Source organism: Lissotriton vulgaris, chromosome 6 (assembly GCF_964263255.1).
Source record: "Lissotriton vulgaris chromosome 6, aLisVul1.2, whole genome shotgun sequence".
Taxonomy (NCBI): domain Eukaryota; kingdom Metazoa; phylum Chordata; class Amphibia; order Caudata; family Salamandridae; genus Lissotriton; species Lissotriton vulgaris.
The window spans coordinates 922,239,640-922,311,728 of NC_141694.1; the positions used below are offsets into that span (position 1 = coordinate 922,239,640).

The window sequence follows — 72,089 nt, forward strand, 5'->3', positions numbered from 1 at the left end:
TGGTTGCTCCAGACTAGCCTTTTGCTCCTTTTTACGAGAAGAGCACCCCGGACCCTCCTGGTCCACACAAGATGCCATTTTAGGCCCACCACGTGGCCCTGAAATCTGCCAAGGCTTGTTGCCCCAATCCTGGGCCCAGCGACGCCGACAGCATCAACCTTCGTGGGACAGCTCGCACCTCCATCCTGGTCGCCGACAACGCCTCCTGGTCTGTGAGACTGCAGAGCCTAGCGTCGCCCACTCACCTAGTCGAGGTGACGGCCATCCGGTGCCCTCCTGGTACCCTCTGACTACTGGCTAGTAGTACGAACTTGGTCCCCTCTGCTTTCAGGTATCATCGATCTCTGATCCAGGCTTGGATCTCTACGAACTATTCTTCACTGGTCGCCGGCCAGCAACTCCTTCCTTCCGGCTCCTGGCTCGTCAGCGAAGACCCCCGACGCCTGTAAGACTTGTGCAGCCGCAGTCCTTGTGGCTAGGTAACTCCGGCATTTCGGTGCCTGCATAGCCTCCTTACTTAAGGGTCCCGAGTCCCTCGCTTCCGACTTGCCTTATCGGGTCCACCCGAGACCACTAGAACTTTCCGTGCCCTCGGGAACTTGTATTGATTGTGCACTTGAAGTATTTTCCTAAGAGTTTTGTTCTGTGCTTAGTACCCTGTCCTCATAAAGAGTCCAGGGCTGTTGTGATTCTAATAAATACACTGTTTATTTTCATAACACTTGTGTGGTGTCCTTTCACTTGGTGTTCAAGGGGTATGTGATGGTATAACAGCTGGCTTAACACGCCCTCTAGAGTTTAGCCCGAAGACTGCTCGTATCCACGCTACTAGGATAGCTGGTCTAAGGTTGACTTACAACCAATCACCATAAGGGTCGTTTGGACCGATGCATAGTGGTCACTAGAATAGTGAACACTGCATATCGGGCCAACTTCTCACATATAGTCACTACAAATACTTTCCTTTGACACTTGCCCACTTCAACAGCAGGCACTTGTGTAAGTACTTATATGTGACACCATAACTTCAGAACACTTCTGGGCTAAGAGGAGATTCTGTCAAGAAGAAGAGCTGGAGAAACTGTGTGTGGGGAACTGCCACTCTGCTTGTTGCTGTTTTGGCCTACTGCTTGCTGCTTCTGTCTTGGCGAGGGAAAGGACTGGACTTTGCTTTCATCAATCTGTTTACAACGGTTCTCCAAGGGTTTATGTGTACTTGCCTCCTGTTAAGAAATCTCAGGCCCATCAAATACTTCACCTGCCGCCCCTGAACTCCTCTGCTGGGAGCTCTGACCTGCCAAGTAGTGCAAATTCCAGTTCTGGGCCCTTGGAGGTGGCTTCTGCTGCAAGAAGAGAAGAAAATTCATGCATCGACATTCAGCGTCTGCTTTTACCGTTGCAGTATTGCTGTGAGGTTGAAAAACCAACGCATCACCGCTGTGCGCTAAAACATTTAGCGCAGCACCTGTTGTGAGGCTCGAAGATCCTCTGTGCACTGTGTTCCCGATGTCAGAGGCACCTTTCCGACTCCGACACAGGCTCTACTATGCGGCTGAAGAAATTGACGCATCAGCTGCTCCCGGCTGGGAAAATCAACACTGCGTCTGTTTAGCTGCAATCGTATCGCCACAGCGTGTCCATATTTTCCATGCATCACACCTGTGCACCAAGTTCTTCATTGACGTTGCCCAGCTGTAAGGAACCAAAGCTGCATGTGGGGATATCGACGCATCACCTCCCCACACAGTAGGGAACTGATACATTATCTCCCCTGGTATTAAGGAGCTGACGCGCCATCTCCCCTGGGAATAAGGAACAGATGTATCGCTTTGTTTTCCAAAGCCTCACCTCCTCTGTGCCGGTTTTTGTCCTTGATTTTGTTGTATCCCAGGTGCTTTGAGCTAAAAGTTACAAATCAATAGTTTTTTATGACTGAACTATTTTAAACCTTTAAATAGTGACATCTTTGCTTGTGTATGTTGGATTTTTATTGTTTTAGTATTGTTTCACTTAGTTAAATATTGGTTATGTTTAGGTCGAGCCTGGGCAGTGCATGAGCTGCTCTGCGGCATGCTGTATTGGAGTATTGAATAGAAGCCCTGCCCACTCTCCGCCCATATTTGTCATTGGCTTGTGTCATTGTACTTCGTAAATGTTGGCTATTGATTCGTTAACAAGCTTCTTAGTCCCTACTTAGGGGACGATTCCAAGCTGGGTCGGAAAGCACTCCGACACAGCTGGATCCGGGGTGTTTTCCGACCGATCCGGACTCCTGTAGTACGACCGAGCGGGTACGATGCGACCATATGCTGTCAGACTCGGGTCGGTCGGACTCCCATAGAAGTCAATGGGAGCCGGCCGTACGACACGTACATAGGCTCCCATTGACTGAATGGGTACGTCGCGGGCAAGTGCGCCCCCTACAGTGGGTACGCGTCGGAGCCATCTACACCGTACATGCCTGTGTTAGGAAGACCCATGGTCGACCGCTGTGTCTGAGTTGTAAGGCTGCGGGTAACAGGGGGTTGGACACGGACCCTTGAAGTACAACTCCAGGAGCTATTGCAAGCCGGACATTCCGACTCGATCCGGCTGTCCGAATCGAGCATTGTACTGGCTCGGTCATGAAACGTCTCCATTGCACGCCACGGTTTGCTTGTGACCGAGTCGTACAGAGCGGTTCGGACCCGCAAACGATTCGGACGGAGATTTCGCGCTTGTACGCATCTGTAGTTCTGAAAATTCTGGACTCGTGCAACAAACTTTGTCGTAACATGACGATTTTTATATCAAAAGACCGATAATGGCTAGTACACTATGTACAAGCATTTGCGTCATATTCGAGTGGCGATTTCACCTCTAAATCGCCATTCCCGCCCTGAACCCTTGGCTTCCATTTTATGTACGGCAGCCATTTTGTGAGTTGCCCTTCACATAGGCTTATAACCACAGCTGAAATCGATATCAAAGGACACGTACACCTTGATTGACTTTTCTGTGACCCAGGCAAGCTGGAACCATTGCCCCAGGCCAAACCTGTTCGGTCAGTTTCTCTCCCAGTGGCCGAACGAGATAGCATCAAAGCACAACAGGCCATAAACCTCTTTCATCGCACACACACCCTGCCCAAATCTTGCTCACACCTGTCCCAGCTCTTTTCTCTTCTTTCCCTTTATGATGAGGAGGAGCCCGGTTTTATTGGGGGTACACTGATATCTGATGAAAATGTTGGACCTTGCCGGGTAATTCATCACGAACTGGACGAACCGAAATGTGGACTTGTCATCATGACTCTGCTTTTTCTTTGTAGTAAAATATGTGAATAGCACACTCTAAATCTAAGAATGTTTGCACTGTAAATCTAAGGATACTTGCCCAAAGCTTAATATCTTGTAAAAAAAGAGAAGCCTGGCTTTGTAATGTTGAGCAGTCTCCTGAGAACATACACACCGTGTTGTTGTACTTCTAGGACGTTTGTTACTTGGTTGCAGCCAATAAATTCGATCTCTGACTTCACCTAGAAGACTCTGGTTTCTGTGTCTAAATCAGGAAAGTACTCGAGGTCTTTGGGTGTTGTCCCTGAGACAGCTGGGTTACCGGATCAGTACCGGTTCTGAAAAACCCAGTACTTCAGTTAGCGCCCAATGTGGGGCGGTATCAGCGGTACCGGTCCAAGCCAGAGGTTCGTGAGGAGCTTCGTGTGAAAATTCCGGAGGACGGCCAGCCACTTCAGCGACCCCTGTATGTCGACGTGGTTCAGAAGGTCTTTGCTGCGAGGTTCCCCGCGTCCCAACGGCTACGAAGGACTGCTGCCCTGACTATCGCCCAGATTTGGACCCTTGATGTTAGAGCGAAATGATAGACGAGTCTTCTGGTGAAGCCATCGATACCTCAGTTAAGTATAAGTGGAGCGTCTCCCAGTTAGTCCTTAGTTGCTTTGATTTGGAACTTGCAAGCTCCAAAGCTGAAGGACTTGTGTATTCACGAGAATATCGTAATCGATAATCCTTTGAAGTTTGAAGCTAGACTAAAGAGCGAAGATGCCTGGTCTTAGCAGACTTGGAAATTTGTTTTGTCTTGGTTGTAATAATAGGGATTCCCGATTGGAGGACTCGTGTCCGGTTCCTCCGATTGGAACTCCAACTTATGAATTATACGTGAAACATGGCGTAGGTCCCATCGCCTATAACGAAGTATGGGTCCGATATACCAGGAAGGATGGTGTTTTAAAATGGCCCCAATATGGTAGTTTCGATACAGAAATTCTAGACAACTTAGAGGTCAAATTGTTCAAAAAGAAAGCCCGGCCGGCAATGTTTGACTCTTTCCGCCTATGGCGAAAGGAAGCCAAACAGAAAGAAATGAAACTAGCGAAGAAAAATAAACGAGGTATGTCAATGGTACAAGCGGCTGTTGCGTTTAGAGATAATGAGGAAGAGCAGGAGAGCGAGCAAATGTCCAGGATAAAGAAGTTAGCGATGGATAAGTGCTACCCAGTTTTGCCGCATAAGGGACAGGAAGCAAAGAAAGACCCTGAAAGGGACCCTTTAATGTCCCACTTATTGAGTTTGCCACCCCCCTATGTACAAAATGCTACTGCACCTCCGCAACGATTTGTTATACCACGTCCCGCCGCACAGACCCCAGTTCTTTCACAGCCACCAGCCTCTTCTCCGCTGGTTTCTACTCCTCTGGTGGAGCCTCCTCAAGGCCCGCAAATTTCCACAACTTTGCCTACAACTTTGCCTACAACTTTGCCTACTATCCCGACTATTTCCCCTAACACTTCCTCCGCTATTTCCTCTGCTCCAGCCTTTCCTCAATCTAGTTCTCCTACTGTTCTCCCACCAGTTTCTCCGTCTGTTCGACAGAGAGTGGTTAACACTGTCGCTAACATTCTCTCACCTCTTTTCGGGTCGCCTAATACGACCCCTAACATAGAACGAAGACAGTTGCGGAGTCAACTGCCCGACCGTCGAGAAAGAGAATTATTGGATCGATTAGCGCGTAAATGGGTTCTCGACACTGTAAAGTATGATGTACAGTCTGTCATAGAAGTCTTCCATCAGTGGGAAGCACCGAAGCAGAGATATGTTTTTGAACAAATGTGTGTTTATCTCTGGGAAGATTTGGAGGGAAACGATCTGGAATGCAGTCCGCCGGAGTTGTGCCGTGTACGGTTCGATTTCGCGGAAGGCATGATCATAGGTCCTGATGTTGAAAGAGCGATTGAGACATTGTTTTCATATCGGAGTAAAGGGACAACTTCTCGATCACTGTCTGAGCATGATGCACCAGGTAGGAAAAAGGCGCGACAGTACCTGATGCGTGAGGTCCCTCCAGTATGGAAGGAAGCCGTTCAGGCCAATGCTAACGCTGGAATCCTACCTGTGCCAGCACACTTTCAGTGTGTCTGGGTACATGTCCCCTGGAAACGTGCTGAAGTTTTAGCCATTAAACAATCTTTGCCTGATCCGCGCAAAAATCCAGCAGGGTACTATAAAGAGTTGACTCAGAATGTAAGTTCATGTATTATGAATTTGGCGGATATTGACATGTTGTTTGGTAATGTTGTTCCACAACCTATTTGGAGTAAGATCCGTCACACAGATCATGCGGTTGAATTAGGTGATACATGGGTTAATCTTAGAAACGCTGATAACGGACAAATAGGCGGCGCTAAGCCCGATGATTTGATCACAGAGCTTCCTGGTAAGATCATTGCGTATATGAAGACTCTTATGCCTGAATTACGTATCAATTGGGATAAGTTGTCTGCGTTACGTTACGTTCAAAATATTTGTACCGCAGGGAGGAGCCGAGACTGCGGCCAAGATGGCCGCATAGAAGCCCGGCTCCGCCGATCGCCCTTACCTCCCGCACTATCCTGACATCCATCCTGCGTCCTGATTGCGGCCCCGTATTGATGCTTGCTTACGGAGCTCGGCAGTGTTTCTCCGATCCGAAATCGGTCTTCCACGGCCGAGATACATCGTCGCAAATTTCCTGGCCCTTGCATTGTGTGCACCGGGACCTCGAGTGACGCAGCAGCCGGCGTGCGATTGAACAACATCGGCTCCAGCCGGCCATCTTCGCCCGGTGAGTCAGACCGGGTTCATTATTGGCCGTGACCGGATACTGCCGACTGAGGTCCAGCGCTGGCGCCCCTCGAGCTGCTCGACAAAGGTTTTCGCCGGAGCCTGGTCCTGATTGTTTCCTCGGCGTACCTGCCTGCCGAACGCTCCAGCCCCGACCTACCCCGGACACTGCCGGCGGCCGGCAGATCTCCTCGCACTGCTGCTCTAAGGGAGCTATTGGGCACGCCTGGGGTTTGTGTCCCTGCCAGCATTGAGATTCTCTGGGAGCGAGGTGTGCTACATACACGGGCGGACTGGCTATGGAATTCACAACGCGAGACGTCCTGCTGGCCCTTAAAGACCTGCACTCTGCTCTGAGCAGTGGCTGGACGATTGTGGCTTCCCCACAGGCGACGGTGAGTTGTATAGCAGTGGATGGCCAAGATATCGAGCTGGAGCCCGTCCTTTCCCGGTCTGTCAGCTATGGGGACTCTCTAGAGTGTGTGCAACCGGACAACGAACTTGGTGGGATTTGTGGCCGAACTGTTATGTTTGCTGACGTCTACGCCCTCCGGCTGGCTGCCTACGTTCCCGATTTGCATTGCCTGCCTTCCTCGATCGCTGGAATGCTATGGAGTTGCTTTGCTGTGTGGACTTTTCTGCTCTGTCTTGCTGCTGCATTGGCTTCAAAAGGGACTGCGGACTCATCGACTTTGCTTCCTCCTGATGCACGATGTTTTGCTGCCTTAGTTGGTACCGGCCAAGGCTGAACTCGGGCTTATGTGCTTATTGGATGTTTCTGGTGCCGGATGAAAACATTGCTTACGATGGTGACTAGGGGTGATTGGGACGATTTTGTATTGCTGCTTGCCCTCCATTATGGTGGGCTCACTTGGGGTTTTTCAGGATGGGCGGGGGGGGGCGTGTCAGGGGCCGGTGCTTGGGCCCTCCTCCTCTTTTTCCTTCTTTGGGGTTTCTTGGGGCGACAGGCATGCCAATGGGGGGGGGTGGGCCGTGGCCTTCAGCTGCATGCAGCGTGGGGGGTGGGGGTGGGATGTGCTTTTTGTTTCTTCTTTGTCTCTATGGCCCGTTCTTTCTTTCTTCCTTCGTGTTTCTTTATGATATATTCTTCCTCTTCCTATTTTCTTATAGTTGGAGTCCGGGGTATGGGTTCCATGGGAGGAACATTGTTTGTGTCCCTTTATGCTATTAGATCCTGTCGACATTGCTTGCTTCGTGGTTGGGTCACTGCAGATTGGTGGGTTTGCTCTTGTGTTTCTACTTGCCTATTGTTCTCCCATTGGTACGTTCAACTGAAGGCTAATATCCTAGTACGTAAATAGCTTGAAACTGGTATCGTAATATTGCCTTTCGTTTGATCCTTCAACTTTATTGTAAATTGGAATCCTCATGTATCCTGCTACACTGTGGGTAATCTGGGTCGCTAATTCTGATTTCATACTGCCAGTCGGGCCTGAGTACGCAGTGTAAATATCCTATGTTGCAAGATATTTTGGCATCTGTTTATAATGTATGATGGCCTTTTGGCCTTTCCTTGCTTTGCACATGGTGTAATCCTGTGGTTTCCTAATAAAAATTAAAAAAAATATATATATATATATATTTGTACCGCGCACGTTCACCAACGGTTTCATGGCGCTCTTGACATAACGGCAGCTGGGGTGGAAGGAGTTACTCAAGTGTAGACTGAAACAGGAAAGTCTTCAACAGTTTGCGGAAGTGATCGTAGTTGGGACAGAGGCGGAGTGCAGTAGGAAGGGAATTCCAGGTGGAGGGGGCCAAGGCAGAGAAACTGAGGCCACCATGCTTTTTCCGTCTGGTTTTAGGAGTAACCAGGAGATTGAGAGTTGCAGAGCGGAGGTCTCTGTGGGGAACATACCGTGTGAGACAAGAATAGATGAATGCAGGGGCCAGATCAGATAGGGCTTTGAAAGTGACACAGCCAAGTTTAAAGATGCAGCGTTTAGAGATGGGGAGCCAATGGAGGCTACGCAGAAGAGGGGTGACATGCTGGTACTTTGGCTGGCGGAAAATCAGGCGGGCTGCCTGGTTCTGGACTAGTTGCAGCTGGTGGAGGTGGATTGATGGAATTCCGGCATACAACGTGTTAGCATAGTCGAGTCTGGAGGTGATCAATGCTAGGATGACTAAGATTAGAGCATCTCTGGTGAGGAACCTACTGATATTGCAAATCCGCCTTAGGTGGAAAAAACAGGATGAGGTGACTGCGTTGATTTGAGGCCTCATGGAGAGGTCCTCAGAAATGATCACCCCCAGACTCTTCACGGTGCTAACTGGGCTGGGCAGAGTCCCCAGAGAGGAGGGCCAAAAGGTGGAATTCCACGGATTAGTGGAGCCCCCGACAAGTACCAGCTCAGTTTTTGTGGGGTTCAGTTTTAACTGACTTTGAAGCATCCACTCAGCGATGTTGAGCATAGTGGCTTGAAAGTTGGAACGGGAGGAAGGAAGGGGGTCAATGGGAAAAATGAACTGAAGATCATCTGCGTAGTTGAAAATGGTAACCGGGGTATTACGGAGGGAAGCAAGAAGGGGCTGAAGGTACAAGTTAAACAATAAGGGTGAGAGCGCAGAGCCCTGAGGGACCCCGCAAGAAAGGGATGAGTAGGGCGCAGAAAAGGTAGATAGATGGACTGCTTGCGTCCGATGGCTCAGAAAAGATCTGAGCCAGTCGAGGGCCACCCCCTGGATGCCGGTGTTGTTGACACGGTCGATCAGAATAGTATGATCGACCGTGTCAAATGCAGCCGACAGGTCCAAGAGGACAAGGGCCTGAGAGATGTTGTTGTCGGCACCTTTCCTCAGGGCATCCATGACGGCTACGATGACCGCCTCGGTGGAGTGGAGGGGTCTAAAGCCAGCTTGTTGGGCATCCAGGAAGGAGGAATTCTCTATAAAGGTACTCAAGCAGCGAGTAACATAGGTCTCCAGAATTTTGCCCAAGTAGGGAAGGAGGGAAATAGGGCGATAGTTACTTAGAATGGTGGGGTCAGCATTAGTTTTTTTAAGAATGGGTATGACAGCTGCCTGTTTGAAGGAACGGGGGACCTCCCCAGTAGCGAGAGAGTTATTGAGCAAAGCTAATGGAGGGCCGGGGCTTGAGCGTGGAGAATTCATTTTGAGAGATTGGTGGGAGCTGCGTCAGACGGCTAGAATTCATAGGGGGGAGAGGTAAAGGGAGAGGTGATGAGGGGGGGGGATGTTGTCTTTGATGATGGTTATTTTGTCTATGAAATAAGAATTCAGAGAGTCGCATAAGGTTTGGGTAGGTTGGGGTTGGGGAGTGATCCTGTCAGGCAGGGAAAGCTCATTAACAATAGAAAAGATGTCCTTGGCTTTGGTGTTAGATCCAGGATTTTTTGGGAGAAGTAGGCTGTTTTGGCAGATAATATAGCTTTTTTGTAAGTATTCATGGCATCAACATAGACCAGTTTAAGTTGAGGGTCGTAGTTGCGTTTCCAGCGGCGCTCTGCTTGCCGAAGAGCAAGTTTATCAGCCTTGAGCTGATCAGAAAACCACCGTTGAGCGTCATGGGGGCGCTTAGCTTTAAGGGTTTTGTGGGGAGCGACTTTATCACAGGCAGTTAACAGCCATTCTTCTAGATGGGCAGCCTGATCGGCGACCGAGGAAGCAGAAGAAGCAGAAGAAAGATGAAATGGTGTCTGACTTTTTGACGCGGTTTGAGGAGACTTTCGTAGATCATAGTGTTCAGGATATGGCTACTGAGGGTGGCAAGAGATTGTTCGTCGACAAATTCGTACATAATCTGCTTCCCGAGTTGTGTGCTAAGTTGAAGGATTCTGAGAGTGCTTGGGCTGTCTAAACGTCTGCACAGATCTTAGCTACAGCCCAGTACTACGAAAATAGGCGCAAAGATGAGTTAGAGAAGGCGGATAAAAAGACTAAAGAGTTAAAAACTAAAGTTCTGCTGCAGCAAGCCTATCCACCCCGCACTAATAGTCAGCGCGATTATCAGCAGCCTCAGCAGTATTCGGGAAACTCGCAAAGAAAAGAGTTTTCCCAACAACGTTTACCGTATGGGCCCAATCAGTGCGCGTATTGCAAAGAAGAGGGTCATTATAAGAATAACTGTCCTGTTTTATTACAACGCATGAATGGTGTTTCTGGTGCAAGAGGGCGAGGTGTTCAACAGATCACTAGAGGTAGAGGACGCGCAAACTTTCCTCAGAACACACGTCCGTTTCCACCACAAAACTCCATGAACAGCTTCGATCAGCAAGGTAACGCGTCCAGTAGGACGACTCAGTACTATGCCAATGACTACTATGCAGAAGACGGAGGTATGGAAAATAATGATTGCTAGGACAGCCATAGACAAAGAGAGGGAGTTGTTTCAGTTCCAGTAGATCAGAATGGACCTAATGTTGAGGTGATTACATCAGGCGTGTCAGAGCCTTTTCTGTTGGATACTGGTGCTACAAAGAGTTCTATTATGCACTCGAAACTCCCTGGCGCACCTTTGTCTGGCGAAATAAATGTTTCAGTAGGTTTTTCTGGCGCCCCGGTTAGGAATCCGATCTCTAGTCCTATGTCTCTTTCTGTTGGTCCTCGTGAATTCGAAGCACCCCTTATTCTTACGACAGGTTGTGGTGAGAACTTGCTAGGATTGGACCTGTTAAAAAGATTGTACGCAACATTGTATTGCTCACCTTCGGGAGTACAGCTCACATTGGGTAGGAAAGTGATTTCTCCGATGTAATTGTCAAAGGATAAAATGCCAGACGAATTATCCTCTCTTCCAGATACTCTTTGGGCCATCGGCCCTAACGATGTAGACCTGTTGGAAATTCAGCCATATGTTGTGACGTTGAAAGCCAATGTTAGAATGCCGCGCATTCCCCAGTACAAGATCTCTAGCAAAGGCGAAAAGGCGTTGTTAGCGATCATTTACGATTTAAGTGAAAAGGATGTGATCGAAGAGACAAGAGGCAACGTTTGCAATAGTCCTGTTCTGCTTGTTTTGAAACGAACTGATCCATCTCAGCCACCGGTGTACAGATTTGTGATTGATCTTAGAGAGGTCAATAAAATAGTTGTGCCACAATTTCCAGTTGTTCCTGATATAACTGCCCTATTGACTATGATCCCAGCTTCTGCAGCATGGTTTTCGGTAATTGACTTGAAGAATGCTTTCTTCAGCATCCCGATTGCTGAGGAGAGTAGGGATATTTTTGGCTTCAGTTTAGGAGGACGAAGCTTCCGCTTCAAACGCGCTCCCCAGGGCTACTGTGAAAGTCCATCAATATATAGTCAAGCTCTAAAAACACAGCTTTATACGATTGTTTTACCTGAAGGCGCTACCCTCATTCAGTATGTTGATGACTTACTCGTTGCTGCAGATTCTGAGGAAATATGTAAAGAATCCACGCTGTCTGTGTTGCGTCATTTGTGTGATCTACACCACAAAGTGTCTTTCTCTAAATTGCAATATTGTCGACAAGAAGTGACCTACTTAGGTCATCTCTTATCGAAGGAGGGAAGGAAACTGACCCCAGAAAGAATTCAGGCAATAGCTAAATTAAGTGTGCCAAGAACACAGCGAGAAGTGCGTGCTTTCTTGGGTATTACATCGTACTGTAGACAGTGGATTCCAAATTTTTTCTTTACTGGCCAAACCCTTGGTGGCATTAACGTGTAAAGATACACCCAATCCCGTGCCTTGGTCTGAAGAGTGTCAGAAAAGTTTTTCCAAATTGCGCACAGCCTTATGTTCGGCTCCTGTGTTGGGTACCCCCAACTACAGTAAGCCCTTTACATTGTATGTCCATGAGAAAGAAGGTTGTGCATTATCGGTGTTGACACAATTGTTTGGAGACAAGCAGCGTCCATGTGGATATTTTTCCTCGACTTTGGATCCAGTAGCTAAAGCATTGCCAAGTTGTTTAAGAGCAACAGCAGCAGCAGCTGTCTCTATTCGACAGTCTGCTGGTTTAGTGATGAATAACACGTTAGTGGTCATGGTTCCACATGCAGTGGACACGTTATTGAACAGAACCAAGACACAGCACTTAACTAGTGCTCGACTGTCTGGTTACGTACTAACTTTGTTAGCGAGCCATGTGCACATCAAAAGATGCAGCACACTAAACCCAGCCACGTTATTGCCAATTCCAGTTGAGACAGAGAATGCTGAAGAGCAGCATGATTGTTTTCTTAAAACAGAAGAAGAAACGAAAGGGAGAATAGACCTCCAAGATACTCCTCTTGTTGAATGCGATGGTACCTTATGGGTGGATGGTTCATGCTTCAAGCTTCCGAATGGCGACACGACTGCAGCATATGCTGTCACGACTTTGCACACAATCGTTGAAGCTGCACGTATCCCACATAACTCTGCGCAAGCAGCAGAGTTGATTGCACTCACAAGAGCATGTGTGTTGGCGAAAGAAAAACGAGTGAATGTGTACACCGACAGTCAGTATGCCTTCGGTGTTGCTCATAGTTTTGGACGATTGTGGCACGAACATGGTTTTTTAACTTCGCATGGAGCAAAAATACAACATGGTCAGTTGGTGAATGAACTTCTTGAATCACTGACTTTGCCTCTACAAGTTGCGATTGTAAAATGTAGTGCTCACAAGAAGGTGACTGATGATGTTGGTCGTGGAAATGCATTTGCTGATGAAGTCGCAAAAGAAACAGCAAGGAATGTGATGAGCAGAATGCATGTTGCAAGCTCTGCAAGATGGGTTGGTGATGTTGGAATGTGTGAAGACACGGTAGAGAGTGTGAAATCGATCCAATCTGAGGCTACAGAGGAAGAGTTGAACAAGTGGAGAGAAAGTACGGGTAGAATGGATGCAAATGGTTGTTGGGTTGAATTTTCAGAGCATCAGAGATGGTTGCTACCCGATGCGTACGTGCTTGCAGTGGTTACAATGGCTCATATCAGCGTGAAAGGGATCTGCAAGTTGTTGGATCCAGTATGGCAAAATGCTGGAATTCCTAAGTGTGCAGAGAATGTGGTCAAGAATTGCATGGTGTGTCTGAAACACAATCCTGGTAGGGGAACCCCAACTCCAGCTGGTCATTTTGCACCTCCTACGTATCCGTTTGAGGTCTTGCAGCTAGATTTCATCCACATGGAGAGGTGCAACAATTTAAAATACGTACTCGTTGTTGTCTGTGCCTTCTCAAGATGGGTAGAAGCATATCCCCTAAAGGACAATACTGCCTTGTCCACAGCAAAAGCACTTGTGAAAGAGTTCTTCCCCAGGTTCGGAATGCCTAGAATGATCTGGAGTGACAATGGGAATGAATTTGGTGGACGAGTGATGAAGGAAGTATGTGAGGGGCTAGGCATTAAACAAAAGTTCCACGCTGCAAATCACCCCCAATCAACTGGATTAGTAGAATGCTACAACGGCACCCTAAAATTAAAATTGGCCAAGATTCAAGCGAGCACTGGTCTTAAATGGCCTGACGCTCTGCCCTTAGCACTCCTATCCACCAGGATGACCATGCACTCAAGAGTGAAACTTAGTCCCTATGAAATTGTCTTCGGCCGTCCGACCAACGTATGGGGGTGCCCAGACCCACCAGGTTCAGTGAGATCGAACACCCTGTTTCGCTTGACTATTTGTACGAATTGACGGCTAAATTGCGTGTTTTACACCAACAGGTCCATGACTCTCTGCCTCCAGTCTCTCTTAAGGTCACTACGATATTTATGATATAAGGGCGGTATAGAAATAAGTTGTTTGCTATATAGTTCTTTACCTAAATTGTTCCAGTCTCTGAAGCTCCAGGCCATCAAATAGACCCTGGATCGTGGGTGCTGGTGAAGAATTTTCAGCAACAAAGAACGACCAGCCCAGGTGGACCGGCCCATACCTCGTCCTTCTTTCCACAAGATCAGCTGTTCGAGTGGAGGGAAAGAAGAACTTGATCCACGGGATCCACTGTAAACGGATCCCCCTGCCTCTGCCCTATGACAGGTGGGTCCAGGAGGGTGTCGCCGACTTAGAGACTGAATCTTTGCCACGGTTCGTTCCTTTCAGTGACGCTCGTGAAAAAGGAACAATTACTGGACAAGAGAGTGACAATATTTTGCAATCAGCTGTATCACCATCAGCCCGATTGGACACTACAGAACCTGAAGTCTTGTTCCAAGACCATACAATACCAGGAAAACAACGATATACTCTGAGGCCGAGAAATACGAACTAATAAAAATGAACTAATAAAAAAGTTTTTCCCCCAAGTACTATTTTTGAAGCGCAGCCCTCCCATCTGAGGAACTTGCTTATTTTTGTTTTTCGAACCGCTATCCGGGTTCCGCTGCTAGGGCCGCGATTGCCCAAAGTCTTTGGGGTGCAGCTGGCGACGTTAGGTCGACAGTTCTGGTTGGTCTAAGGGAGTTGCCCTGGATCAACAGAAGCATTCCTTAGCAGAATCAACCTCCCATCGCGGGCAGCATTGTAGAGAGAATGGAGTTTTTCAAGATGGAGAGACCTGCTAAAACTGTGAACTTTAAGGCCAGAATATGTGGATTAATGACAAAGAAACGTTTTTTATTATTATGCATTTTCCTGTTATTCAGTGCAATAATGTTTTTAATAGGATATGTATTATATTCTTTACAAGCCACATTGGCACCTACTACATCTCCCGTACCTCCTCCTACTGTTTCTTCACATTCTTTTCAACCCCTTCCTGAACATGAGTCAGCTAGGAGATTAGAGTTTATTAATGACTCCTTCATTCAGCTCTTGCACCAACACCAACTAGTAATGAACACAACTAACTGTTGGGTGTGTGGTCTCATGCCCCACACAACGGATAAAGGTATCCCTTACTTGGTCCTGCCATTCAGCCACAATGGTTCTGTATGGGCATACAGAACAATGTTCATTTATGCACATGAAGTCTACCCCCTACGTTCTGTAACAGACAATCCTAAGAATAGTGCTCTAGTTAAGGGTATAGTAGATATGATTAAGGAAGATATTTCCTATGAGACTATCCCAAGAGATGAGACACTAGTATACATAGGATGGAACGTGACCGGATATGGAGCTACTCTGAGTGAGAAACAGCAAGCTAAGAGATCTTCCCCGATTTGGATTGTACCCCATCAGGGTCATCTGTGTCTGCAAGGTACTGGCCAGAATCCCAGAGCTCAGTTAGGGAAGAGTGTCTGTACTGAAACGTATGTTTTTGCATCTCAGACTTCCCCTTCGTTTTTAGGACCTAAGGGTACCTATTTCATCTGCCATGATAGAGCCTATACATGGTTGCCCCCTGACTTTTCGGGCACATGTTTTGTTTCGTTCCTGTTGCCTCCCACCTATACAGCAGCGGCAGATTACCATAAGACAAGGATAGTTAGAGGTGTCTTGAGTAAAGAAGACACTGCAGGACAAGAATTTGGGGACTTTGGAAAGGGTTTTCTGCCGATCTGGGGACCAATGGTTAACAGCAGAAACATAAGGCAGTTAGCAAGGGTGGTTGAATCCACCATAATTGAAACTGCTGGTGCCCTTAGTAACTTGACTGCTGAGCTCCAGTCGGACCGTCTTATGACCCTTCAGAACAGGGTCGCATTAGATGTCATACTTGCAGACCGAGGTGGGGTATGTAAATTGATCCAATCAAGTTGCTGTGTTTTCATTCCAGATAACACTCCAACAGTGTACCAGGCCATCTCCAATCTGCATAAGATTTCCGAATCTATTCATGTGGATAAAGGAGATTGGTCTTTTATGGGATGGTTCTGGGAACTGATATCCGGCTGGGGATGGAGAATTCTGATGGCCATTGGGATGGTCTTAGCCATTCTTTTTCCTGTTCTGTCTGTGCGTGCAGTGTGCTCCTGCAATATGTGGCCTCTGCGCTACATCATGTGTAAGGAAGCCTGTGTCAAAAGACGAACTAAGTACCAGAATGATGTTACAGCAACATCTCAATGACTTTAAGAATATAGACCTGGACTCAGATTAGCATGAGATTAGGTTAATTGCCTATGTAAGGGCAAAAGGAGGGTGTGTAGTTCTAAAAATTCTGGACTCGTGCAACAAACTTTGTCGTAACATGACGATTTTTATATCAAAGTACACTATGTACAAGCATTTGCGTCATATTCGAGTGGCGATTTCACCTCTAAATTGCCATTCCCGCCCTCAACCCTTGGCTTCCATTTTATGTACGGCAGCCATTTTGTGAGTTGTCCTTCACATAGGCTTATAACCACAGCTGAAATCGATATCAAAGGACACGTACACCTTGATTGACTTTTCTGTGACCCAGGCAAGCTGGAACCATTGCCCCAGGCCAAACCTGTTCGGTCAGTTTCTCTCCCAGTGGCCGAACGAAATAGCATCAAAGCACAACAGGCCATAAACCTCTTTCATCGTGCACACACCCTGCCCAAATCTTGCTCACACCTGTTCCAGCTCTTTTCTCTTCTTTCCCTTTATGATGAGGAGGAGCCCGGTTTTATTGGGGGTACACTGATATCTGATGAAAATGTTGGACCTTGCCGGGTAATTCATCACGAACTGGACGAACCGAAATGTGGACTTGTCATCATGACTCTGCTTTTTCTTTGTAGTAAAATATATGAATAGCCCACTGTAAATCTAAGAATGTTTGCACTGTAAATCTAAGGATACTTGCCCGAAGCTTAATATCTTGTATAAAAAGAGAAGCCTGGCTTTGTAATGTTGAGCAGTCTCCTGAGAACATACACACCGTGTTGTTGTACTTCTAGGACGCTTGTTACTTGGTTGCAGCCAATAAATTCGATCTGTGACTTCACCTAGAAGACTCTGGTTTCTGTGTCTAAATCAGGAAAGTACTCGAGATCTTTGGGTGTTGTCCCTGACACCGCTGGGTTACCGGATCAGTACCGGTTCTGAAAAACCCAGTACCTCACATCGTACTTCGACGTCCGTACCTGTGTACGACTTGGACAGAAATTCAGCCTCCGAATCAGATCCGCTAATGCCGAACCCGATTCGGTGCCCTACCGATCGGAATCGGCCACCTAGTACTGCCTTGTCTTTATTTGTAGCCTTTGATGAGGACTGGCACTTTTACTTCGGTTGTTACACAGTATGTCTTTTTTAAGTCTGTAGCACTATTTTCTTTTCTGAGCTACTCCTACTGCAGGCACACCATGCTTTCCTGCAATATTCAGTGCACCATGCGTGCTTTCACTTTCTGAGCAGCCCTGTACAATGGCGGCAGCTTCTTTGAATAGATCTCGCATGTACAAGAGTTTGAGCTATTGGCATTTTAAATGACAATGGACCATATGTATGACCCTATTAATTTGCGAGATCCAAATTGTGTCATTTTGCGACTCGCAAACAGAAATTTACAACAGTGTCTCAGACACTATTTGCAATTCCTAATCGGGTCACAAATTGCCTGCCTCATTACTATTCATGAGGCAGGTGCAATTTGTGACCCCATTAGGAATGGCTAGCACTCCAAGGTATGGTGGCCTGCTGTGGTCACCAGACTACCTTGTCAGTGACTGGTTTTTAAATAAAGCAGTTTTTCAAGAAATGCAGCCCCACTTCCTCAAAGAAATACGGATGCATTTAAAAAAGAAAAATGAAACATTTCTGTTTAATTTTTTAAGAGTAGGCAGTGGTCCGTGGGAGCACTGCCTGCTCGCCTCCGAGAACTACATTCTACTAGGAGACCTCAACTTCCACCTGGAAAAGAAAAACAACAGCAACACCACCACCCTTCTTGACAACCTGGCCAATCTCGGCCTCAAACAACTTGTTGACACCCCCTCCCATGTAGCCGGACATACGCTCGACCCAATCTTCACCTCTAGCAAACACATCTCCTTCGATCACACCACAGCTCTCCATTGGACGGACCACTGTTGTGTCCACTTCAGCTACCAAACCACCTCTACCCACAACCCCCCACAACCTATCCCCCGGAGAAAATGGAACAAAATCACCACCAACCAACTCCTCACATCGCTCAACCAGAACCCACCCGCCCTCTCATCGGACCCAAACCAAGCTGCCATCAAATTCAAACAATGGATCACTCGCAGCGCGGACGAATTAGCACCCTTGAAAAACCATCACACCAAACAAGACAACAAAAAGTCCCCCTGGTTCAACGACGACCTTAAGAAATCCAAGAAGCTATGCCGTACTCTTGAGAAAACATGGAGAAAAAACCCAACCACCAACAACATGACCACCTTCAAGGCAGCCACCCGCAAACACCACCAGATGATTCGATCCACCAAGAAATCCGCATTCAAGAATCGACTCGACAACAACGCCCATAACAGCAAGGAACTATTCAACATCGTCATAGAATTCACCAACCCCACCGCAGCCTCAAATGACATCACTCCCTCCCAAGACCTCTGCGACTCATTATCCTCCTTCTTCTATAACAAAATTGCCGACATACATAACAGCTTCAAAAACAGTTCCCACGAACAATCCTCTCCACCCCCCTCAGAACCTAAACCGCCCTCTAACAACCTCAGCGGCTGGAACCCAATCACCACTGAAGACACCATCGGCCTAATGAATTCCATGAACTCTGGCTCGCCAACTGACCCATGTCCCCACCACATCTACAACAAAGCAGACTCCATCATCGCACCCCATCTCCGTGATGTCATCAACTGCTCCTTCAACTCTGCTACCTTCCCAGAAAGTTGGAAACATGCCGAAGTCAGCGCCCTCCTGAAGAAACCCACAGCAGACCCCTCTGAACTTAAAAACTACCGCCCCATATCCCTCCTCCCATTCCCGGCCAAAGTCATTGAGAAAGCCGTCAATAGCCAACTCGCCGCCTTCCTCGAATACAACAACTCCCTCGATCCATCACAATCCGGCTTTCGAGCCAAACACAGCACCGAAACCGCCCTCATCGCAGCAACAGACAACATCCGAACACTACTGGACAACGGAGAAACAGTGGCCCTCATTCTACTCGACCTCTCCGCCGCCTTCGACACTGTCTGTCACAGCACCCTCATACAACGCCTCAGCAACATCGGCATAAAAGGTAAAGCCTTGGACTGGATCATCTCGTTCCTCGCCGGAAGAACCCAGAGAGTCCGCCTCCCCTCATTCAAGTCAGAGGCCACCGAAGTCATCTGCGGTGTTCCACAAGGATCATCACTTAGTCCCACCCTCTTCAACGTTTACATGAGTCCACTCGCTTCCATCGCACGCCAACACAACCTCAACATCATCTCCTACGCTGACGACACCCAGCTAATCCTTTCCCTCACCAAAGACCCCAACACCGCCAAAACCAATCTTCACGAAGGCATGAAAGAAGTAGCCATATGGATGAAAAACAGCCGCCTAAAACTTAACTCAGACAAAACGGAAGTGCTCATTCTAGGATCATCCCCCTCTGCCTGGGACGACTCATGGTGGCCTTTGGATCTGGGCTCCGCACCCATACCCACAGACCACGCACGTAACCTAGGCTTCATCCTAGACTCCTCCCTCTCGATGACCAGACAAGTCAACGCCGTCTCATCCTCCTGCTTCAACGTACTTCGTATGCTCAAAAAAATCTTCCATTGGATCCCCACCGAGACAAGAAAGACTGTCACCCACGCTCTGGTTACAAGTCGACTAGACTACGGAAACACCCTCTATGCCGGAACTACAGCCAAACTACAGAAAAAACTCCAACGCATCCAAAACGCATCGGCGAGACTCATTCTGGACATCCCTCGCCAAGATCATATTACCGGCCACCTGAAAGACCTCCACTGGCTTCCCGTCAACAAGAGAATAACATTCCGTCTCCTCACCCACGCACACAAGGCCCTCTACAAACTAGGACCCGAATGCCTCAACACTCGTCTATCCTTCTACACACCCACCCGCCAACTAAGATCCTCCAATCAAGGCCTCGCCGCAGTCCCGCGTATCCAAAGATCCACCATGCGAGGTAGATCCTTCTCCTACTTGGCGGCCAAGACCTGGAACTCACTCCCCACTCACCTCCGCCTTACACAGAACCACATCTCCTTCAGAAAAGAACTTAAAACCTGGCTATTCGATAAATAATGAACCCCCTCCCCAAGCGCCTTGAGACCCTCTGGGTGAGTAGTGCGCTATACAAATTCCTGAACTTGAACTTGAACTTGAACTCTTAAGAAATTACTTTTGCACACACTCACAAAGGGGAAGGGGTCCCTTTGGGACCCTTTCCCATTTGCGAGTAGCATACCACCTACTCAAAGTTGGTGGTAAACTCAGATTAATTGGTAATTATGTTAATCGTTTCATTTTTGTAGGAGCAGGTTGTGGGTTTATAGAGGAATTGGGTGGGAAGTAATTTAATTTTAATACATGTAACAATATTGTTTATATATATTTTATAGTGTTATTTGTGGGAATTAATTTATTCATAATTATTTATTTATTGTTTGTTAATTAATATTAATTACTTGGTAATTAATAATGTAAATTGGGTCATCTTTTAGGAATGGGTGTTGGGGTTTATAGGGGAATAGGGTGGGAAGTAATTTATTCAAAATTGATATTAATTAATTGTTAATTAATGTGAATTAATGGTAATTAAAAATTAAATATGGCAACCTGGCCAATCTCGGCCTCAAACAACTTGTTGACACCCCCACCCATGTAGCCGGACAAACGCTCGACCCAATCTTCACCTCTAGCAAACACATCTCCTTCGATCACACCACAGCTCTCCATTGGACGGACCACTGTTGTGTCCACTTCAGCTACCAAACCACCTCTACCCACAACCCCCCACAACCTATCCCCCGGAGAAAATGGAACAAAATCACCACCAACCAACTCCTCACATCGCTCAACCAGAACCCACCCGCCCTCTCATCGGACCCAAACCAAGCTGCCATCAAATTCAAACAATGGATCACTCGCAGCGCGGACGAATTAGCACCCTTGAAAAACCATCACACCAAACAAGACAACAAAAAGGCCCCCTGGTTCAACGACGACCTTAAGAAATCCAAGAAGCTATGCCGTACTCTTGAGAAAACATGGAGAAAAAACCCAACCACCAACAACATGACCACCTTCAAGGCAGCCACCCGCAAACACCACCAGATGATTCGATCCACCAAGAAATCCGCATTCAAGAATCGACTCAACAACAACGCCCATAACAGCAAGGAACTGTTCAACATCGTCAAAGAATTCACCAACCCCACCGCAGCCTCAAACGACATCACTCCCTCCCAAGACCTCTGCGACTCGTTATCCTCCTTCTTCTATAACAAAATTGCCGACATACATAACAGCTTCAAAAACAGTTCCAACGAACAATCCTCTCCACCCCCCTCAGAACCTAAACCGCCTTCTAACAACCTCAACGGCTGGAACCCAATCACCACTGAAGACACCATCGGCCTAATGAATTCCATGAACTCTGGCTCGCCAACCGACCCATGTCCCCACCACATCTACAACAAAGCAGACTCCATCATCGCACCCCATCTCCGTGATGTCATCAACTGCTCCTTCAACTCTGCTACCTTCCCAGAAAGTTGGAAACATGCCGAAGTCAGCGCCCTCCTGAAGAAACCCACAGCAGACCCCTCTGAACTTAAAAACTACCGCCCCATATCCCTCCTCCCATTCCCGGCCAAAGTCATTGAGAAAGCCGTCAATAGCCAACTCGTCGCCTTCCTCGAATACAACAACTCCCTCGATCCATCACAATCCGGCTTTCGAGCCAAACACAGCACCGAAACCGCCCTCATCGCAGCAACAGACAACATCCGAACACTACTGGACAACGGAGAAACAGTGGCCCTCATTCTACTCGACCTCTCCGCCGCCTTCGACACTGTCTGTCACAGCACCCTCATACAACGCCTCAGCAACATCGGCATAAAAGGTAAAGCCTTGGACTGGATCATCTCGTTCCTCGCCGGAAGAACCCAGAGAGTCCGCCTCCCCCAATTCAAGTCAGAGGCCACCGAAGTCATCTGCGGTGTTCCACAAGGATCATCACTTAGTCCCACCCTCTTCAACGTTTACATGAGTCCACTCGCTTCCATCGCACGCCAACACAACCTCAACATCATCTCCTACGCTGACGACACCCAGCTAATCCTTTCCCTCACCAAAGACCCCAACACCGCCAAAACCAATCTTCACGAAGGCATGAAAGAAGTAGCCATATGGATGAAAAACAGCCGCCTAAAACTTAACTCACACAAAACGGAAGTGCTCATCCTAGGATCATCCCCCTCTGCCTGGGACGACTCATGGTGGCCTTCGGATCTGGGCTCCGCACCCATACCCACAGACCACGCACGTAACCTAGGCTTCATCCTAGACTCCTCCCTCTCGATGACCAGACAAGTCAACGCCGTCTCATCCTCCTGCTTCAACGTACTTCGTATGCTCAAAAAAATCTTCCATTGGATCCCCACCGAGACAAGAAAGACTGTCACCCACGCTCTGGTTACAAGTCGACTAGACTACGGAAACACTCTCTATGCCGGAACTACAGCCAAACTACAGAAAAAACTCCAACGCATCCAAAACGCATCGGCGAGACTCATTCTGGACATCCCTCGCCAAGATCATATTACCGGCCACCTGAAAGACCTCCACTGGCTTCCCGTCAACAAGAGAATAACATTCCGTCTCCTCACCCACGCACACAAGGCCCTCTACAAACTAGGACCCGAATGCCTCAACACTCGTCTATCCTTCTACACACCCACCCGCCAACTAAGATCCTCCAATCAAGGCCTCGCCGCAGTCCCGCGTATCCAAAGATCCACCATGCGAGGTAGATCCTTCTCCTACTTGGCGGCCAAGACCTGGAACTCACTCCCCACTCACCTCCGCCTTACACAGAACCACATCTCCTTCAGAAAAGAACTTAAAACCTGGCTATTCGATAAATAATGAACCCCCTCCCCAAGCGCCTTGAGACCCTCTGGGTGAGTAGTGCGCTATACAAATTCCTGAACTTGAACTTGAACTCTTAAGAAATTACTTTTGCACACACTCACAAAGGGGAAGGGGTCCCTTTGGGACCCTTTCCCATTTGCGAGTAGCATACCACCTACTCAAAGTTGGTGGTAAACTCAGATTAATTGGTAATTATGTTAATCGTTTCATTTTTGTAGGAGCAGGTTGTGGGTTTATAGAGGAATTGGGTGGGAAGTAATTTAATTTTAATACATGTAACAATATTGTTTATATATATTTTATAGTGTTATTTGTGGGAATTAATTTATTCATAATTATTTATTTATTGTTTGTTAATTAATATTAATTACTTGGTAATTAATAATGTAAATTGGGTCATCTTTTAGGAATGGGTGTTGGGGTTTATAGGGGAATAGGGTGGGAAGTAATTTATTCAAAATTGATATTAATTAATTGTTAATTAATGTGAATTAATGGTAATTAAAAATTAAATATGGCAATTGTGTAATTAATTTGAGATGTGAGTTGTGGGGTTTATAGTGGTGAAGGAAGTAAATTATTTTAAATTAATTAATAAGTAAAATTATTTATGGAAATTGGGTAATGATTTTTAGGTGTTTGTTGTGGTGTTCATTGGGGTAAAAGGTGGAAAGTATTTCAGGTTTCATTAATTAATTACTAGTTGGACATTATTGTTCATTCATTAATTGATAAATATTTCTGGTAATTGTTTACTTTTATTTTGGGTGTGGATTTTAGTTTTATAGGGGTAATGTTTGGTGAGTAAATTAATTTTTATAAGTTTTAATTAGTTTTTTAATGATTAATATTTGTTTATTTGATAATTAGTTATGTTAATTATGGAGGTTCACTTTTTTTAAAAGAAATTCCGGAGCCCATTAGGATGGCAGGCGGACTTCCGTCCGTCCATCACCCTAGCAGTGCTGGGACCGGCCGCCAGTGGTGCGGCGGTCCCACGCTGGCGATTAGGATGCCAACGCCACCGGGGCAATGGCATCCTCCATTCCCAGCATTGTGGCCGGCGGTGCTCACAGCACCGCCTGCCACAATGCTGGGAATGCACTGTGTGCATTGTCATGGACAAGGTGATAGGTACCGCGAGGTGCCTGCCACCATGTCCATGACAATGCACGGGGGTGCCATCGGTACCCCCCATGTGCACCCCTACCCCCCCAATACCCTGGGGGCTCACAACGAACCCCCGGAAGCAAATTCCGCATGCCTTTCCAAAGGCTTGTTCTCGCTCCTATGCTAATATGGATGGTAGTATCTAGCAGACACCACCACCGTATTAAACCCATTTCCGTCCGGTCGACTTGTCAACCTTGCGGAAAAGCGGCGGACGGTCTTCCCGGGTGCCGCGGTATCCCCGACATACTTATATGGCGGGGGAAATAGGTGGCGGGCGGGGAAGGATGTAGGGCGGATCGCCACTGCCATGCGGGCGGTGGCAATTCGCCCTACATTCTAATGGACCCCTTAGATGTGTGTTGTGAATTGTGTGTTGTTATAGGGTAGGAAATAAAAAATATCAGTTTTATGTAACAATTGATGTTTTGGATTATACATAATTTCTATTAAATATAGTTATTTGGTTGTAAATTATTTTTAAAATTTTTATAAAACAATGGTTAGGTAATTTGTAGATTTTTTTAACATTATAATATGTTTCTATCATTTGTAATTTCTATTATTTGTATATATGTTTTTTTAGTTTTTAAATTTTTTTGTATTGTAGTTGATATTTTGCATGTTTTTTTATTTTGATTTGACTTCATTGGGAATATTATTACCCCTCTGCTAGCCACACTTTCCCTACTGTTGCACTCACTGGAGTGGGAATAGTAATTTTTACCTCTCCGCTATCAAACACTTTACCTACTACTGCACTGACTGAAGTGGGAATAGTCATTTTTACCTCTTCACTATCCAACACTTCCCCTACTGTTGCATTTACTGGAGTGGGAATAGTAATTTTCACCCCTCCGCTATTCAAAACTTTCTCTACTGTTGTAGTAATTGGAGTGGAAATAGAAATATTCACCCCTCCGCTATGCAACACTTTCCCTACTGTTGCACTCACTGGAGTAGGAATAGTAACTTTTACTCCTCCACTATCCAACACTTTCCATACTGTTGCACTCACTGGAGTGGGAATAGTAATATTTACCTCTCCGCTAACCAGCACTTTCCCTACTGTTGCACTCACTGGAGTGGGAATACAAATTTTTACCCAACCGCTATCAAACACTTTGCCTACTGTTGCAGTAATTGGAGTGGGAATAGTAATTTCTTCCCCTCCACTATCCAACACTTTCCCTACTGTTGCACTAACTGGACTGGGAATAGTAATTTTTACCCCTCGGCTATCCAACATTTTCTCTACTGTTGCACTTATTAGAGTGGGAATAGTAATTTTTACTGATCCGCTATCCAACACTTTCCCTACTGTTGCATTCACCGGAATGGGAAAAGTAATTTTTCCCCTCCGATATCCAACACTTTCCCTACTGTAGCACTCACTGGAGTGGGAATAGTAATTTTTGCCCCTACGCTATCCAACACTTTCCCCACTGTTGCACTCAAGTGCAAAAGGTAAGTTTAAAAATTATTAAATATTTACATTTTTTAAATTAATAATGTGATTTTTTTAAATTAGATTTTATGGTATTGGTGTATATATATAGCGCGGCTGTTGAGGCTTAAATGAACCAGCAAATACTTCTGGATCCCTTCGAAGGGAAATTACAATAAATTAACTGCATTTACAAAGTCCACGGAACCCACTTAGGGAAGATGCGCAATATGGAATAATAATTCCAGCATGCACCACGATGGAAATTGCACTTAGCAACGCCCACTGAGGGCACATGAGCATGCAGAGCGCAGAGAGGACTTTGATTACAGCGGCCCATGAGGAAGATGTTGAGTACATCGAAACGCGTCGGCCAGATTGATGTAAAGACCGGGAACAATTTGCTGGTTGCCATTTGGAAATAAACCGTATGGTTTTCAACAGCATGCTGTGTGCGTCCAAAATTTGTCTGGAGGGTGGTTTGGTGAAAAAAGAAAAAGAAATATATATATATATATATATATATATATATATATATATATATATATATATATATATATATATATATATATATTTATTAATTTTTTTATTTTTATTTCATTTATAAGGCGCACAGCTACCCAACAAAGGGTTTCCCGGCGCCACAGATCCCGATGTAATAAGCTATGGCATGTTAGATATTAAATAGCCAGGTTTTTATGGCCTTCCTGAATTTTACGTAGTTCAGCTCTGTTCTCAGTGTCGGTGGCATTGAGTTCCAGAGAGATGGTTCAAGAACTGAGAAGGACTTTCCACCCATGCGCGCCAGTTTGAATTTTGGAATTACAAAATGATTTGCCGTGGAGGACCGCAGAGTCCTGGTGGGGCGATAGGGGCACACCAGGTTCTGCAGATATTTAGGGGCTGTGTTAGTAGAAATGCTATGCATAAAACATAAAGTTTTGAATTTGACTCTGTTCTCAACCTTTAACCAATGAAGTTTTCTGATATATTTGGTGGTAGGTGTAGAGAATGGAATTTTACATAACAGTCGTGCTGCTGCATTTTGTACAGTCTGTAGTCTGCGGACAGTGGCCTTATTTGCCCCCAGGTACAAAACATTACCGTAGTCGAGCCTTGATGTCACTAAAGCATTGACTACGTTTTTTTTAGAATTTTCCGGTAGCATCCAGCATATCTTTTTTAGCCACTTTAGGATGGCAAAACAAGTGGCAGCGGTTTTTATCGCTTGTTGGTGGAGGTTGAGCGAGTCATCAATAATGACTCCCAAATTGCGGGCATTTGTGACCGGTATGGGGGGAGTACCCATTTCAGAGGGCCAGTGCTGGGGGCCCCATAACTCTTTGTTTTTTCCCAACAGGATTAACTCCGTTTTTCCGCCGTTTAATTTTAAAAAATTTCTATTCATCCAATTCAAGATATTTCTGAGTCCAAGTTGCAAAGCGGAGGGAGTGCTTGCATCCGCTGATGAGAGAGAAAAGAGCAACTGAGAATCATCAGCGTATGAGAACATCAAAAGTCCTGTTTCCTCCACTAATTTAGCTAAAGGGCTCATGTAAATATTAAAGAGTAACGGGCTCAAGATTGAGCCCTGAGGGACTCCATGTTTGAATGACTTGATGTCTGAACTAGCGGTTTGTGAAAAGATTTGAAATGTTCGATCTTTTAATAGTGATTTAATCCAATCGAGAGCCCTACCTCGAATGCCTATGGAGTAGAGTGTCTGTGCAAGGATAGCGTGTGAAACGGTATCAAATGCCGCGCTAAGGTCGAGCAGCACAAGTGCTACCGTTTCACCCTGGTCCACCATGCGGCGAATGTTTTCAGTAACGCCCACGATCGTGAGCAAGTTGACTGGAGCACTGAAACGCGTAGATCGTTTGTTTGTTTTCATGCTGACAAGATCAAAATAAATCAATTGTGGAATTCAGAGGGAGTGCGCCCTTTTTTTTCGCATAACAGCGAAGAAGTGAGAAATATAAAACGGCGAGGTTCTGCCGTAGGGACACGCACCCACAGAGAGCGCTTAATGGTCGGGTATCCTGTAACCGGTGTGTGAAGATATATATATATATATATATATATATATATATATATATATATATATATATATATATATATATATATTACAAATCTATATATATATATGTGTGTGTATATATATATATATATATTCAATGAAAAAACCATAGGTTTCACAATCGTTATAGTTAGGAATTAGCATTTAAAAAACCATTGAAATTCACTGAAAAAACCATAGGTTTAACACCAGCTATAGTTAGCTAGACATTTTACTCATACTAAACCATTGAAATTCCCACGTTATAGTTAGTTGGACTCACTATAACTCGCGCACCCGCAATCCACTGCTGATGATGTCACATATTACATCATTCATGACATGGTCAGTGACATCACTGATGACATCACTGATGACATCTCAAATGACATCACTGATGACATCACTGATAACATCATCCAGTGTCTGTGTGTTTCTGTAAAGTTAAAATACAATTAAGTTAAAGTTAATAATTTACATATTGAAGAATGAGTGGATGTATGAGTGCCTGGATGAAGGATTTAGTAGGTGTGTGACTGACTGTATAAGTGAGTGATTAAATGTGTCTTACTGAATGCATTGGTTAGTGACTAAACTGTCTGAATATGTGCTTCAGTATGTCTGTTGCTGTGTAAGCTGCTGCATGTGTTGATCAGTAGCTATATGAGTGGCTATATGGGTTATTGATTTGTTGTTCAAGTATTTGTATGTGAGGGTGAGTGTGTGTGTGGGTGGCTGAGAGGTGTGTGACTCTGTCCATATACGCAACTCCAGCAATGCATCCTTTCACATGGGGCCAGCCTCATGTGAAAGGGCTTGCGTCAGTCTTACGCCTGCTGAGGCTGGCCCCATGTGAAAGGATGCATTGCTGGAGTTGCGTCACTTTTGTGACACACTCCAGAAATGCATCACTTTTGCGCTTACAGATACGTCTGAATTACTGACGTATCTGTAAGTACTTGCGACATAATGCGTCATATATTAAATATGATGCATGAGTAAAAGATTGAAGGCCTCATTTATGAGGCCATGCGTCACTTTTACGCCACCGGTGCGTCACTTTTTGTGACGCACCAGTGCTATAAAAAATGCACCTTATTCAGTCATTTTTACAAAGTGACGCATCTAGGTAGATGCGTCACTTTGTAAACCCCTGCGCCACATTATACCTACGTCAGGTGTAATGTACGCAAAAGGGACGTATTGACGCAAGAAAGGGTCGTAGAGGTGACGCAGTGAAATCTATGAGATTTCAGTGCGTCACTTTTAGGACGCCGTTGTGTCAAAATCTTGGGCCTACCTCACAGCAGGCATAAGACTGATGCAGGCCCTTTCACATAGGACTTGCCCCATGTGAAAGGATGCATTGCTGGAGTTGCATCATTTTTGTGACACACTCCAGCAATGCATCACTTTTGCGCTTACAGATACGTCTGAAATACTGACGTATCTGTAAGTACTTGCGACATAATGCGTCATATATTAAATATGACGCATGAGTAGAAGACTGAAGGCCTCATTTATGAGGCCATGCGTCACTTTTACGCCACCGGTGCGTCACTTTTTGTGACGCACCAGTGCTGTAAAAAATGCACCTTATTCAGTCATATTTACAAAGTGACGCATCTAGGTAGATGCGTCACTTTGTAAACCCCTGCGCCACATTATACCTACGTCAGGTGTAATGTATGCAAAAGGGACGTATTGACGCAAGAAAGGGTCGTAGAGGTGACGCAGTGAAATCTAAGAGATATCACTGCGTCACTTTTATGACGCTGTTGCGTCCAAATCTTGCGCCTGTATCACAGCAGGCGTAAGACTGATGCAGGCCCTTTCACATGGGCCTGGCCCCATGTGAAAGGATGCATTGCTGGAGTTGCATCATTTTTGTTACACACTCCAGCAATGCATCACTTTTGCGCTTACAGATACGTCTGAAATACTGACGTATCTGTAAGTACTTGCGACATAATGCGTCATATATTAAATGAAATGAAATGAAATGAAATGAAATGAAATGAAATTTGGGACTTATATAGCGCATGGCTGCCCGTGAGCGTCCCAGCGCTGATATTGCAGAACTACTGAGGGGGAAAGACGGGGAAAGGGAAGAAGATTATTGCGGGAAGAGGTGGGTTTTTAGGAGCTTGCGAAATTTCAGCAGATTGGCCTCAGAGCGGAGGTGAAATGGCAGAGCATTCCAGGAGGTGGCCGCAGTGATCGAAAAACGGCGTCCTCCAGTCCGGGCTTTTTTGATTTTATGGACCGTGGCCAGATGGCCTTGAGCTGAGCGAAGGGGCCTATTGGGTCTGTATGGAAAGATCATGTTTTTTAGCATTGGAGGCCCTTGATTTTGCAAAGCCCTATGGGCCGTGCAAAGGGCCTTAAACTTGACCCTTTCGCGGATCGGCAGCCAATGCAGTGCCTTGAGGGCGGGTTTAGCTGAGACCCTGCGAGAGGTCCCAGTGAGAATCCTGGCTGCGGCATTCTGTGTTCTTTGCAGAATGTTGATCGTGGATTCCGGGGCTGCAAGAAAGAGAGCATTGCAATAATCTAGTCTTGATAAGACTAGACCTTGAACAAGCAGTTTCTGAGAGGGTCCTGGAAGTAAAGGGAGGATCTTTCTGATGGAACGCAGTAACCCCACACAGGTACCGGCTGTTTTTTCCGCTTGCGTTTTGAGGGAAAGGTCCTGTTCAAGCCAGAAACCTAGACTTTTTAATTCAGTCTTGGGTTGAGGGAGGGGACCTAAGCATGCTGGCCACATAGCAGATGGAAGAGAAGATATTTTATTTCCCAACAGCATGAGCTCAGTTTTTGAACCATTGAGCTTAAGCCTTGAGGCGGACATCCATGCATGAATACCCTCTAAACAGTCATGAAGATTTTTTACCTTGTCCTCTTCCAGGGAGAATGATACGATCATTTGGGTGTCGTCAGCGTATGTGACGGCTTTTATCCCAAAAGGGGAGACCACGTCATCCAGGGGGGCCATGTATATATTGAAGAGTGTAGGGCTCAATGAGGAGCCCTGGGGGACCCCACACTGGAGAGGGAAAATGTCGGATCGCACATTTCCATCACAGACCTGAAATGTTCTGTCTTTTAAGAACGACGAGAACCAGCAAAGGGCTGTGCCCCTTACACCTACACCGGAAAGGCGCTTAATGAGGGTTTTGTGGTCCACCGTATCAAATGCAGCGCTTAGATCCAGGAGGATCAGTAGCACTGATCCTCCCGAATCCAAGATGCATCTTGCCTCTTCAACAACCTTCAAAAGGGCTGTTTCCGTCCCTTGGCCTGGGCGGAAGCCTGTCTGAGTGGGTCGAAGGAGGTTGTTGGTTTCAAGGAAGGCAGACAATTGCCTGTTAACTACCTTCTCAGCTATCTTACTTAAACCAGGAAGGAGTGAAATTGGGCGGAGGTTAGTCAAATCTGTGGGGTCCATACCCGGTTTTTTATGCAGGGCTTTCACTATGGCATGTTTCCAATTAGGGGGAACCACTCCCTGATTAAACGAAGCATTAATAAGATTGGTGGCCAGGTACGAAATGGTGGGACCAACTGGTTTGAGAATGTGGATAGGTGCAGGATCATTAGGGGAACCGCTTTTCAAGTCTGAAAGGGTTTTTACAAAATCGTCCTCGGAAAGTAAACTGAAATTGTCTAAAGTAGGGCCGCTGACAGTGACTGATGGGGCAGTCAGAGGATTGTCATCGTGTAAAGGAGGAAGTGACTGTAGGATCTTGATGATTTTATTTTGAAAGAAACAGGCTACTTGGTTGCATCTGTCAGTCGTGGGTTGTTGGTTTGAGAGGGTGTTGGGTATAGTGAGGAGCTCCTTAACTATTTTGTAAGTCTCACGAGAAGAGTTAGAGGCAGCTTTAATTTTTTTCTCAAAGAAGGAGGCTTGGGCTGCTTTCCGCGCCGCTTTATAGGTCCTCATCGCTGCTTTATATTCATCCTTGGTAATAGGATCCCATGTTTTCCTCCATTTACGCTCATGGATTTTACAGGTTTTCTTAAGGTTCCTGAGTTCCTGTGAGAACCATGGTGTTTTAAAAGTGGTACTTCTTTTCTTTAGATCTATCTTCGGGGCAACTATATCCAAGGTGGAAGTAATCCAGTTGGTGAAGTTATCGTTGGCTACCACAGGATCAGGATCTGCGTAGGGGGTAGATCGTGACAACTCCTGTGTCCATTCTTCAAGAGGTATTTTAGACCAAGGTCTGTCGCGTTCTCTAGGCGTTTGCAAGTGGCAAATGGGTTTACTGGTTTGCCATATAAAAGGGATGAGAAAGTGATCAGACCAGGGGAGGGGGAGTGCAGGGCGAGTTTCAATTTTTGTTAGATTGGCAAATATAGGATCAAGGAGGTGACCCTTGGTGTGGGTTGCCTCGGAGTTGAGCAGGTGGAGGTCAAGTACTTTCAGTTCTGAGATAAGGTCCCTCGCAGTATTATTAGTACTGTCCTCGCAATGTAGGTTTAAATCGCCGAGCAGGATAAAATTAGGGGTCACGGTGCAAGAGGAAGTGGTGGTGTCCAGTAATGATCTGATGAAGTTACCTGTGGCCCCCGGCGGGCGGTAAATCAAAAGACCAGACATGGATTTATTGGGAGTTAGTTGGAGTGAGAAGTAAGCACTTTCACAGTCCTCAATCCCTCCTTCTTGTAACCTACAAGTAATAGAATTCTTGTAAATAATCGCTAATCCGCCTCCTATGCCTTTTATTCTGTTTTGATGGTGTATGAGGTAATCCTTGGGTAGCATGCTCACAATATCGGCGTCTGAATGGGGCGTTAGCCAGGTTTCCGTGAGGAAGAGAGTATCTAGTTGTAGGTCCTGAATAAGTGTTTTTATCTCTAACGCGTGTTTGACAGCCGATCTACAGTTCAATAGGGCCAGACTGAAGCTATTGGTTGTCTGGTTGGGGGAGATCACAGGAGCATCGTTATGGAAAGTAATTAATGGGATCGGGGTAGGGGGAGAATTTACCTCGCAGAATTGAAGGAGGTAGTCCCTTGAATGTCTAATACGATGCTCGTGCAAAACGGGCATAGTGGGTGGCCTGTGCCCGGCCTGGCCCGGACGGGCCCAGACGGGCGTGCCTTTGGCGCGCCTTCGGCGCGCCGCCGGCGCGCCCGCTGCGCCCGCCCGCTGCGCGGACGTGCAAGTCCGTTATTTTTATACATGGTAGGGGGGGAGGGAGGAGGGTGGGAGGGGCGGTCAACTGGACCGTCGACCTTCCCTACCCAAGATGGCGGGTCCGTTCGGTGAGGCGATTAACAGCGCCTGTCCCGAAGATGCTGCCTGGCGAAGCTATCTCGCTTCAAGTAAGGCAAGTCCGAGTTTAAAACAACAGATTTAAAATATTTACAGTTTTTAAAAGTGTCTCGGCACCAACTAGCGTGTGCTCGAGCGCAACTACCCAGTAGAGCCTGTGCTTGTAGTATTGTTCCGATCCGATCAGCTAATATTCAAATTAGGTCAAAGAGTGCGCAAGAGAGCGCTAAGGGCCCCGGCTTCCGCCTCAGGGTAAAGATGTTTTAGGTTCAGCAACTATCCCAGAGATGTAGGGGACCGCCCTTAAGTATCCAGGGAGGGCGGGAGGGGCGGTCAACTGGACCGTCGACCTTCCCTACCCAAGATGGCGGGTCCGTTCGGTGAGGCGATTAACAGCGCCTGTCCCGAAGATGCTGCCTGGCGAAGCTATCTCGCTTCAAGTAAGGCAAGTCCGAGTTTAAAACAACAGATTTAAAATATTTACAGTTTTTAAAAGTGTCTCGGCACCAACTAGCGTGTGCTCGAGCGCAACTACCCAGTAGAGCCTGTGCTTGTAGTATTGTTCCGATCCGATCAGCTAATATTCAAATTAGGTCAAAGAGTGCGCAAGAGAGCGCTAAGGGCCCCGGCTTCCGCCTCAGGGTAAAGATGTTTTAGGTTCAGCAACTATCCCAGAGATGTAGGGGACCGCCCTTAAGTATCCAGGGAGGGCGGGAGGGGCGGTCAACTGGACCGTCGACCTTCCCTACCCAAGATGGCGGGTCCGTTCGGTGAGGCGATTAACAGCGCCTGTCCCGAAGATGCTGCCTGGCGAAGCTATCTCGCTTCAAGTAAGGCAAGTCCGAGTTTAAAACAACAGATTTAAAATATTTACAGTTTTTAAAAGTGTCTCGGCACCAACTAGCGTGTGCTCGAGCGCAACTACCCAGTAGAGCCTGTGCTTGTAGTATTGTTCCGATCCGATCAGCTAATATTCAAATTAGGTCAAAGAGTGCGCAAGAGAGCGCTAAGGGCCCCGGCTTCCGCCTCAGGGTAAAGATGTTTTAGGTTCAGCAACTATGACGCATGAGTAGGAGACTGAAGGCCTCATTTATGAGGCTATGCGTCACTTTTACACCACCGGTACGTCACTTTTTGTGACGCACCAGTGCTGTTAAAAATGCACCTTATTGAGTCATATTTACAAAGTGACGCATCTAGGTAGATGCGTCACTTTGTAAACCCCTGCGCCACATTATACCTACGTCAGGTGTAATGTATACAAAAGGGGTGTATTGACGCAAGAAAGGGTCGTAGAGGTGACGCAGTGAAATCTAAGAGATATCACTGCGTCACTTTTATGACGCTGTTGCGTATAAATCTTGCGCCTGTATCACAGCAGGCGTAAGACTGATGCAGGTCCTTTCACATGGGCCTGGCCCCATGTGAAAGGATGCATTGCTGGAGTTGCATCATTTTTTTGACACACTCCAGCAATGCATCACTTTCCTCTAAACACTCAACATTTTTATTACTCTATTTTTTTTACATTCTTTTTCCACGTGGTGCACTCAGGGTGCGCGTACCGGAGAGCGTACCGTGGAGCGCCGCCAGCGCTCAGCCTGTGAAAATTAAAAAAAAAAAAAAAAGTTTTTTAGCCCTTCATGGTCCTTCTAGGCCCCCCTCAGAAAACCTACGGAGTCAGGGGGTGTCTACTCTGCCCCCTTTTAATTATATCCCCCTTTCTTTTTTCACCTCTTGTGTCTCGATTCTACCGAGACACAAGATGGGGGACTCTCCGGACTGTTTAGAATATTGACAGACACCCGACAGCCAATCTGCTTTCGCTCGCGCACTCCCGTAGCGCGCCGGGTGCGCTCCCCGGTACGCGCACCGGGGAGCGCCGGCAGCGCGCCTATAGATATATATGTGTTTTTGAACTTAATTTTCATAAAAACCACTGGAGCAATTTTCACCAAACATAGCAAAGGCACATCTGCGTACCAGTCCCTACAATTTTGCCAAGTTTGGCGTAATTCCGTTCAGCGGTTCGGGCTGTAGACTTGTCAGACCGCCCTATGGAAATTAACATGGAGAAAACACGTTTTGGGACCCCCCTTTTTTCTCAGCCCCCACTTTACGATTCCACCTGAAACTTTCAGGGAAGGAGCGGAGCGCAGCGAGACCATTTTAAGGAAAATTACAGGCAGATCCCTCAATCGGCGCCAACGTTATTCCCAATAGAATGTTCGGAATTTCCAATGGTAGCCAATCCTAACTATAACTACCTACTGGCGACCGCCAGTAGGTAATACACACACACATATATATATATATATATATATATATATATATATATATATATATATATATATATATATATATATATATATATATATATATATACATTTGTAATTTGTTATATATTTATAACATTTTAAAATAAATTACAATTATTACTTTATTAATTGTTTTAAAGTAAAAATACATTTTATTTCATATTACATATGTTATATGACATTTTAAACATATATGTTTGAATTTTTAAAATTACATTTATTTATTATATTTATTAAAATGTACATTACATCTAAATATTTTTTCAAAGTTAATTTTAATACATAATTTATTTAACATTAGTTTTTATATATAAAGAACAATATTTTGTACAGCAATATTTTTTACATCAATATTCTTTTTTCAATATTTTTATACTTTACATTATAAAGATAGGATGTCAACATTTTTTAAATCGATATTTATGTGTTGATATTTCTGTATGGGGATATTTTGGTAATCTATATTATGTCAGTGATCCAGTGCTTTCACTTTGCGAGCAGTCCGGGAAAATGGTGGCAGCTTCTTTGCAAGGAAATAGGACTCGTATTTACAAGAGTTTTGTAAGTGACAATGCCTTTTATATATGCGTTAATTAGTAAAACAGATAAATAAAAGGCATTATCATTTACAATTCCAATTACTTAAACTCTCGCAAATGCGTGACCTATTGCATTGCAAATGCTTGTTCTAAACTAGTGTGGTATCCATTTGTAGTGTTTTCACTGTGTTACTGTGTGTTTATGTATACGTGCTTTACTCATTGGCTCCGAGATCTGAGTTAAGCCTGACTACCCGTGCCAATCTGCCAAGGGGGTGACCAGGGTTTATCTTAGCTGTGTAATCTCCTTACACTGAGTAGAAGCAAAGGTCCCTACTTGGACACGGTGCAAGGGACTGCCAACTAGAGATCCTCATTTCTAACAGTAGCTCAAATAGATACCAAGTTACTAAAATGTGGTGACAAGTGTTTCTGTGCAGCAGAAGACACTTCACAAAGTTTGACTGTTCACCCTTCAGTTGCATATTGCCACATTTGTCTGTTAAACAAGTACTAAAAAGGTGAAATCTTTGTCCAGGCAGTGTTAAGATGTGTAGATATGCCAACATAATGTTCTGGTCCTATCACAAAGTGTGCCACATTATGCTGAATAAGTTGCAATTTCTTGCCACATAATTTAGTAAACACTACCACATAATTTAGTTATTCATTGCTCCACGATTCCGGTGGCCCTGGTCTTATGTAACACATCCTTTACACTGATGGACACAGATATGATGTATTGTCAATCTATAATGTTTACATGTGATATAAAGCGCTGTGGCACACTGCATTGGGATGAGTAGTGCTATAAAAGAAATAAAACAAAATAGTGGTATTTAAATTGTCATTTGTGTAAATACTGAGCCAGACCAAAATATCTGACATTCTTATACTACATGCATATCTCTTGTATATTGGGAGTGAGTACGCCAAAAGTATGCCTTTCTTAAGTACTTGTGAAGTGATAACAAGGTGCCTTTGTTTTCCCTGCATTGCATTTATTGCATTTGCATCTCTGTTTGAGGCTCCAGGTGCCTTCCAGCAAGGATACTGAAACAAAAGATGCCAGATGACCCCTTAAATCCAGCCTATTTTTGGGCCCAACTGGAATAATAAAAAAATAACAAAACCCCGTTGCTGCCTGCATGTTGCTGCTTGGAACTCAGAGTTGCTGAATGTGTCCCGTGTCTGAAAATTACAGTGGGACGAGTTCAGCGTATTTCAGTAGGGCCAATCTACTTGGCAGTGTGAACAGCATCCATCCGGGTATACCCCTGACTTGTACCCTGTTGCCAGTGTTCTGCCCCTAAAACGTGTATGTTTGATTGCCTCACACACAACTGACATAGGTTAATTTACTTATAAGTCTCTGGTATACGGTACCAGGGGTTCCCAGGGCCTGTAAGTTAAAGTGTCCCACGTGGACTGCAGCACATATTGTGCCTCTATGAGTGTGACAAAGCAAAGCAAATCATTTCTGGCTGGCATAGCAGGTTTAACCTAATAAATCAACTTTGCCATTTAAGCTAATGACAATGTCAAGACCTTAATGTTTAATATACATGTCACCCTAAGGTAGGCCTATGGAGCCCTAAGGCAGGGTGCTGTATATTAAACAGTAGGACATGTGTTTTAAAGAGCCCATAACAAATTGCCATTTTGCTGTAGAAAAGCTAGAAGCCCCATTGGCGTGTACAGGGTTACATGCTGAGAACTCAGCTGTACCAACGTCTGAAGGGGACTACTAAGGTTGGTACTTCAAGGTGTCAAAAGAATCATTATATTAAACATGACTTGATGCCAAAGTCGAATGTATTGTAACTTTTAAGTAAATGGCCACTTCAGAAATTTGCAACTCTGTTGTCCAAGTTTTCCAGTGACCATTTACGGTTGTTAGCCATGAGACAGCCTTCTGCCCTCCTGGGGGGAAGTGTGAATGAGTCTTAGGAAGGAACACAAAGGGCCTTCTGCTGGAAGAGGAGGCACCTCTCCCTGACAGGAAGGTCAAACAGGGTTGAAGCCCAAAAGGAGAGCTTCAAACGTTAAGCTGCCTTCGAGGAGTTGCTCTTTTGTTATAGTAGACAGGGTGGCACCAGGGACTGTGAGATGGGAACAGATGCCAAATTAAGTTTTCTTTGGGCGAGAAGCTGTCATTCACAGACCACACTCTTAAGTGGGCTACCAAGCTCCACACTGATAGAGGGTTCTGCCATCTTGTACGTGGGTAGAAAATTGCACTCTGGGATAGCTAGATGTCATACTATGCAGGAAGTTACCAGTGGGGAGGGGGCCTGGAATCTCATTAGCTAATAGTCAATGCATCCTCTGAAGGCAAGTCCTAAGCATCAAAATGGCACCACTGGCATGCAAGCCTGAGATCACGTCTGCAATGGAGAGAGGACTGAAGAAGGACTGCTTTGCTGTTCCCATGACCTGGCATAGAAAGTCTGCACCAAAGACTGAACTACACCTGCTAATCCCTGGGCTAGTAAAGAGAGCACCGTACCTGTGCTGCTCATGGAAAAGTCACCCGGAGCCCCATACAGAAATGACTGAAAGAGTCAGGTGGCTAACTACCTGTTACAGCTCCAAGGTCACCAAATCTAAAGAAGTTTGCCTTGGCTAGTTGGTTGCCACAATCAATTGATCAACACTGACTCTTGAAGCGCAGCCTAGGAAACCAAGTTTCGACATTCAGAAGTTTCACCCAAGTCTACTGGATCCAGGAGAGTTATCAGGGTGCAGTTTGGACACTAAGGGCCTCATTAGGATTGCGGTTTTTCCGCATCCTCTGGGCCGGCGGAAGTGTCCGCCGGCCCGGAGGATGCGGAAAAAATGCGGCGGAGCCTTCAAAGACCCCCCGCCAGATTAGGATGGCTGGGAGAGTCAAGAAGACCGTCTGCCGCTTTTCCGCCGCGGTCGCCTTCCGACCGCGGCAGAAAAGCTCTAATATGGAGGCGGTGTCTAACAGACACCGCCAGCCATATTAGGATGGGGGTTAACAGATGCCTTTCCGCGGCGGCTTCTCCGCCGTGGAAAGGCATACGGTGATTTCCCTGGGGGCCCGTTGCGGGCCCCCAGGGTGAGTGGGGAGTGCTCATGGGGGGTACCTATGGTACCCCCCTGCATTTGCGTGCACGAAGCGGCAGGCACCGCGCGGTGCCTGCCGCTTTGTGCATGCAAATGCGAAGCATGCATATTTAACCTTGCGGCGGGTGCTGCTTCAAGCAGCACCCGCCGCAATGTTAAATATTGAGGATGTGACTGCCAGGGTGGCGGTCACATCCTAATTGCGCTGGAGGGACCGCCGCTGCCCCTGCGGACGGTCCCTCCTCCTCTGGGGTGGCGGACGGACGCTGTAACTGGAGACCAGTAGACGAGTGGCAACAGACTTTTGGCTGGACTTCAACCAGGGTTCGAGGGCAAAGTCGCCCCATTGTGTTCTGTGACTGAGGGGTGGCCTCAGGAAGACCTCTGTACCCGATCAGCATCCACAGCATCTTTCAGCATCCTGTATCCCATTCATCAGGACCACTCCTTTGATGTCTATGGCAGTTCGCCCATAGAGCCGAGAATTGGACTGGAGACTGCTTTGAACGCAAGATACTTGTCCTGCCAAACCTCATCGACTCCTGTGATGGCTCTCTGTCAGAATTGTTAACCCAAAGCAGGCCAGAGTAACGGAACACAACTTTATAAAAGTTTAAAAAGTTTTCAAAGTAACAGCTAATCGGAATCACTGACAAAATATCGAATACAAAAATATCAAGGTACAAAAATATTGGGACAAAAATATCGAAGTCAAGAATATCGACATCCTATCTACATTATGGTAAGTACAAAAATGTTGAGAGAAAAAACATCGATGTCAAAAATATCGTAAAAAATATTGTTTTTTTCAATGTTAAAAATAATGTAAAATAAAGCAAATAATACATATAATTATAAGAAACATAGTTTTTTTTTTTTTAAATAATAACTAATACATATAGGCCACATGAATCAAAGAGTTTTGCCCATTCTGTGTCTATGGGGAAATGTGTTGATACATATGGCCCATAATGTTAAAATGAACAAAACATGTACATATAAAACATAATATATCTCCGTTGGATGTTCTTTCTCCTGGACACCCGTTCCTTCGGTGGTACACGACAAACAATCACCAATTGGAATTCCAACTTCCAGGTCAGTTTTGCAAAATTATATATTTATTTAAGGCTTGAACATTTAGACAATAAAATGGTCCTTTGCTATTCAAATCCGGACCAACGCGTTTCGGTGTGTTGCCTTCTAATGGGTCACTGTGGGTTTGACATTACGCACATTATAATACATGTCCTTCTTCCATGTCCATAACCCCTCATTGCAAGTAGAGCAACACTTTTCTTAGCTTTCCTATGGTTAAAGGTCCGCGCCATTGGTGATTTACTTCATCACATTCTAAAAGGAAATCTTGCAACATTTTTATTATCATATTTAAAAAAAGTACAATCCTTTTTTTTGTGTTCCTCCTTATTCCACTTCATGTGATGTATTCTTATTTTTTACCAATGACGCGCATATATTTTTTAAACCTAAATTCTGTCACCAAACAAGGGCTAAAATAAATAAATTACATAACGAATCAATTATTGCACAGTTAAACCATATTTCTCCCTATTGCACTTCCCATTAATTAAAATTTAACACCTTAGGGGCTGATTCCTATGTTGGACGGACTTGAGTCTGTCCGACATCGGTCAGGAGCCGTAACCGACCGACCTGCTGTCGTCGGTTGCATCCCTGCTAGTACAATGCGACCAAATCATATACTTCATAATGCAAGCATGCATTCCAAGCAGAAAGCATGCTTGCAATGTGAAAAGCAGGGGTGCAGTTCATCCCTGCACCCTTTGGCCGGCACCCAAGATGCCCGCCACCGGGTGCAGGGATCCACAGAGGGGCACCATAGGTGCCTCCAGGCCACCATTCAGCAGCCTCGCACCCATGGTTGCCCTGCTGGTGTCACCCAAAGACAGTTTCCGACTGCCTTTTCGTGCCGGTTAAGGCAGTGAAAAACTGCCATCATACTTCCTCATTCGCAAAGAGGCGGCCGTGGGAGTACTGATGGATTTCCTGGACGGCGGACAGGCTCTCCGAGCCTGTTGTCCGCAATCCAGAAATCCGAGTCGGATTCTTTTCTGACCGAGCCCATCAGAATGGCTCGGTCGAAAGGAATCCGTGTGACACGTTCCGGCTCGGTCGGAAGGGCTCCGACCATCGTTCGGAGCCCTTCCGACTGAAATCGGAATCGGCCCTTTAGTCTGATCATGCACAAAATTTAATCTGAGTATAAATATATGAATAAATAATTCTTAAAAGCACAAATTCCTAAAAAGAGCACAAAAGGCACAAAATAATCTATATTTTCAAGTGCCAGATGTTTCTCAATGATAATCCCCTACTACCAGGGGTTCTCAGAAAAAGTGTCACGTGCAATTAATTGGCTCCCCTCCGGGATTCCCTTAAAGTGACATGTGCTCAATAGAGTGCTCAGTCATGAGTGCAAAAAATGCTGTTCTTTAACCCCTCTTTATTGAAGGCTATAATGTTTCTATCTTCTAGGATATGATGTTCCCATATGATATATGTAAACTCAGCCTCTCTTTAAGTTGTATTTGAGAGTCCCATCTCATTTGGTTATCTTAAAGTGCAAAGTGTTTGAATAAAGTGCTAGTGCAATTTTCCCTTTAACAAGAGAATATTATTCCGCAGAGAATACTATCTATAATGTAAAAAATTCGCGCTTGTTCTCTTGTATGTTACATTTTCTCTATTTCAGTTAAAAACGCAAGTATCAAAAATATGTGTGGGTCTTCATTATTTCTCACTCCTTAATATTTAAAACCTCTCAATATCTCAATAACTATATACATAGTGAAGAAGGATCCTGCATATTAGAAATCTCACAGTCAAATGTCACTCCATCATAACATAGTTCATATGTCCATACTTCTTTATAAGTGCACAAATAGTTCTGCATTCTTGTTGTCGCCCCAAGGTGCCTCGGTACCCATCAATAATATCAATTGGGATTCCTGTTTCCGGAGCTCACTTTCATGATTTCCCCCTCTCGGATGGGCTTTGATGTGCTTGATACCCCAATAAGAGAAAGTAGATAGAGATCAATTGTGCATCTGATTGAAGTGGCAGGCTACTGGGTACGTGTTGTCCCCATTTCGAATCGCTCTCATATGCTGTAAAATCCTTAATTTCCGCGTATTCTTTGTACTGCCTACATATAGTTTGTTTCATCCACATTTTAATACATAAATCACAAAATCCGTATTATATGTTATTCTTTCTCCTATTGCTATAGTGCGACCATCCATTGTGCAGTAGTTTTTACTGTTGGTTCCATACTCACAAGCCTTACAAGAGGTGCATTTCACAAAGCCTTCCTGATTCTTTGACAACCATTTACCCATTTCCTGCTAGCTCTTTCTGGGAATGAAGTGACTCGAGGTTAGGATATCACCCAGGGACCGTACCTTCTTTGATGTTCTCTGTGGACCATGTTTACATATTTTTGTTAAATGTTCATCATTTCTCAACACACACCAGTGTTTTTTGAGGATTTACGCAATAGTAGATTGTGCCAGATTATATTCAAGAAAGATCCTTTTAGTGTTACTACTCTCTTCTTCCTGGGATTTCTTAGGATAAAGGTACTCCTTTCTTGACTATTCCTGAGATCTACGTCTTGCATTTTCAAGAACATTTCTTGGATATCCCCTCTGTCTAAACATTTCAGACAGGCTATCCACCTCTCCATTGTATAGTGCTTCAGTGGAGCAGATTCTGTCTTGCTCTCAATATCTGACTGTCCGTAATGCTCCATTTCAATGTACCAGGGTGGCCCCTATTAGCGTGCAAAATTGAGTTGGTTACAGTTGGTTTTCTATGGAGTCTGGTGGTTAAGATTTCCTCTTTGACCTCCAATTGTATATCCAGGAAGGTACAGTGCTGTTGGCTCCAAGTGCAGGTGAACTGTAGGTTGCACTGATTGATATTCAATTTGTTCATAAAGAGCTCCAGATCCTTCTTACTGCCCTCCCAAAGAATGAACAGGTCATCGATAAACTTGGTACATAAAACCACCTGTGTTAGAAACATGTTATTCTCTGTGGCCCAGGCAACCTCATTCTCCCACCACCCCTTGAAGAGATTGGCATAGGTGGGGGCGAAGATGGTGCCCATTGCAGTTCCTTGTTCTTGCAGGAGGAATTTTCCATCAAATGTGAATACATTGATTGTCCGTCAGTATTCCAACATATCCAATAGCATCTGTGTGTGTGCTAACCACTCTACTGGCCAATCTTTCATACAGCTTGTGCAGGCCTGTATTCTCATTTCATGCCTGATTGAAGTATACAATGAAACAACATCCATTGTTATCATGATATACTCCCTTTTCCAAGGTATGTCGTCTAGTTTTTAAAAAACATCAGTGCTGTCCTTTATATAAGAGGGGAGCTTGATTACATATTACTATAGGAATAGGTCAAGAAATCTGGAGCTGTTCTCCAATGAGGATCCAATGGAACTTACTATTGGCCGTCTGTATGGATTCACTGTATTTTTATGAATTTTGGGCAATTGATAGAAAGTTGCCATTTTTGCATTCTTTGTGCGAAGATATTTAAATTCCTCCCAGTTCAGTAAGTTTCTCTCAAACCAATCCTTCAATTTTTGATGGTATTCTACTTCCAATTTAGTTGTAGGATTAGTTTTTGAACAGGTGTAGTGCTGTAGATTGTTCAATTGTCTTTGTGCTTTCTTTACATATGTGATTTGGTCCATAAGGACGATGTTTCCCCCTTTATCTGAAGGCTTGATAATGAGTGCAGGATTGTTTTTTAACTCATTGATGTCTTTCCAATCTCTTGGCGAAAAATTGCCTTTTGTGTGGTACATCTTCCAATCGTTTTGAATATTATTCAAATCGTCGACCACCAGTTCATGAAAGAGATCCAAGCAGTTCCCTGGTGGAAAAATATAATATATAAATTTACTTAATAATATTCATAAATACTTATTTTAATAACGTATACATTGTTACTTTCTTAATAAATTATAAATACATATATACACATACAAAATAATATAAATAAAAAATATATAACAAATTAAAAAAAAAATTCTAATGTTTTTAAAATAAATTATACATAACATTAACTAAAATAATACAAAAAATATTGGATAGCGAAGAGAAAAAAATTACTATTCCCACTCCAAAAAGTGCAACAGTAGGGAAAGTGTTGGAAAGCATAGGGGTTAAAATTACTATTCCAACTCCAGAGAGTGCAACAGTAGGGAAAGTGTTGGATAACGTAGGAATAAAAATTGCTATTCCCACTCCACTGATTGCAACAGTAGGTAAAGTGTTGGATAGCGAAGGGGTAAAAATTACTATTCCCTCTCCAGGGAGTGCAACAATAGGGAAATTGTTGGATAGTGTAGGGGTAAAAATTACTATTCCCACTCCAGTGAGTGCAACAGTAGGGAAAGTGTTGGATAGCGTAAGGGTAAAAATGACTATTCCCACCCCAGAGAATGCAACAGTAGGGAAAGTATTGGATAGCGTAGGGGTTATAATTTGCAACAGTAGGGAAAGTGTTGGATAGAGTTGGGGTAAAAATTACTATTCCAACTCCAGAGAGTACAACAGTAGGGAAAGTGTTGGATAGCGTAGGGGTAAAAATGAATATTCCCACTCCAGAGAGTGCAACAGTAGGGAAAGTTTTGGATAGCGTAGGGAATTACTATTCCCACTCCAGAGAGTGCAACAGTAGGGAAAGGGTTGGATAGCGTATGGGTAAAATCCACTATTCCAACTCCAGAGAGTGCAACGGTATGGAAAGTATTGGATAGCGTAGGGGTAACAAATACTATTCCCACTCCAGAGAGTGTAATAGTACGGAAAGTGTTGGATAGCGTATGGGTTAAAAATAACATACTTGTCAATTAAATATTTTTACATTAAATAATGATTTATTAATAAATTAACAATTAATTAATTATGAATACCAATAAATATAAATTACTAATTACTTTAATAACATTAAATTACTACCCACCCTATTCACCAATAAACACACAGCCACTAGGGAAAGTGTTGGATAGCGTATGGGGATATATTACTATTCCCACTCCAGAGAGTGCAACAGTGGGGAAATTGTTGGATAGCGAAAGGGCTAACATTACTATTCCCACCCCAGTGAGTGAAATTGTCGGGAAAGTGTTGGATACAATAGGGGTACAAATTACTATTCCAACTCCAGAGAGTGCAACAGTATGGAAAGTGTTGGCTAGCGTAGGGGTGAAAAGTACTATTCCCACTCAAGATAAATTAACAATAAATTAATTATGAATACCAATAAATACAAATTACTAATTACTTTAATAACATAAAATTACTTCCCACCCTATTCACCAATAAACACACAACCACTCTGCATAAAATTTAACACAATTATTATAATTATCAATTAATGAATTAATAAAAATGAATTAACAATCCTTAATTAATTACCAATAAATGAATTATCAATACCAATACATATTAATAAATAATGACTTAATTATAATAAATTACTTCCAACCCTATTCCCCTATAAACACACAACCCACTCCTAAACTAAATTAACACAATTAATATACTTAACAATGAAATAATTAATACACATTAATTACCAATTAATAATTAATAAACAATACATTAATTATCAAAACCAAAAAATAAAAAAATATTAATTAATTTATTATAATTAATTTACTTCCCACCCTATTCCCCTATAACCCTACATGCTACTCCAATAAAAAAACATACAATTAATATAAGGATCAAATAATAAATTAATACAAATTAATTACCAATTTATAATTAATTAAAAATCAATTAATTATCAATACCAATAAATAAAAATGATTACTTAATTACAATTAAATTACTTCACACCCTATTCCCCTATAAACCCACAACCGCTCCAATAAAAAAGTTAATACAATTAATATAATCATCAATTAATCAATTTAAAAAAATGAATTACCATTTAATAATGAATTAAAAAAAAATTAATTATCAATACAAATAAATAAAAATTAATAATTACTTAATTACAATTAAATTACTTCCCAACCTATTACCCAATAAACCCTCAACCCGCTACAGAACTAAAATGCAAAAGTTAATTAAAAATAATTCATAAGTTCTTATAATTATGAATTAATTTACTATAATTAAATTACTTCCCACCCATTCCCCTATAAACCCACAACCCGCTACGGTACTAAAACGCAAGATTTACTTTAAAAAAAAATACAAATTTCTAAACAATTAATACATATCTATACTAATATAATAAAGAGAGAGCCCAAACCTTTGAGGCGAGTAATCTCAGGAACCACAACACCAATCACAACACCCAATACAGCGTTGGAAAGGGCAGTTGCAGCAGAAGGACATAGGCTATGCAGACGCCCACCATATACATTTGAAAGGTAAAAGAACTGTGCCAGCAAATTAGTCCCTTGTGGGCGTATCTGCGTTGTGCTGTGGGCTTGACAAACGCTGGGGGCGTGTGGTACGTTCCGCCCTTCATGCCATGTCTCATATCGTGTGCTGTGGGCGTGTGCTGGGGGCGTGGGCGTGTGCAGGGTGCGAAATTACAAAAAAAAAAGCGAGCGTTGTGCCCAATATTTCATTGTTTTTTTTCCCCAGGTTCTGTACATTCCAGCTCCGGGTGTGCTTGCCCCGCACTCCCAGTGACGTACACCTGCTTTACTGTATGGAGGTCAGGCATGGCGCTATTCCCAAGGGCCGAAAGGAGCGCAAACAGGGGCCATTGTGCAGGAAATGTAATCTCGCCTTAACTTCCGGTGACGCCTGAAGCGCACACTGGAGATTTTCCACTTCTGTTGCGCACAGGCCTCGCGCCACGCACATCCGGACAAAAGGCCCGCCTCCACGAAATAGCAAGAAAGGGACTATCCCTCCCCCGGTAATATGTGATGATATTCCACAAACCAACATCCCGCATACCATCACTCCGCAATTTTTATAACGGGGGACTATTACTCCGCAAAGACATCATTTCGAAATCTTTTACAACGCATATGACTTTATCACGCATGCCATTATAACGCAAATGCATGTGTGGTAAAGTCATACACATTGTAAAAGTACATTATTAAAACATCAAATATATGTTTGTATATATGTGTATTTATATATATATATATATATATATTACCTACTGGCGGTCGCCAGTAGGTAGTTATAGTTAGGATTGTTTTCCATAGGGAATCCGCAACATTCTATTGGGAATAACTTTGGCACCGGTTGAGGGGGTCTGCCTGTAATTTTCCTTAAATTTGCCTCGCTGCGCTCCGCTCCTTCCCTGAAAGTTTGGGGGGGATTCGTCAAGCGGGGGCCGAGATAAAAGGGGGGTCCCAAAACGTGTTTTCCCCATGTTAATTTCCATAGGGCGGTTGGACCCACCTTATAGCCCGAACGGCTGAATGGATTTCCACCAAACTTGGCAAAATTGTAGGGACTTGTAGCCCGATGTGCCTTTGCTATGTCTCAAGATATGTGCTCCAGTGGATTTTGAGTAATTTATGTTCAAAAAAATATATATATCTATGAGCACGCCCCGGTACGCGCACCGGGGCGCGCTCCAGCGCGCTACGCGAGTTCACGAGCGGAAAGCTGATTGGCTCTCGGGTGTCTGTCAACATTCCAAACAGTCCGGAGTGGCCGCCATCTTGTGTCTCGGTAGGATTGAGACACAAGAGGTGTCAAAAACAAAGGGGGAAATTAACAAAAGGGGGCAGGGGAGACCCCCCTGACCCCCTAGGTTTGATGTGGGGGCCATAAAAGGGACCCGCGGGGCAAAAAAAAATATTTTTTTTTCCGATTTGCGCGGGGGAGCGCCCGGTAAGTGCACCGGGGAGCGCACCGGGGAGCGTACCATGGGGAAAAAAAGAATGACAGATTTTTTTTTGAAAAGAAGCATTTTTTTATAAATTAGAGGTAGTTCTAAAAAGAACTGTTTTTTTATTTATTTTGTTGTTTTATATTTTTTTATTGTTTTTTGGAATTTTTTTTACTTTTTTTGGCTTTTATGAACAATTTTATTTTTTTTTGTTATTTTTATGGGGACAAACAGAAAACAGGGAATTGTAAACGGCTCAACTGGAGCAAAAAAAATCACGTTTTTTTGGGGCACTTGTGGTTGTCACCAGCACGGTTGATAAGTTTAATGCTTTGCTCACCATAGCTAATTGTCCCTCCACAAAATATGCAAATGATTTTAAATTCGGCACACTTGGGTTGAATGCTTGGGATCATCTCCCTTGCGTCTGGACCCGATGGAGTGGGTTGTTTACTTTGGGAAGTGCTGGGAGAAGATTGGGGAGGGTTTCTGGCCAGTTCCCTGACCTCTGCCCTAGCAAAGTTGCTAGGGTGCCGGCGTTACATGTGGCGAATCATGGTGTTGTTGCCAAAAGAGTATTTTTTGTTAGGGTTCCCCCTTGAAAGTTGAATGCCACAGATTAAACAAGTCACCTTTGGTGCATTAACTTTCTTCTGTTCCTTTGGGATGGAAAAAAACTCCCAGATAATGTGCTCCTTTGGCTTAAATGGGGTAGTATCTTCTGGTAGGAACCTCCCCTCCTCCTCCTCCTCCTCCTCCTGTTCTTCATCTCCACCACTGTGGTGTTGTGGTGGTCCTTGTGGTGGTGATGGTGGTGGTGGTGGTGGTTGGGATGCTCCTGCTGCTGCTACTGAAGCCATTTTTCAGTCCAAAAAGGTACAGAGAGGTCTTTCAACAGGTCTTCTTCATTCAAAGTACAAAGTGAGACTGAGGAAAATAGGTGGGGGCTTTCATCATTTGGAAAACAATACTGTCCTGAACCAATGAAAAGTGTTATTTTCAGGTCACATGACTCGGGCCTTCATCATTTGGAAACCAAAACTGTTCTGAACCAATGAAAAGTGTTATTTTCAGGTCACATGACCTGACGCGCTTACGCGACCCGGGGCGCTTACGTAGCGCGTTCGTATGCGTGTGGGTGCTTCCAGGTGCGCTTACGCCGTGCGTATCATGCGGACGCGGCTACGCGATACGTCACGATGATGTTTTCGTTCGCGGCAATAGCGCTAATGGGACGCTCCCCGGTACACGCACCGGGGCGCGCTGCAAAATTGCGCTGACCGGGGCGCTCCCCGGTACGCGCACCGGGAGCGCACCAGGGCAAAAAAAAAAAATTAAGAATATACATATAAAAAATAGTATTACATAAATATACAATATAGGATTCATTAAAAAAAATATTATATTTGATAGCAAAAGAAATTTGCTATTAAAAAACCTATGAAATTCACTGAAAAAACCATAGGTTTCACACCTGTTATAGTTAGGAATTAGCATTTAAAAAACCTATGAAATTCACTGAAAAAACCATAGGTTTCACACCAGTTATAATTAGGAATTAGCATTTAAAAAACCTATGAAATTCACTGAAAAAACCATAGGTTTCACACCAGTTATAGTTAGGAATTAGCATTTAAAAAACCTATGAAATTCACTGAAAAAACCATAGGTTTCACACCAGTTATAATTAGGAATTAGCATTTAAAAAACCTATGAAATTCACTGAAAAAACCATAGGTTTCACACCACTAATAGTTAGGAATTAGCATTTAAAAAACCTATTAAATTCACTGAAAAAACCATAGGTTTGACACCAGTTATAGTTAGCTGGAAATGTTACTGACATAAAAATTCTATGTCTAATAACTTTGGTGTTTGTGGACGGAATCGGCTGAAATTTTCATTTTTCCATTGTGTGAATTTTAGCGGCTGTTTCCCGGTTGCGAAGGCAGCCCACTGACTACCAGCAGGTCCTTGGCAGGCTCCGTGAGACGTCATGCTGAACAGGATGGTCGTGGAGCTGACGTCTTTCACAGGGGGACTTAAGTTCTTTTCACGATGGACACAGTGAAGCAGGGCAGCCAGCTGGCAGTTTGCAACTTCTACCCACTCGGGACCTACAAAAACTTCACAGTTGGAAGGCAAGCGCGCCCACTTGGGACTACATTATCCAGGAGGCCGCGCTGGCGGCCACGCCCCCCTCAGGGCAGGTGATAAACTCTGAGCGCTGCCTTTCAAATATGTTTTAACGCCGCTGAAGAAGAGAGCATGGGGCTTTCGAAACGCGTCCGGCGTTTCATTTCTTTGAAGTGACTTTCTGCATAAACTGGCTGCTAGCACGTTTGTCCATTAAAAAGTGAATAACCGAACGACCAGTGGCTGTCTTCAATTTGGGTTTCCTGTGATTGTGTGAATTTTAGCGGCTGTTTCCTCGTCCCGAAGGCAGCCCACTGACTACCAGCAGGTCCTTGGCAGGCTCCGTGAGACGTCATGCTGAACAGGATGGTCGTGGAGCTGACGTCTTTCACAGGGGGACTTAAGTTCTTTTCACGATGGACACAGTGAAGCAGGGCAGCCAGCTGGCAGTTTGCAACTTCTACCCACTCGGGACCTACAAAAACTTCACAGTTGGAAGGCAAGCGCGCCCACTTGGGACTACATTATCCAGGAGGCCGCGCTGGCGGCCACGCCCCCCTCAGGGCAGGTGATAAACTCTGAGCGCTGCCTTTCAAATATGTTTTAACGCCGCTGAAGAGGAGAGCATGGGGCTTTCGAAACGCGTCCGGCGTTTCATTTCTTTGAAGTGACTTTCTGCATAAACTGGCTGCTAGCATGTTTGTCCATTAAAAAGTGAATAACCGAACGACCAGTGGCTGTCTTCAATTTGGGTTTCCTGTGATTGTGTGAATTTTAGCGGCTGTTTACCGGTCGCGAAGGCAGCCCACTGACTACCAGCAGGTCCTTGGCAGGCTCCGTGAGACGTCATGCTGAACAGGATGGTCGTGGAGCTGACGTCTTTCACAGGGGGACTTAAGTTCTTTTCACAATGGACACAGTGAAGCAGGGCAGCCAGCTGGCAGTTTGCAACTTCTACCCACTCAGGACCTACAAAAACTTCACAGTTGGAAGGCAAGTGCTCCCACTTGGGACTACATTATCCAGGAGGCCGCGCTGGCGGCCACGCCCCCCTCAGGGCAGGTGATAAACTCTGAGCGCTGCCTTTCAAATATGTTTTACCGCCGCTGAAGAAGAGAGCATGGGGCTTTCGAAACGCGTCCGGCGTTTCATTTCTTTGAAGTGACTTTCTGCATAAACTGGCTGCTAGCACGTTTGTCCATTAAAAAGTGAATAACCGAACGACCAGTGGCTGTCTTCAATTTGGGTTTCCTGTGATTGTGTGAATATATATATATATATATATATATATATATATATATATATATATATATATATATATATATATATATATATATATATATATATATATATATACATATATATATATATATATATATATATATATATATATATACATCTACGCTCCACGGCACCAAACAATTCGACGCACTCACAGACAGGTGCGAATACATGCGGGGGTGTACCTGCATCAATATTCCAGCTCCACTTTCTCTGCTATTACAGCAACAGAGCAACAAGTAAACAGATGCGTTTCGGAGTAAACATAGAGAAAGGTTTACTCCGAAACGCGTCTGTTTACTTGTTGCTTTGTTGCTGTAATAAACGTATGGTGACAAGTCCCCGCCCGCGAGTGCGATTCTTTCCTGGAGGAAGCCGTGGCGAAGAGAAAGTGGAGCTGGAATATATATATATAGAGTTGTCTTTTACCCGAATGAATGCCTTTTGGTCACCTGCTGCTGTGCGCGTCCTTACCTGTGGGTACTTGGAGCTTGAATATATATATATATATATATATATATATATATATATATATATATATATATATATTTTTTTTTTTTTTAATTTTTGAGGAGGAGGTGGGGATAAAATGGTGTCTTTCACTTTAATCTGGTTGACACTGACGAAGCCCAAGTGGTGAAACGCGTTTGTCGAGGGGGCAGGGGGTCTGCCAATAAAATTGTCATCTGGACAAGAGACTTCTGAGTGCCGTCTATTTTTCGTTTGAAACAGCGAATTGTGGCGACTATATATATATATATATATATATATACAATTTTTCTTAATTTAATTAAAACATTTATTTTTTTAAATTGCATTATTTATATTATTTTTATTTATTATTTTATTACCCTTTACACCCTAAAAACTAATCCCACCCTGCTCCCTTTAAATACCCCTGCACTCCATAATCATAACCCACCCTTACTCCTTAAAATACCCCAACACCCTTAAACACTAACCCATCTTAACCCTATAAATATACCCTGTACCCCAAAACCCAAACCTATCCCTAAACCCTAAAAATACCCCTGTATCCCAAAACCCAAACCTAGCCCTGAACCCTATAAATACCCCTGTACCTCAAAACCCAAACCTACCCCTGAACCCTAAAATACCCCTGTACTCCAAAACCCAAACCTAGCCCTGAACCCTAAAAATACCCCTGTACCCCAAAACCCAAACCTACCCTGAACCCTAAAATACCCCTGTACCCCAAAACCCAAACCTAGCCCAAACCCTTAAAAACCCCTGTATCCCAAAACCTAAAGCTAATTCTGAACCCTAAAAATACCCCTGTACCCCAAAACCCAACCCTAGCCCTGAACCCTAAAAATACCCCTGTACCCCAAAACCCAAACCTAGCCCTGAACCCTTAAAATACCCCTGTACCCCAAAACCCAAACCTACCCCTGAACCCTAAAATACCCTTGTACCCCAAAACCCATACCTATCCCTAAACCCTAAAACGACCCCTGTACCCCATAACCCAAAACTATATCTGAACCCTTAAAATACCCAAACACCCCAAAACATATACCTCAGTACCCCAAAACATATACCCCTATACCCATGCTTACCTTATCCAAACATAAAAAAACATGCTTTTACCATTCATGCATTTACAACAAATTTCGTTGTAAATGTATGCGTGGTAAAAGCATATAACATGTAATGCCATGCGTTATAATGGCATTGCGGAGTCATGGTACTTTCGCAATGAAAGTATGCGGAGTGATGATATTCGGAAAGAAAGTTGCGTAACAATGGGTGTTTACCCTCCCCCGGTAAGTACATTGGTGGCACGGCGGCCCACATCTCCAGCAACATACTCATATTTTTTCACCACCCATTTGAAAAATGCACAGGTCTCTCTCATTGATGGCCAGCAGCCCAGCACTGACATACATTTTTAGACACACCTCCCGCCACAAGTTCTAGAATTGCGAACTTTAGAGCTGGGGAGCTACGTTCGAATCTCTGCATCAGCTCAACATCCTGTGATTCCAGGTAAATCGCTTTGTCTCCCCATGCCTACCACAAATGAATGTGTTCTTCTGTAATGTAAATTGTGCTCATGCCATGTTGTCGAGTTCGCGCTATATAATATTGCAAGGAAAAATAAAGTAGGGAAACTCGAGTTCACACACTACTGAACGCGCACTCTTAAGTGCACTGTGAATCGGAGGGTTTCACAGGCCTGTCACAAATGAGAAATACTATCAAAACGAAATCCTACAAAACAATATACTACTAGCCGGCAGCAATTCATACCCTGACAATGTTGGGACGGGCTGCTAGTATTTGATTAAAAAAAATACAAAACATAACAAAAAATGTGGAACACATACATATAAAATACATACTAAAATACATAACATTAACAAAAATAATCGATATTATTAACATAGATATTTTTGCTATCGATATTACTAACTTCGATATGAAAAAAATGGTATTTCTTACTTTCAGGTCGATATCCTGGTCACTGATATTCTTGATGTGAATATTCTGTCCCTACGACATTTAAAACTCGATATTAAGGTAGGTCGAAATAAAAACTCAATATTTTGTCAGTGCACCAGCTAATCGTGGTAGTTGCCAATGCTTGTTTGCTATATGAATAAAAGAGCAGTGAGTTATTATTTGCTTAATAACATATATCTATTGAACCCTCCTGTGGATTTTGCTCAGTTTTGTGTCTAAAAACTCATAAAAATAAGACCTATTCAATTATAAATTGGTTTTGGATTCCCTTTGTGTCGTGTTTCTTTCTTATTCAAGTGGTTTGGCACAGCACTTCTAAATGCTTTGCACTTGCGCCTCTGTCAAAGCCTGACTGCTTAAATCCACAGCTACTCAGGGTTTAGAACGAGGACCTTGACCTAGCCCCAAGGGCCTGGGAAGCTGTCCACAGAGCCCAAGCAATTTTGCAAAATGGGATCACCCGAGACATTGGACAAGTAATGATAAGGGGAGGTCATCAGAGACGGAGATAAGAGGGGTGACAATACCTTGGCTCCCAGCATCTGCCAGAGACTCCCCTCAATATTGGGCAGTGAGAGTAGTACAACATCATAGGGAGCAAAGAAACCTCCAGAACCAAGTAAACCTTCCAGAGCTAGAGGAAAGGGGCCTGGCCTTGGTGGAAAGGAGACTGGACTTTGAAGAAAGAAGGATCAAGCTGGGCCTTAAGTCTAAAGAGAAAGGTGGCAGCAACAAAGACAAAGAGGTAACTGCAGGGGGTGTCTATGATTCTAGATTGCCGAAATGAATTGTGCCTAAAATGGCAAGGGGGCTGACATATATTAGTGGCTTGCATCCTTTGACAAAGATCTAAAGAGGAGAGAGGTGGGTGCCCAGCACTGGGGGGTCCTTACTGTGGAAACTGGGTCCAGTGGGGGTGGAGATAGGCTCCTGACACTCGATGATGCAATAGCAGAGTCTTACACTCACATGAAGGCACCACTGGTGGAGATATTTGGTCTGACCCCCAAATAGTATCAAAGAAAATGTTTAGAAATACACATGGTGGGAGCAACGGAGACATGGGAGACATGCAGCTGCTTTAATAAGGTCACTAGATGGCTGGAGTATGGGTAACAAAGTGGATACTTATTTGATGGTAAAGGAGCATATCCTTACAAAGTGTTCCTCAGAGAAGTTACACCAATATCTTGTAGATTCTAAGCTCTCTAGCCAAGAGAGCTGGGCAAGATGTCTGATGAATGATTACTTACTGGGGTGCCCCAAAAGTCCCATGTAGGTGATCCTAATGTAGGGGAACTGGCCCCCTTCAGGGGAAAGGAAGTAGGCAAAGATTAAAAGAAAGATACCCCTTAAGAGCCCCAAAAGAATACCTGGTGTGGAGGGGCTTAGTGCCATCCTAGTCCAAAGTGAGTGGGGGTGCCTGGGAAAGAACTATGAACCTATAAAGACAGGAGTGTGTTATGACTGTCAGCAGCCAGGACACAGTAGGGGGGACTTCTGTGTGCACCAAGAAGTCACCCACTGGTGAGAATCCCAAGAGTATTGTTCACTGGGCTCTAAAAGTGGAAAGTACATGCAGTGGCCAATAATCAATGGGATTGAAGTAAAGACTCTGATGGTTGACAGCATAATCATGGCAATGGCTAAGTTGGTTTCCCCATACCACATAAGTCCTAATGAGGTATGTCAGATAGTCAACTCTGACAATGAGACAATGATACAAAGTCATAACCCATGGCTATGGTGGACTTTGAGTGCGGAGGGTTTACTGGTCCAAAGAAGGTGGTTTTGTCACCTGCTACCCCAGTGGAGTGTCTGATGGGAAATTACCTGGAAATCACGGCCTGGGCAGGTGTAGAAAGGAAGGTTCATGCAGCTATGCTGGGCTTCCATAAGTGTTTGACTGTGTGTGATAAATGGAGTACGAGCTGCCTTACAGGCAAGTCAATAGACTATGTGGCAGAATGATCAAGGACCCTAGTAACAAGAAAAAGGATAGGAAGTTTTCCCATTGTCGTCAGGCCCAGAAGGTGCCTGACCCTGAGGGGAAGGGTCTGGTGCTTGGAGAGGGAGTGTAACCTTGACAGACTTGCTAGAGCTGACAGAGCTTCAGGGACCAGGTGAGTCACTCCATAGATTACTTGAGGAAGGAGCCGAAGACTTGCTGAAAAGCATGAACGAGAGAAGTCATACCTACAAGGTATGTTGGGAAGAGGGGTTCTGTACAGTGAGGCAAGGGACCCTAAACCAGGGGCAACAAGGAGAGTGGTGCTCCCCCAGCAGTACAGAGAAGTCTGCAATAACCTAGCCCATGACATTTTTTTAGCACTCCATCTGGGGCACACCAAAACCTAGAAGATTGGCCCCAAATGTCAGAGAAAGGGAAAGAGTTCTGTTGCTTATGTGTCACCTGTCAAGCTGGTGGCCAGACCGAGGGCAAGCAAAAGGCTCCATTGATACCACTTGCTGTGGTGGGGACTCCCTTTGGGAGGAAGACCCACAAACTGCATCTGGAAATAGGTTAATCTTGGGGTGGTAGTGGACCATGCCATCAGGTATCCAGAAGCAATTCTACGCTGGACAGTAACTACCATTGCTGTGTCTAGGGCGCTGCTTGGTATATTCACCAGAGTAGGCTTCCCTAAGGAAGCAAGTTTGAATAGAGTCACTAACTTTATGTCTGTATATCTGAATGCAATGTGAGATGAGTGTGGCGTTACATACAAGTTCACCACCCCCTATCATCCCCAAGGCAATGGCGTTATAGGATGTCAGAGTATATAAAGAAGGCAAACAAAAACTTGGAGGCCAGACAGGAAATGTCAGGCCCTGGTATGACCAGAAGCCCCCACTAGAAGATTACCAACCAAGGCAGTTAGTGTGGGTTTTAGAGACTGTAGCTTTTATGGCCCTCCAGGACATGAGTACTGGGCCCTATCAATCTTTGGGTTAGCCATTTTAACAGGCTAATACTCCACCATGACAAAGCAGTCATGCCCATGTTCACGGTGTTAGATTCAAGGGAAGAAGAGAAAAGTGAACCTCTCCCTGACCTACTGTCAAGCAATGTCAAAAATGCCTTAGTGAATGGAGTAGTCTCTCCTCCACTTTGACAGACCAACAGCAAAAGGACTGTTACAACTTGGTGAAACAGTTTGCTAGTCTTCTTTCCTTGATCGCAGGTCCTACATCTTGGTGTACACATGATGTGAGCACCGGTGACCGCTGCCTGTCAAAAGTAAGATGTATAGGATGTCAGATAAGGTTAAACCTAGCATCAAGGCTGAGGTTGCCAAAATGCGAGAGCCTGGGATGATTGAGATCTCCAAAAAATGGTGCATTGGCCAGTACAGTGGTGCTGGTGCCCAAAAGCAAAATCCAAAAGGGGGTATTCCTGAGATGATTTTCTGAATGGACAACATAGGCCAAAATACAGTCACTAAGACTGATGTTTACTAGCCCTGGGCGAAGTACTACGCTACGCTCGCGTAGTTTGCGAAGTTTGCGCTACTTCACACTACGCGAATTGCACGTAGCACAGTGCAAATACGTGTAGTGTAGAGTAGCGGTCATTTTTTGCTTGCTCGCGGTCCTCAACGTCAAGCTGGTGACCGCGAGCGAACAAAATGACATCCAGGCGATACTTTTTCCTCGTTTGCGATCAGCAACATCAAGTTGCCGATCGCAAGCGTGGAAAATATACCTCCTGGCGAAATTCTCAACGCGAGGAGGTCAGGCTTCTCATTGTGAGTGGCCGCGTATGCTCATGACCGCTCGCAATGAGAAACTACCAGTCTGCGTTGAGAAAGCTGCAGCTCGAGTAGAAATCCACTTGAGCTGCAGAAAACGACCGCTTCCACTGTGCATGATACGGTTTGCACTGATTGCACAGTGGGGACAAGCATCCGGCACTGTGCAATCAGTCGGAACAGCATGTTGCACAGTGCACTATGCAGTTCGCGTAGCTATGCGTAGCTGGCGAAGTGCGAAGGGCACTTCGCGTAGCTACGCACACCCCATACCCAGAGCTTATGAGCTCATCGACAAATTGGGGGCTTCAAAGTACCTAAACACATTTGATCTGACTTCAGGTTATTGGCAGATATTCCTTGCAGAAGGAACTCCTGAAGGCCACGTTTAGTGTAAAATCATGCTCTTTAGTCTGAAAAATCCACATGGCACCGTCCAAAGGTTGGTGAACAGAGTTCTTTCAGGTTTAGAAAGTTTCAGGTCAGCATATCTAGATATTGCTGTATTTAGTTCTACCTGGGAGGAGCACCTAGTTCGTCGGAAGGAAGTGCTTCAGGCCATACAGCAGGCAGGCCAAGGCTATCAAGGCAAGTACATGCCAGATAGGAGAAGGCTCAGTTGTGCATTTGGGCCACCATGTGGGCGGAGGCCATGTTCATCCTCTCCTGCCCAAGATCCAGATCATTCTGGCCTGGCAAGCTCCTAAGACAGAGACCTGGTTCAGGGCTTTTCTGGTCCTGGCTTGGTTCTACAAAAGGTTTTGAAGAGATATGGTACCGCCGTGGTACCAATGACAGAGCACACTTCAAAGAAACATTCAAGAAAAGTTATCTGGACTTAGCAGTGTCAAAGGCCTTTGACATCCTTAAGTAATATTTGTGTGCAGCACCTGTCCTAAAGACACCTGCATTCCGTAAAGAGTTTATTGTTCAGACAAATGCTTCTGAACATAAGATAGGGGCATTGTTGGCACAGATAAATGTTGAGGGCCAGTATGTACCAGTTGCTTTTATTAGTAGGTGACTCCTCACCAGTGAGCAGTGTTAGAGTGCCATTAAGAGGGAAGCCTTAGCTGTGTTGTGGTCACTGAAGAAGCTGAGACCTTACTTGTTTGGGGCTCACTTCAGATTTCAGACTTACCACAGACCTTAGGTGGCTGATGCAGATGAGAAGGGAGCACCCCAGAATTTTGTGGTGGTCCATTTTCCTACTGGATATGGACCTCACATTTGAACTCAGACCTGAGACAGACCATGCCAATGCAGATGGCCTTTCCAGTTTCTTCCCCTTAGATGATGAAAACCTCCAGGGTGTAGGTTAGCTTCTCATCACATTTAGTCTGGAATGGGGCCATGAAAGGAAATGCCTCTTTTTGTATGATCATTCACAGAGATTTGGACTGAGGCTGCTGCTTTTCAACTATGAGAGTGCACTGAGGCCTGCTAACAAGTCCTCACTGGTAGTGCCCTGACCTTTAAAACATGTTTGTCTGATTAAGTCACCCATAAATAACATAGCTTAACTTACATATAAACCCCTAGTATACTGTGCCAAGGGTACCCAGGCCTGTAAATTAAAGTGTCCCTCATGGTCAGCAGCGCATTTTGTGCCAACGCAAGTGTGACAAAGCAAAACAAGACATCAGCCTACCATTGTTGGTTTCTAAGTGCTATATATATATGTATATATATATATATATATATATATATATATATATATATATATATATATATTACTATTATAAAGAGAGAACTTGCACCTTTTGGCCAGGTAAACTCGGGAACCACAGCGCCAATCTACACACCCGATACATCTATGAAACGTCAGGGTGTGTAGATGGACATAGGCTATATACATTTTTTTTAAAAAAGTAAATTAAAAAAATTACGTTTGTAAACAAAGTAGTCCCCTGAAAGTAGCGCGGGCCGGGACCTAGCGATGGCCGCGATGCGACGTGCGTGATGACGACGAAGGAGAAGGGCGGTGCAGTGACGAGCGGCTGTGCAGTGAGGAGCGGCGGCACAGGTAAGGAAAGGGAAAGTGAGACTGTGATGCAGGGGGAGGAAAGAAGGAGGCAGCAGTAAATGAAAATGTCGGGGCGGGAGGGGGGCGCGAGTGAGTCTGGGCGGGAGGGGGGCGCAAGTGAGTCTGGGCGGGACGGGGGCGCGAGTGAGTCTGGGCAGGAGAGGGGCGGGAGGGAGTCGGTGCGGGAGGGGGTCGGGGCGGGAGCGGGTGTACTGCCCCAGCCCCTTTCTGCCCCAGGCAACGCTGGGGCGGGCTGCTAGTATATATATATATATATATATATATCAAGGGCAGTTGCCAGCCCGAAACGCGCCATCTGCCGTAGCTGTTCTGGATGTGAAGGTTAAATAAACATCTTGCTGAATCAAGTGGTCCGTCTCTCCTTCTTCGCCGCTGCGGTGGAAGTGGTAGGAGTTGCAGTCGTTTGGATATATATTACCTACTGGCGGTCGCCAGTAGGTATATATAGTTAGGACCTAGTTACCATAGAAAATCCCCAACATTCTATTGGGAATAACTTTGGCGCCGGTTGGGGAATCTGCGTGTAATTTTCCTTAAAATTGCTTTGCTCCGCTCCGCTCCATCCCTGAAAGTTTCGTGGGGATTTGTCAAGCGGGGGCCGAGAAAAAAAGGGGGGTCCCAAAACGTGTTTTACCCATGTTAATTTCCATAGGGACCTTTAGACACGGCTACAGCCCGAACGGCTGAATGGAATTACACCAAACTTGGCAAAATAGTAGGGCCTGGTATGCAGATGTGCTTTTGCTATGTTTGTTGAAAATACCTCCAGTAGTTCTTGAGAAAATAGAATTTGAAATTTTTCAAATGACATTTTCTATCGGACCTTTAGACACGGCTACAGCCCGAACGGCTGAACGGAATTACACCAAACTTGGCAAAATGGTAGGGACAGGTATGCAGTAGTGCATTTTCTATATTTGGTGAAAATCCCTCCAGTAGTTGTTGAGAAAATTGAATTTGAGCAAATTATATATCTATATGCGCTCAACATTCTATTGGGAATAACTTTGGCGCCGATTGAGGAATCTGTGTGTAATTTTCCAGAATTTTGGCCAGCTCCGCTCCACTCCTTCCCTGAGGTTTCGGGGGGATTCGTCAAGCGGGGGCCGAAAGGGGGTCCCAAAACATGTTTTCCCCATGTTAATTTCCATAGGGACCTTTAGACACGGCTACAGCCCGAATGGCTGAATGGAATTACACCAAACTTGGCAAAATGGTAGGGCCTGGTATGCAGATGTGCCTTTGCTACGTTTGGTGAAAATCCCTCCAGTAGTTCTTGAGAAAATTAAATTTGAGCAAATTATAGATCTGTATGCGCTCACCGTACGCGCACGGTACGCGCATCGTACACGTGCGGTACGCGTACCGTACGCATACGTGCGCGTACCCTTACGTGCACGAGCGAGTTTCTGATTGGCTGGCAGTCGACTGTCAACATTCCAAACTGTCCAAATCAGGAAGTGTTGGCCACCATCTTGTTTTTCAGTAGAACTGAGGCACAAGAGAGCCCAAAAACAAGAGTGGAAAACACGAAAAGGGGGCAGGATAGAGACCCCCCAACCCTCTAGCCCTTCTCAGGGGGTCCCAAAAGGACCCCCAAGGGCAAAAAAAAAATATATAAAAAATCGCGGGGTATGCGCACTGTACGCGTACGGTACCCGTACCGTGCTCGTACTCCGCGATTTAAAAAAAATATGTTTTTTTGCACTTGGTGGTCCTTCTGGGACCCCCTTAGAAGGGCTTGGGGGTCAGGGGGTCTCAACCCTGCCCCCTTTTCGCGTTTTCCACTCTTGTTTTGTGCTCTCTTGTGCCTCACTTCTCCTGAGAAACAAGATGGCTGCTCAGGTGGTCCCAGAAAGATAATAACATATATAAACGTTATCCGCTAATAGAATTAGCATTTACAAAACCTTTGAAATTTATTGAAAAAAAAATAAGTTTCACGCCTGATTTAGTTAGGAATTAGCATTTAAAAAACCTTGCAAATTCACTGAAAAAACCATAGGTTTCAAGCCTTATATAGTTAGGAATTAGCATTTAAAAAGCCTTGCAAATTCACTTAAAAAAACATAGGTTTCAGGCCTTATATAGTTAGGAATTAGCATTTTAAAAACCTTGCAAATTCACTTAAAAAACCATAAGTTTCAGGCCTTATATAGTTAGGAATTAGCATTTAAAAAACCATTGAATTTGCTCCTATATAGTTAGTTGTACTAACTATATTTCGCGCAACCGCAATCCACTGCTGATGATGTCACATATTACATCATTCATGACATGGTCAGTGACATCACTGATGACCTCACTGATGACATCTCAAATGACATCACTGATGACATCTCATTTGACAACACTGATCACATCACTGATGATATAATTCATGTGATAATACGATGCACCTCCTCACACTCTAATATAACCTTTGATATGCCCACTGTTAAATACAGACTACCATTCTTGAAACCATTGACACACCAATACCCGTTACTACATACGCACTCACTGATTCCTAGGTCTACACACACATTCACTCATTCACTCATAGAATCACTCATACATACAGTCACTCATCAATACAACACTATCATATGCACTCATACACCTATACAGACACTCACACACTGCCACTCATCCATGGAGTTACTCACACACCTAGTCAGTCATGCAAAGAATCAATCACAACTCTCACATGCACTGTGTTTTACATATGTACGTACTTGTAGCACTGAGATACCCATTCACTCACCAACACACCCATGCACACAGTCAACCGCCCATATAGCTGTTTCAACATGCACTCTTGAACTCATACACCTAGTGAATCAACTGCTGACACATCTATGCACAGAGTCACACACCTCCCAGGCACTCACACACACACTCAGTCTCCCATTCAAATACTTGGGCAACCAATCAATAACCCATATAGCCACTCATATAGCTACTGATCAACACATGCAGCAGCTTACACAACAACAGACATACTGATGAACACATTCAGACAGTTTAGTCACTAACCCATGCATTTAGTAAGACACCTTTAATCACTCACTCATACAGTCAGTCACGCGCCTACTAAATCCTTCATCCAGACACTTATACATCCACTCATTCTTCAATATGTAAAACATATTTAAACTTTACAGAAACACACAGTCACTGGATGATGTCATCAGTGATGTCAAATGAGATGTCATCAGTGATGTCATTTGAGATGTCATCGGTGATGTCATCAGTGATGTCACTGACCATGTCATGAATGATGTAATATGTGACATCATCAGCAGTGGATTGCGGGTGCGCGAAATATAGTTAGTACAACTAACTATATAGGAGCAATTTCAATGGTTTTTTAAATGCTAATTCCTAACTATATAAGGCCTGAAACCTATGGTTTTTTAAGTGAATATATATATATATATATATGCCCATCAGGGCTTCAACATACATATCCATCTATGTTATTAATTCTGGAAAGGATATATGCCCATTTTGGGCTTGAATATTTTTCGCTTCTATTTATTGCGATATTGGGAGGGGACTTATCTGCACCTTGCACTGCTTTTGATTGGTTAAATTATATATATTTCTATTAATTCAATTATGACACAATGAGTTTCTGTTAGTGGATTACTGTGATATGAGTGGCCTGTTCTAATAAGGACTATAGTGAATTATACATCTTAAGATGGCGGACATCGATACTAACGTGTTTATCTCTTTGTGGATAGCTTTTCGCTTTCCATTGTGCAAAATGACGTTTTCTTTTACTGTTTGGCATAAATACGAATTACTGTGTAATGGTAACTGACATTGAATAAGGCGTTGCCAAAACGCGTCTGTCAGTTTGCTTTGTGTTGCCTGCCGAATAAAACTTCCACCTTCAAAATATCTCCCCGCTGAGTGCCTCCGTATTTTTCAACGAATGGGCGGATTGTTTTCAATACGACGCGATTCACCGCGTTGGAGTGCACCCGGGACACATATATATATATATATATATATATATATATATATATATATAACCTACTGGCGGTCGCCAGTAGGTATATATAGTTAGGATTTTTTCCCTATGGGATTTCTGAAAATTCTATGTCTAATAACTTTGGCGTTTGTGGACGGAATTGGCTGAAATTTTCAGGAAAATGGCACATTTTGTTTCTGAGCAGCCCCTGAAAATTTGGGGGGGGGGGGTTCGGCAAGGGGGGGCCGAGAAAAAAGGGGGGTCCCAAAACGCGTTTTTCCCATGTTAATTTCCATAGGGCGGTTGGCCTCACTTTTAGCCCGAACGGCTGAATGGATTTGCACGAAACTTGGCAAAATTGTAGGGACTGTTAGCCCGATGTGCCTTTGCTAGGTCTCAATATATGTGCTCCAGTGGATTTTGAGAAATTAACGTTCAAAAAAAGATATATATCTGTAACAGCGCTCCGGGTAGCGCTCCGGTTCGCGTACTTTTCGCGTAACAGAACTTTGCGATGCGAAGCTGATTGGCTCTCTGGTGTCTGTCAACATTCTAAACAGTCCGGAGCGGCCGCCATCTTGTCTCTCGGTAGGATCGAGAGACAAGAGGAGGCCAAAACAAAGGGGGAAATTACCATAAGGGGGCATAGTAGATCCTCGTTGACCCCCTAGGTTTTATGTGGAGGTTTTAAAAGGGCCCAGCAGGGCAAAAAAAAAAAAAAATTTTTTTTTTTTGCGTGGTGAGCGCCTAGTCCGCGAACCGGAAAGCGTTCTGGGCAGCGTACTATAAGGATAAAAGAATGATAGACTTTTCAAATACTGTATGTTAATTGTTTGTTGTTTTTGTTGATTTTTTTTGTTTTCTTTATTTTTAAAGCATTTTTTTTATTTTGATTGTGTTTCATAATTCATTAAACTTTCTAACATTTCATTGTCAGAAATTTCAAAATTGTCATTGAATATATTTTGTAGTCTATGAGGGTGTAAAATGTCCTCATTTTTAAGCAGGTTATCCACTGCTTCCACACATTGTAGTAGTTCCTGGTCCCTACTTTCATCCATAAATTCATTTTGATTTTCATCAATGTTTCCTTGGCTGCTCTCTTGCAGTACAATTTTAAATTGAACTTGCTGCTCGCCTTCCATTTTGCCTGAAATTTGGATTAAAAAAATATATATTAGTAGAGATAGGGCACTGTTGGGATTAATTTTAGATAGGCAGTTTTTATCAGTGAATTTATCTTTTGGCAGTGTATAGTATCAGAGTGGAAATAGGACTATAAAAAAGTGTATGTGATTTAACCAAGAGAAGCCTAACTCCATCCATAACTATAACAGAGAAGTCTATCTAAATCTATAACTACTACAGAGGGATAGTATATAACTATCAGAAAAAGTCTTCCATATTAAGTTATAGTGCACAATATACTTCAGTTTTAAAAATAACAACTTACCTTCACAAACAAGTTGAAGTGTTTAGTAACTATTCAAATGTAATGTACAACAAGAAGTAGCAGTCAAAATGGCTGTGTTTTCTTCTCTTCCTTTATATATATTCAGGTATATAACCAATCAAATGTCAGGTAATAAAAGTAGAAAATGAAAGTAACATTTTCATTGGTTGTCAATTCCAACACTTCAGATGTGTTTTGTGAAGTAATTTACCTCACGGTATTTAGAGAGGTCTACAGGCTTAATGGCTAAATGGAATTTCAATCAAATTTGTGAAAATGAAAGGGATTGTTATGTAGTATGAGCTAATGTATATTTGGTGAGAGTGTCTCCAGTCGTTTTTCTGTGAATTACTTTCCCACCTTTTTTATTGGACCGCTTCCCGGTATGCGTCCCGGTCCGCAAACCAGCAGCGTTACGGGAGTCCACCATTTTGTGTTTCGGTCAAATCAAGATACAAGATGGAGGGCAAATAATGTTCAGAATGGGTAGAAGGGGGCACGGTAGATGTATCTTGACCCCCTAGGTTTTCTGAGGGTGGCTGAGGAGGACCATATGTGCGGGAAAAAAACTTTTTTTTTTAAAATTTTGCGCGGTTAGCTTCCAGTTCGCGTACCGGGTAGCGCTCTTTGAGCGTAGTTTGTTGAAAATTAGAGAAAAAAGTTAGAGAAAAATAATAATTGTGAGTGATCAGATGTAGGGTAGCTCTGAGAAGAGCTTTTGGGTTTATGGTACATTTTGGTACTTATAAGTAGGTACCAATGCACAGTCTTAAATTCAAAATGAAAATTCTGTTGCCCTCATCTGAGAAGTGAACTCCATCTCCTCTGTAGATATCTTGCATGTAGTAACGCAAGTTATTGTTGTACAAGGAGCCCATTCCATGGTCTCTCATGTAAGCTGAAACAGATTTGTTTACATGCTTCCTCGACTTCTCAATTTGTGGACAAAATTGGTTGGACCACCTCCATTTCTGTCTTTGGCATATATTGGAATATACCAAGGCAGTTTGAGGAAAAAGTGCCATTAATTGCTCAAAGGTGTCCTTTAAAAGCATTTCCAGACCTACCCCAGTCAAAGTGCCCAAATCATTACCTCCACAGTGCACAATTAACAGGTCAGGTTTTGGCAAATGCATAAAGGTTTTCACCAATGGTATCAATTGGTGACATTCTAATCCTCTTTGGCCCAACCACTTAATTTCCACATCTTGTAAATTGAGGTTAGGTAAATTTCTGTTCTCAGCATACCTTTGAGCCCAGTAGATGTAACTATGTCCAACAATCCAGACATTAAACATGGTGAGAGAAGGTTGGGCTGCAGTCAGATGAAGTGTGGTAATGAAAGGGCAGTTGAAACAGTAGGAGTTTGTAAAGAAAAAAACTGTGGATTTCCAGTGCTAATGATTCATTAGCAGTGATTGGTGCATTTCCATTTCTGAAAACAGAAAGTTAGGGTGCATGGATGTGTTCTTTGAAAGATGTAATTTGAATGGTCAAGGAAAAAACATTTAATGAAAGATTGCACTGGATACGCAGGTGCACTGAGAGTTCAGAGTTCAATTGAAACATTGTTGAGTGAACTTGCAAACATGAGAGGTCTTTCAGGAGGTGGTTGCTAAGCAAAAAAGGCAGAGAGGGCAGAGGGGGGAAGGGTTTTGATTTGAAAAAAGTGAGGGAAGAGTTATGATTGGCTAATATGAGAGATATGTGTAATGAATATCAGCATTTCTGTGCTTTCTATAGCTGCAGCCTCTGGAGTGCATCCTCTTTGTTCTGCTGAAGACAATTTGGAGTATTTCTGAGACTGTTTTGAAACTCAAAAAGTATTTGCTAAGGTGAGAAAAGATTTATTTAATTTAGATAGAGAATAGTATGATTTAAGGAGAAAATGATGAAGAAAGCTGTGTTTTTAAAATGTGGCTTTGTCTCAAGTGATATACAAATAGATTTTGTTTCTTTGAGAAATTGTAATTGCATATTCGGTGTAGCATTCTGGCATGCAGTAACACAAGTTATTGTTGTACATGGAGCCCATTCCATGGTCTCTCATGTAAGCTGAAACAGATATGTTGTGTTTAAAAACGATTTTTGAAAACAATTACATTTCTGGATATGTACTGCTAGAGCTTCATAGGTTGTTTGGGTCATATTTATAAGGCATTTGAGTGTCTATGATGTTATTTTTCCCTTTTTAAATGGAAAGCGTTCTTCATGGGGCAAGTTTCTTGTAAATACGCTCCCACCTGTGCTTGGCAAATTTAGATTTTGATTATGGGAGTTACATAGCCATGTTCAAAATGACCCAAAAATGGTGCAAGGGCAATCAAAAAAACGCTTTCATGTGTATTAAGGACATTTTAAGTCAATGAGGAAACACAGGTGATGTCATTCTGAAATGAGGAAAAGAAACTCCACATTTTTCAATTACATCACTAGTGTTTCCTAAGTTTATGAATGACATTGTGCAGATGAAGTTTAGGTGTGACCACAGATTCAAAAGAGGTCTGCCCTTTGTTCAAGAGTGAAGTGGACATGACTTACTTCATTGGTAGGCCTTCACATGTATTATCTCCTTTGTTTCCTTCAACAAGCGAAAATCTCATCTGCAACCATGTGTTGGCCTCACCTCAAACAAACAAAACAGGTGATGGACCGAATGTGGATCAATGACACACATTCACCCCAGTCCAAAGATCTGGGCCCAAACAAACCTCTAGATAGGCCACACCTTATCGTCATCCTGAATCAATCATTTAAAATGATGTCACTGACCATGTCAAGAATGATGTAAGATGTGACATGATCAGCAGTGGATTGCGGGTAACAGTATCTTTTGTTTACTCCCTATAGCTGTCTTTCTTTTAACATAACTGTCTGTTTCCTTCCCTTATACTTACTGTTCTTTTTTTAAAAAAAAATTTTTGGTTCGCTCCCGGTTCGCGTACCGGAGTGCGAACCGGGAAGCGAACTAAAAGAAATAGAGGTTGGCAGAGTTTCAAAAATTCTACCAATTTTTTTATAATGGGGAGGTAGTTCTGAAAAGAACTTTTTTTTTTGTTTTTGTTGTTTTAAATTTTTTTTATTATTTTTCTGAACATTTTTTTTATTTTTTTTGTATTTTCTGAACATTTTGATATTTTTCGTTTTTTTTGGGGGAGGGGGGAAACAAAAGCGATTCATTGAAAAGGGCTCAACAGGAGCAACGAAAAAAAGAAGAATTTATTGTTTGGGGCGTTTCGGGAAAACATGATTATTAATAGCTTTCATAATTAGAGTAATGCTACTTTCTCTGTAGCAAATGAGTTGGTTACAGCGCACGCACACTTGCTTCACTTCCCCAAAGTTCATTTGAATGTTTGGGACCATCTCCCTCGCCTCTGGTCCCGACACTTCTTGAACAACCGATCTTCTTGCCATCGCAGGGGGATTTTGTTGCTCATCACGTAGCTGGGCAGCACTAGGTTGTTTGGATGCCACCTACTCATATGCCTATGCATAGTGTAATTGCCGTAGCTGTATTTTTTATCAGTCCCCCTTGACAGTCTATCATCGCATATACGGCAAAACACATAGCGTGCATTCACTTTTTTTTGCCCCTCAGGAAATTTAAAAAATTGCCAAATGTAGTTCTCTTTTCGATTATACCTCCTGGGCTCCTCTGGCAAAAACTCTGGCTCTTCCTGCTCTTCCTCCTCTTCCTGATCTTCCTCTTCTTGTTGTATGATTACTTCAGCAGGTGGTCCTCTCTTCCTTGGATCTGGTGGAGGTGGTGGGTTAGAACCAGCTGAAGCTACTAATGAAGCCATATCACAATGTTAATAAAGGGCCTTTCTCTCACCAAGATGAAAGTCAGAGTGAGGAAAGAAGGAGGGGTTTTCATCATTTGGGAAAAGTATAAGTTCTAAACCAATGAAAAGTGTTAATTTTAGATCACATGACCTAGTATTACATCATTAGGAAACCAAAAGTGAAATGAACCAATGAAAAGTGTTATTACCGAGTCACATGACCTGCTGTGTTTACGTTTCGCGCTTTGCTCCGCTTTCCGGTCCGCTTCCGGGTCCGCTAACTTGGCGCGTCAAATGACGTATTACGCGACAAGCAAAACGTCATTCTAACGTAACAGTTACGCTAAAGGAACGTTTACCGGTTCGCGGACCGAGTCGCGGCTTTAAATTGAGCTAACGGGAAGCTGACCGGTTCGCGGACTGGGAGCGAAAAAAAAAAAAATTAAAAAAAAATTGTATAAAAAACATGTTAAATATATTTTAAGATTTAAAGAAGAATACATTTTACAGCTACAGATATTAGCTTTTAAAAAAACCATTGAAATTCACTTAAAAAACCATAGGTTATAGACCATATATAGTTAGGAATTAGCATTTACAAAACCTTGAAAATTCACTGAAAAAACCATAGGTTATAGACCATATATAGTTAGGAATTAGCATTTACAAAACCTTATTTTACTCACACAAAACCATTGAAATTCCATATATAGTTAGTTGCACTAACTATATATCGCGCACCCGCAATCCACTGCTGATGATGTCACATATTACATCATTCATGACATGGTCAGTGACATCACTGATGACATCACTGATGACATCTCAAATGACATCACTGATGACATCACTGATGACAACACCCAGTGACTGTATGTTTCAGTAAAGTTAAAATATGTCTTACATATTGAAGAATGAGTGGATGTATAAGTGTCTGGATGAAGGATTTAGTAGGTGCATGACTGACTGTATGAGTGAGTGATTAAATGTGTCTCACTGAGTGCATGGGTTAGTGACTAAACTGTCTTAATGTGTGCCTCATTATGTCTGTTGTTCTGTAAACTGCTGCATGTGTTCATCAGTAGTTATATGAGTAACTATATGGGTTATTGATAGGTTGCCCAAGTATTTCTTTGGGAGACTGAGTGTGTGTGTGGGTGGCTAGGAGGTGTATGACTCTGTGCATAGATGTGTGAGCAGTTGATTCACTAGATGTATGGGTTCAAAAGAGCATGTGGAAATAGCTGTATGGGCGGTTGACTGTGTGCATTAGTGTATTGGTGAGTGAATGGATGTCTCAGTGCTACATGTCAAAGTAAGTACATATGTAAAACACAGTACATGTGAGAGTTGACATATATAAATAACTGTGCATAAGAGCCAGTGAATGTGTGAGTGGCTGTATGGATCATTGTGAACTTGTATCATGGATTGTATAAGAGAGTAAATATGTGTTAGTATATGTTTGAATAAGTAGGGTGTGTATAACTGTATAGTTGAGGAAATGGAGGTGTGATTGATTCTTTGCATGACTGACTAGGTGTGTGAGTAACTCCATGGATGAGTGACAGTCTGTGAGTGTCTGTTTACACTGATTGTATCTAAGGTTATATTAGAGTCGGAAGAGGTTCATCGTATTATCACATGAATGATATCATCAGTGATGTCATCAGTGATGTCATTTGAGATGTCATCAGTGATGTCATCAGTGATGTCATTTGATATGTCATCAGTGATGTCATTTGAGATGTCATCAGTGATGTCATCAGTGATGTCACTGACCATGTCATGAATGATGTAATATGTGACATCATCAGCAGTGGATTGCGGGTGCGCGATATATAGTTAGTGCAACTAACTATATATGGAATTTCAATGGTTTTGTGTGAGTAAAATAAGGTTTTGTAAATGCTAATTCCTAACTATATATGGTCTATAACCTATGGTTTTTTCAGTGAATATATATATATATATATATATATATATATATATATATATATATATATATATATATATATATATATATATATATATATATATATATATATTACCTACTGGCAGTCGCCAGTAGGTAGTTATAGTTAGGATGTTTTTTCATTGCAAAATCTCAAAATTCTATTGTGAATAACTTTGGCGACGGTTGACGACTCGGCCTGAAAATTTCCTCAAATTTGCCTCGTCGAGCTCCGCTCCTTCCCTGAAAGTTTGGGGGGGATTTGTGAAGCGGGGGCCGAGATAAAAGGGGGGTCCCAAAACGTGTTTTCCCCATGTTAATTTCCGTAGGGCGGTCAAACTCACTTTTAGCCCGAACGGCTGAATGGATTTCCACCAAACTTGGCAAAATTGTAGGGACTGGTAGCCCGATGTGCCTTTGCTATGTCTCAAAATATGTGCTCCAGTGGTTTTTGAGTAATTTAGGTTCAGAAAAAAATATATATCCATAAGCGCGCCCCGGTACGCGCACCGGGGCGCGTACCGGGCGCGCCACGCGAGGTGCGCACGGAAGGCTGATTGGCTCTCGGGTGTCTGTAAACATTCGAAACAGTCCGGAGCGGCCGCCATCTTGTGTCTCGGTAAAATCGAGACACAAGAGGTGGCAAAAACAAAGGGGGAAATGACAAAAAGGGGGCAGAGTAGACCCCCCCGACTCCCTAGGTTTAATGTGGGGGCCAAAAAAGGGCCCCACGGGGGGAGCGCCCGGTACGCGCACCGGGGAGCGCACCGGGGAGCGTACCGGGAGCATACCATGGGGAAAAAAGAATGACAGTTTCAAAAAAAATTTAGCTGTTTTAAAAAAAAAATCTTTTTGTTGTTTTTTTTTTGATTAAGTACCTACATGTAGAGACTTAGGGGCAGATTTACAAGCCACTTGCGCCACTTTTGCGTCACTTTTTTCATGTTAAACTTGACGCAAAGGTGGCGCAAGGGGCTTGTAAATCTGCCCCTTAAATTGTTGTTTTTCTCTCACTCCACTCCCACACTCATCTTCTTTCAGTCCCCCTGCTTTACTTCCCTTCCCCTCTCTTCCCTTCATTCACTCCCTCAGTAATTCCTCTTCTCTCACTCACCTTACTCCACTTCACTCACTCCATCTCTCATTCCCTCTGTCCTCTCACTTTCTCACTCCTCTTCCCTCATTCCTTCTGTCTCACCCTCACTCCCTCTATCCTCTCACTCTGTCACTCCCCCTTCACTCACCCTCACTCACCTTGCATTCCTCACTGTAATCAACTCACCTTTACTCACTCCCCTTCTATCATTTGTTCCATCAGTCTCTTTCTCCCTTTCATTCAGTCATTTCATCCAAACAGTTATGCAGTACACATTCATTGAAAAAAAATAACAACACAATATGTAAGG

General features: G+C 43.9%; 1 protein-coding gene across 1 annotated transcript; it reads left to right on the plus strand.

The window, feature by feature from the left end:
• Nucleotides 1-14,566: 14,566 nt before the first annotated feature.
• On the plus strand, nt 14,567-54,085 carry LOC147708209 (endogenous retrovirus group PABLB member 1 Env polyprotein-like). The gene is made up of 3 exons (XM_086925715.1): nt 14,567-15,904; nt 53,711-53,782; nt 54,023-54,085. Exons 1-3 carry the CDS (start codon nt 14,567-14,569, stop codon nt 54,083-54,085), a joined length of 1,473 nt encoding a protein of 490 aa, XP_086781841.1.
• Nucleotides 54,086-72,089: the final 18,004 nt, after the last annotated feature.

What these genes read in the sequence shown, in the direction of transcription:
- LOC147708209 (XM_086925715.1), top strand. Translation starts at nt 14,567, where the DNA reads ATGGAGTTTTTCAAGATGGAGAGACCTGCTAAAACTGTGAACTTTAAG. An exon ending in TTCTGATGGCCATTGGGATG is followed by an intron (nt 15,905 to 53,710) that starts GTCTTAGCCATT and finishes TCTTACTTTCAG; the next exon opens with GTCGATATCCTGGTCACTGA. An exon ending in ATTTAAAACTCGATATTAAG is followed by an intron (nt 53,783 to 54,022) that starts GTAGGTCGAAAT and finishes TTCTTATTCAAG; the next exon opens with TGGTTTGGCACAGCACTTCT.